We start from the raw sequence: 72,089 nt of genomic DNA, 5'->3' as shown, positions 1-72,089 counted from the left end.
TTTCCTTTGTTCTTTTTGTCAACAGCTTTTCTGATGACGAACGTAAAATTTATTTTTTTCCATTCTGCCAGATATTCTGGTCTGTTGAATATTAAAAAGCCATTAGGTATTGCCATTAGCAAGCATGTTTAGAATCTCAAGAGTTCAATTTGTGTAAAATATGTGTCATTTCACCGGCGCAGCTTGCTGATAACTGCCTCTGGGATAAAATTCAAATTTGGCACAGCATTGCTACAATTGCTTTCTTACTTTCTGTATTCCAAACATTTCTGTGTTGGTGAATACATAAACATAAGAAATCAATTTTTTTTTCTACATTATCTGTTGCATTGTATTACCGACACACAAGTGTATTTGATATTTCTATCAGTTTTCTTTGAGAGAGGTTCTCATAAGGCTGAATGGATTTACTTCTGGGCCTCGGAAATGTTTAGGCAAGAAAATGCTGGGGAGAAGACCTGTGAGAATAAAAAAAATAAAAAATCTCAGTCTCAGAGGGAAATGCTGTTTTATATAGTGAAGATCGAACTAAGGGGAAGTTTTCCTTTTATCAGAAAGAATTTTATTGAATTTTTCAGAAACTTTACAATTTAAAGGAGAAGGAAAGGATTTGTGCACTTGGGGGTGCAGTTTTCTGCTGATAGGAGCACCCGCCCGGGGTTTCAGGTAAGTCAATACAATCACTTGGGGGTGCCTAACATTTGTGCACAAAGCCTTTCCTTCTCCTTTAACAGTTGTGAAGAGTGCAGATTTGTAATAATGCCTCAAACTCTTTAATTAAAAAACAAAAGCAGAAAAGACAACAGAAAAAATGAATGAATTAGGAGAAAATTCAACCATTGTTTCCAGATGAAGTAGTTTGCGGCATGTGATGCCCTGTGATGATTTCTTACCTTCATCTTAGTTATTCCTTGTATTATGTATATGCATCTGGCATGGTCCTTAATCATTTAGACCAGGGGTTTTATGAATAACTGGGGTTTTCTGCAATGAGGAGCACCAACTCTTAGGGAGTTATTTACTAAAATCTGAATTTTTCTCATTATCTCAATAAAAAATCCTGACCAAATTCCTATCCACGATTTTACCTTATTCATTTTTAAAAAAAACTTGCTAAAATCGGTTTAGAAAAAAAACTCAAAAAATTTGAATATTTATTTGAAAAATCTTTCGGGTTTTATGCCTGAAACGCTCTAATTTTTGTGATATCACTTGTAACCCACAAATTTTTCAGATTTTAGAAAGAAACTCAGCACAGACCATGATATCTTCAAATTTGAAATGGGACCTTTGTCATTGACTTCTACAGGACCTCAACAGGTTGGAGATAAGAGTATTTTCGGATTCTGTCTTTTAGCAGCCTTGAGGTATAATAAAGTTTTTTTCTTCTAATATTTTTTAATAGTTTTTTTCGTTCATACTTTAATAAATAACCCCCTTAGGGTTACTAAAACATTAGGAAAACCAATAAGTAACTGTTCTTGAATCAGAGGTAACATATGCTTATAAAGAACTGGATACACAGAGAAAAAAGCAATTTGCCCAAAAAATTAAAACATTTTTTAAATAGGACAGTATGGAGAAAGGCATTGTCATATTTTAGAGATTTCTGGATAACAGATCTCACCCCTGTATGCAGCAGTATCCCCTAATGGTTTAATTAAATGAATATTGCCTTTTTTCTCTCTCTATATATATATTTGAGTCATTTTGTCGCAACAGCCTCTCTAAGCTTTTTATTTTGGACTACAGTGTTTACAACAGTCCCAAAGAATTCTTTTTATGACAACTTCATGTAGCTATAATTGGCCCTTTACATGGCTCAAACTGAACATCTTTGTTTTAACATGGCCTAAGTTAGTATTGTGGCTCTGTAAAATATATAAACTAAGAATTTCAGTATGCCATATGGAAAAAATGAACTTAATAACAAGGCTCAAATGGTTTCAAGGGTTATTTTTATTTGCCGTTTTTATATACAATATAAAGTGCCAAGGAATACAAGAAAATTTTTATCCAGAACAGTGGCTGTCATTACTTTCTTTTACTTAGACAGGTGCTGCTTTTATTAGGCTGTGTTCCTTCCACAAAGGTTTATTCATTTTCTTTTTCAATTAAAATTTGAATCTCTTGACTTTGTGAGAATAAAAAAAATGCAAAAATATATCTGGGCAATCATGCATATATGTTATTCCAGCTGGCAAGTAGTTGTTAAACATGTGCATATATTGCATTTATTGTGATGGATTTTGTTATTTATCCAGAAACCCATTATTCAGAAATATAAGAATTACGGAAAGGCCAAATCTTATAAACTCCATTTTAGTGAAATAATACACATTTTTAAAAATGATTACTTTTTTCTCTGTAATAATAAAACAGTGCATTGTACTTGATCCTAACTAAGATAAAATGAATCCTTATTATAGGCAAAACAAGCTTATTTAATGTTTAAATGATTTTTTTGTACGATTTTTTCTGGTCTGAGCTTTACAGAGGAACAGAAACAAGAATTTTGTGATTTATTAAACCTCGATACTGAATAAAAAAGTACTTATATCTGCCGTGGTCATGTAGAAGTCAATGACAGATGTCCCATTTACAGTTGGAAGATATCTGCACTGGGGTTTGTACAATAATCCAAAGAATTTGTGGTTTGCAGGTGTCAAATTTGAAAAAAACTTTAATTTATTCACAAAGTCTTTTCCAGCACCAGATTTTTTTGATTAAATTTAATGATAAATACAGTAAAAATGTGGATGGGAGTTTGGCCTAAGTGGTTTTAAGAAAATAGTGACCAATTTTCAGATTTTAGTTAACAGATTTTAGTTAATCTTACAGTAGGAAGATCCATATTATAAAGATTCCTTATCCAGAAAACCCCAGCTCACGAGCATTTTGGATAACAGGTCCCATACCTTTACAGTATAAAAATCTCTTTTCAATTTAAAACCACATCAACAGTAGTTTTTTATTTTTCTATGTTTTTAATGTCCTTTAAAAAAATAAAAGCTGCATTGCTGTAAGTGCAGAAAATAAGCACAAATCAACAAGGTTTTTTTCTTTTTCAATTTGATTGCATTTTTCCTAGCAGGCTTTGTCCCCATTAGTTGGTCTGGCACTTGCAGCTCATGATAAATAAGGTTTATTGTGTTCTATTAGAAAACTCAATTGGGCTTGTTTACTAAAAATGAGCAGTTTTGCACATGGCAACAATCACATTTTGCTTTCATTATTTTTCCTGCAACTGGTTGAACATAGCTAATAATTGATAGGCTACTATGGGTTATTGGCGTTAATAAGTGTGTGTAACATCGTCGTATTACGTGCAAGAAGAGACATGAAGGAAGTTATTTGATTTCTGTGGAGGGGAAAAATGTTGGGAGTGTTCTATATTACACAGGCTCTTTCTTTAATGAGTGTCGCTGTATAACATTTACACTTGCTTTTATTTTTACAATATATTTATCAGGCTTTAGACAGACAAGATGCACAGTACTAGGTCATTCACATATTACTGCCTAGCCATGAGACGTTAACACTGATCTATAATAAAACCTCTTTATGATCCCAAGAGGACTTCTGATTTTTCTTAGAGATTCTCTCAGAGCAAATTATATGATCAGTGGGGAAAATGTTGCTATTTGTTGACATGATATTTCCCTCTCAAATTAGCATTATGCAGTAGATTTCTTTGTAATGTAACGTGAATTTGTTTGTACAGATCTTTAGTGCAATCAAAATGCTATATTGTTACTGCATTCTGTAATATAAAAAAGCCATTGATGCCAAAATCTCCCTCATACCATTTGTTTTGCCTACAGTCTTCAAAGACCAATGTGTTTATCACTATCCATATTTTTTACTTTATCATTTTCCTACTTCGCACTCTCTTTGTAATTGAGGCCCAGCAAATGGTTTAAACTTTTACTTCCATGACCATCTAAGAAGCCAACATATTAAAGATACACTGCAAAGTAGTGTAGCATAATGAGCAGCTTTGATTCTCAATATGGGCAGCAGTCTGTCTGGAGTGTCTGTAATGAAAAATTAGTTTGGTACTTCATAGGAATTCTGGTAACCTTTTCCACCTTTTATTCTCCCTGCTCTATATAAAATATATACTCTATAATAGGCATCATCAAACTTTTTTTTACCTGTTACATTCATATGTAAAAAATGATTGGGAGCCACATCAAACATGGAAAAAGTTTCTGGGAGTTGCCAAATATGGGCTGGGCTATTTGGCAGCCCCATGTACGCTGCCAGCCTGTAGGAGGCTCTGTACACCACCGAAGCCTGACCTGAAATTCATAAATATGCACCTGCCTTAAGGCCATTGGATACAACATTAAGCAGAGGGGTTAGCAAAAAGTTTCTAACGAGCCACAGGTTAGGGGTCTTTCAGAAATGCAGTTTGAACTAGATGAAAGGAGCCTATATGCAGTGTAACCTTCAACAGACATTTCAGAATCTTGAACAATTAGGTAATGTGAACATACCTCCCAACATTTTGGAAATAAAAAGATGGACAAAAAAGTTGACGCACATAGTGCAGCAAAATGTGTTTTGACCACCCCCAGTTTTGTGGCCACACCCCCTAATTACCATGTTTATTTTACAAAATTTGGAAGGATTTGAAAGTTTGAACATATTTCTGTGTTTTTTTTTTCCAGTTACAGTATTACAGTTTTGCTAATGAAGGTGAATTGCCCTTTTAGCTATGAGTCTAACTTTTCCCAAGGGACCTGTTATCTTATATTGTTACAATTACTTATTTGCTTATCTATAAATTGTTACAAAATTGTCTTATCTTCTGCTCTGGCCGTTCTGGGCTCTCTGCCAAAAGCCAATTAAGTTAGAAACTTTGTTTCTTTTTCTGCAAGTTCAGTGCAGAGAAAAACTAGACTTTCCAGTAAAAATGAGGGACTGCCGGTTGAGCTGTCAAAAGAGGGACTGTCCCTCTAAAAACGGGACAGTTGGGAGTTATAATGTGAAGCTGAAAATAAAAATAATTTAATAATAAAAATTAAGATAAAACAAATCAAATATGTCCTGGACAGGTGGCAGGCAAACAACTTCTGAGTACAGGTAATGGTCTGGGCAGTAAGAATATGCAGGAACAAGGATATGGTAGGAACCAACTTACAGGACTCAGGATACTCAGACAGGACCTCAGTACAGAACTTCAGGAGGCTTATTCATAGCAGGGCTCAGAAACTGAGAAAAATGAATGATGTTATTGGATCACAGAACACTTCATTCTGATTCAAAAGACCCACCAACTGGCTGCATTGACTTCTGCTCTGGCTATTGGGTCCGTCTGGAGGAGGGGACAGGGAGAAAAGCAAGTGGAGCACTACACAGCAGTTAGTTATAAAGATACTTTACAACTGTAGTTGTTGGAGAGGTGCCCAAAATGCACTACCTAGGGACCCATTAAGTATTAATCTAGCTCTGAGCCACAACAAAGAGCACAATGATCCAGCACAGGGTCGCAGAGGAAGAGACAGGATTATATAAGAAACTTTATTGGGCAAGTGCCTGCTGCTGGATTTTAGGTATAAGCCAGAGAAAACAGACAGGGGAAACATCTTTATTTCTGACCATAGCACTAAAAGCACAATGTCTTTTGTGGCTCAAAAAAATCAGCAGCATCCAGTAAAGAGCAGGTCTCTGGTTCTAGACATCCGTTCAAGACATTAAGCTTTCAATTTATGACAGAGTGACAGCTCTCCATACACACATATCCATGCATATACATACTCAGGTACTCCTATAACTTTCAGTACTTTTCATGAACAGAAAATTCTAAAATGCCTGAAGCAAAAATTATAGCAATTTACTAAAACCTCCAAGTAGCTAAAGAAGGGCTCCCAAGTTTCAGACAAGTGCATTTCATGTCCACTTCTTTTGACCCTTCTCCTCAAACATTTGATCACTGAACTGAGACGTACAGTAAACTGACCTCTCTTTGCATGCACATACAACAATGGAAGTGTGAGACAGCTTTACATTAGAATTCTGAGTCCTGAATTAGAGTCCTGCTGTGTTCATTCTTTATATATGTAATACAACAATTCAGGTTTGCTTGTTTAGTTATAAGCATTTTTAATTAAACAATTGTTGTTTTTAAGAATGAGATATGCTTTTTAAAAAAATTGTCTCCTTTAAGGAGCGTTGTTGTTATTATTTTGGACTTTTTTTTTATAAATGTGTCAATAAAGAAATGTTTGTCATTTATTGATATCCTATTCCTTGTAAATCCTATTACTGTTATACGTCCACTGATTTTATCAGCAGTGCAAAGTAGTGTAGGAAATGAAAGCAAAATAATCTTATATATTGTAGGGCAAAGCAAAAGGATCTTTAGACGCATTTTATATGTGTATATGTGTGTGAGTTGGATATGTATGTGCATTCTCAACAAGTAGCTTTAGTGACAGTAATGAGTCTACTTCAACTGGAAATGCAGAAGATCTGGTCTTATACAACATACGAGTGCAGAGTATTGACACATATAAATGAATGGTATGCCTCAACCCAAAACAGTCTTGGTAATCAGTAATCATTATACCCTGGAAATATATTAAACATATGAATGAACTGATACAACTTGAACAAGAGGTAGATAGGCCCAGTGTACAGTTTTGGTCTAGACTACAGCATATCTTATAGGACAACATGATCTGCCTTTTACATCGACCTATAACCCAAAACCTGGTCTAAGGGGTTGTACTCTACTACACATTGTTTTCCTCCATCTAATCTATTCTTCTTATGGCAAAGGCATCCAGGACATGGTAATGATTGTAACCGCTTCAGTTCTGTTGTTCCACTCCTGACAAATGAATAGCATTAGACTTTATTTAATAAATTGAGCATTATATTGAGCAAATTATCAGCATGACGTTCTACTATGGCTTGAGGGTACTTCTCCTCCACATTCACACAGGATACACGGATACGAGTGTTCTTCTCCAGTCTGACCATTACCCAACCCTAACCCACAATGGTTTGCAAAATTTCACCCAAACCCCATCTAACCGGCAGTAAACCTACGAGCCACTAGGAGTTTCGGGTCAACCGACACATCACTAATGGCTGAACATAATCCAAATTCCTTTTGAAATGTATTGGACGCTAGTAGAGATCTTTCTAGAGACAAAATTTGCAAAACACATCAAATCAAAGTCAATGGGTATTTTGTTGTGATGAAATTTTCTGCAGCAAATTTATTTTTGCAATGACAATGGAGTCTATGGGTTTTTTTTTGTTTTTTACGTTTTACAATAAACATGGAAATGTGAAGTTTTGCAGTAACTCCATACATGGGGAAAGAAATGTTTCATCAATACTGACTGGATCTGTAACCACTGATCCATTAACTCCCTATGTATATCTGCATCAAAAATAACTTAATACTCAACTGTTTCTAGTGGATTATGAACTGAGAAGACAGAGATGACAATGTTCCCAAAACCATGCTTACATATATTTTACAGTGTATTTGGACAGTTCCTACTGTCATGTTGAAGAAACAACACAGGGTCTACTTAGTTGCCTAAAATGGATTCCTGCTACTTACCCATAATTCTACAATACAGAGTAATAGTCAGACCAGATGGTTCCCTGGTATCATATTTAGTGTACCACAGACAGGTCTGTTTATTGCCACATTAGGGCACTTCCAAAAGATTACTTTGGCAATATTGTTAACCACACCCCTGAAATTGCACATTTTTGTCTGCTTTCTCCTTTAATATTTCAATACATTTCATCTTTTATTGTGGTTCACTTCAGGCTTTCCTTTTAATTCAGACTTTTTCAAAATGCACTTGGCATGTACATCTGGGGTCAACACAAAAATAGAGCAGCTGGAAACCTAACATTCATTATAGTTACGAATGTGACATGGAATTGTTTTGAAGTTTCATGTGGTACTTGAATGCCAGCAAAATTGCAGCATTCTTTCTACAAAGACTACATAAAAATAAAACACCACATGCCTGAGGATTAAAAACAACCATAATAAATAGAAAGTATTGTGCTTTGCTTTACAGCATGAGCACAATGTATGATAAAAGGTAATACATATGGTTGTCACAATGCTGCATGTAGAAAATGCAAGATTTATTAAATTAACTTTATCACCTCAAACACAAAGTTAATCTTGTTTAATAAGATATAAGCTTAAAGGAGATATGCATGGTAATTAGCTTTACACAATGGTGCACAGAACAGTATATATCTCACACTCCAGCTACATTCTATGACTCTCTACATTCTACATTCTTTGTCACTCAATCCAAGCCTTCATTCACAGGGTCCCTTTAATCCATTTCCACTAAAGTGTCCAAGCTTCCCCTTTACTAAGGCCTGCTGCCTCGGATTCTCCAAAAATACCACCCCCACCCAAAGACTGGAGTACAAATTGAAACATGGGTAATCTTCTCTTTCAAGACTAGACTTCCGATAACACCCCTGGACCGATAGGGGCAAATGCTTCCCACAGGACCTTGGTTACACTAAGCAGTATAAGGGTAAGGTCACACTGGGAGATTCGGGGAGATTTAGTCGCCCAGTGACTAATCGCCTCTTCTTTGGGGCAACTAATCTCCCCAAACTGCTTTCCCCTGTCTTCTGCCTGCTAAAATCTCTATTGCATGCAGACACAAATCACCTAGTATATTTCCTTGCTAGGATACATGGACCAGTTCTGGGCTCTCATTACACAATGAGCAATTTTCCATCCTGTCACGACTATCTTTGGCTTGAAAAATAAAAATACAATACCACTGGTGAGAATCTTCCTCAAGTGCAGGGGTGTAACTACAGAGGAAGCAGATCCTATGGCTGCAGGGGGGCACAGGAGGTATGGGGGCCCCATGAGGCCCTAATTCATATACAATTTCAATAAATGTTGGTAAAACTGATCAACCTCTAGGCCTTTTTTGGGGGCCTGAAAAATAATTTGCTGTGGGGCCCAGTAATATTTAATTATGCCTCTGCTCAAGTGACAATGATTTTGGAACTGATTTTTGTAATAGAGTTCATAAAAGCCTCTGTTTACATTTACCTTTAATATTTGTCAATAAGCCATGTTATTGGATGCGTAACACAGATTTTTAGGAATGTCGCATTAATTTATACAAATTTATTTAATTTCCAACACATTGAACTAAACGATCTTTAAGTACACAGACATTAAGATATTAAATGGCAAATAACTCATGCATATAAGAAAGCATCACGTTCCATTTATTTCCTTATAATTACATTTCTCAAGCTTGATGCACAATATTTGGCCACCACTTCATTCTATGAACACATGACTGTATTTTTTTAACCTTGTGACAATAGAAGACACAAATCTGCTTATCTGTTAATAAGTATGAAGCAACCTGTATATGCATTAGAGTGAATGATGTTAGCCAATCACACAAAGAAAAAAGCACCTCATACAGCCTGACATTAGTGATGGGCGAAACGCATTGAAGTCAATGGGCGTCAAAATAATTTTGTCGAGAGTGACAATTTTTATACATGCGACTATATTGTCCAAATGCCTTATAGTCAATGGGCTTCCAAATAATTTTGACACGCGAAAATTTTTATTTGCGTGACATTTTTGAAAGGCGCCAATTTTTTTGTTGCGGTTGCCACAGTTTCGAGAAAACATATATGGGCGGTAAAACGCTGAAATTCTACGCAAATCCATGCCTGCTGTATAAATTCGCCCATCACTACCTGACGGTTAGGGGGTTAATATTATGCAATGGATTTAAGTTAGAGTGGCCATACATGGGCCAATAAAACCTGCCGACAGAGTCAGCAGCTTATTGGCCCGTGTGAAGGGCCCTCCGACGGGCTACACTGATCGATATCTGGCCGAGAGTCGGCCAGATGTCGATCGGGCAGGGGTAAAAATTCCTTCAGATCCCGGACCGCATCTGTTCATTGACCGCCCTTATTGGTTTCATTATGATCCGAGAGTCAGCCAAATGTCGTGAAACGAGCTGATCTCAATGTGTATGGCCACCATTACTCAGCAATGAAGAAGCTCCCGATGCTTCTCTGCTCATTTCTATCTTTTGGCTGACGATGAGATGACAAGGATCTGTGTCACAATTGCTAATACAGATATAGAATCCGCTCTCCCAAAACCCATTACCCAGACAGGTTCGTATTGTGAGAAGGTCATCTCCCATAGAATCCATTATAATCAAATAATTAAAAAAATTTGGAAATGATTTAATTTTTCTCATAATATTAAAACAGTACTTTATACTTGATCCCAGCTAAGATAAATAATGCTTATTGGAGGCAGAGCAATTTTATTGTGTGTGATTTATGTTTAAATGATTTACGATATGGAGATCCAAATTACAGAAAGGCCCCTTATCTGGGAAAACCCTAGGTTCCAAGCATTCTGTATCTTGAAAACTAGGAAAATTAAATAATTAATGTAAATTTCAAATATGCTCGGAAGAGCACTCTGGGAAAACAAGAATATGTGTGTGTGGTGTGTGTGATCTTGAAATCACTTTCATGGTCACCTTAAACACGCAATGCCATTTTTACCAATGATTTAAGTCTTGACTGGAAATAACACAGTGAACAGTTATTACAAAGAGTTCTGTCATTTTTGTGAGGACACACATGCCCACTGGCACAAATCCATTGCAAAGTAGTAGCTACAGTATTTTCTCACTATAAAGAACGTGTATCTCTAAGGCCAGAAATTCTGATTCTTCAGGGTAGGTCAGTAAGCTGTTTTTGCTATATTTAAGGAGCATAAAGGGCTTTCTAAAATAATTACAGGTTGAAGGAACAGGAACACACAGTAAACAAGCAAAAAAAACAGTACTTGCTGGAAGTACCAGCTTTTGTTACTAACACTTTATTTGGGTTCTTTCATTGGCAAAATTACCACGTTGTTAACTTAAGGGAAAATAGCAGTAATCAAATATATTCAAGCAGAGTGTACAGGCAGAGGAATGGATATTTTTATACAGCGGAACAAGCAGTGACTGATGTACATCTGAATTTCTTTTCATGATGCTGAGACCCAAACATGGTTTTCATGAAACAAACCAATGTGTAAAATGTGTGAATGCAGGTCTGTGTCAGTGTTGGACTGGCCCACCGGGATACCAGGAAAACTCCCAGTAGGCCCAATTGTCAGTGGGCCTCTTGCTTCTAACCATTTGGCCTATTTCATGGTCATTCCCTTATTCTTTAAGGGAACAAAGAGGCTTAATAATATTAGTGTTAATATTATAATATTAGAGTATAGTATCTAGATAAAAGAGACTAGGAGAATAAAGAGGTTGAGTGAGGAGAGGAGGTATAATAGTTTGGAAAGTAGGCCCTCAGCCTAACGTCTTCTGGTGGGCCCATGGCATCCCAGTCCGACACTGGCTGTGATTAGCTATACCCCTTCTACTGTGTTTCTGGCAGGGACTGTTAGGACACGCCCACCCCTCATTTGATACAAAGACATGGACACTAGCAGTCATTTTTAAGATAATATTAATTTTTAGCCCAAAGGGAAATCAGCACCATCTATTATTCATAATTAAGATTAAGTTTTTTTTCAAATGTTTTGGGTTATTTGTCTCCTTTAATTGATAAGTAGAAACCTATTTATCACAGTGATAGCTGCATATTTAAACTCCATGGCGAGATGTCTTCAGATCCGACGTACTGAGAGGAAACGCAGACGACCAGTGTACAAATTACACACAACATGACTGTCGGATGAAGACGCAGCGTGCAACCTTCACACCCCACAGTCGTGTCGTATGCATGTAATTTGTAGGTGTGATGTTTCTATAACTTACATTATATTCGGAAAAAAGTCTTATGGTGAACAATCTGAAAATGACTCATCTAGAAAAAATGTTTGGAAGGTGAACAATCCCTTTAAGGAAAACTCCATAAGCATCACAAAATGCCTACTGGCAAAAACAAATGTCCCTTTTTATATTATATTTGATTGGGCAGTTTTGTAATCTTTGACTGCACTGTGCAACCATTTGGGAAAATGTAGCACCAGGGTAGAGGGCAATTGTTACAACAGTAACTGCTATTACAGAGATCCAAAAGTGTTAACCATAAGTTTTTAGCAACTGTGACAGCAGTGATAAACATTACAGAGAGCCAGAGGTGCCAACCATAAGTTTTTATATATCAGGTGTGCCTTGGCCATGCCACCCTGAATGTGCGTACTGCTCTGCTCAAAGCTACCTATTACTGATGCTATTAATGGTAGAACTACATGGACGTTTTCTGCGCGATCCGACGTAATGCGACAAAACTACAGTGTCAAATCGCATGCGACGGAAAGAAGGTAAGTTGATGCATTGTTGGATGGTGTTGCAGCGTTGATCCGATGCGATACGACTGACGGATGCAGACGCAGAGTGCAGTGTCTGCATCTGACAGTGGTTTCGCGTCGGATCAATGCTGCAACACCATCCGACAATGCATTCATTTACCATATTTCCGTCGCATGTGATGTGATGCTGACGTTTTGTTGCAGTGTGTCTGCCTAAAACATCTGTGTAGTTCTACCCTAAAGGAAAGGTATAATTACTGGGGTGCCAAATGTTAGGCACCCCCGAGTGATTATAACTGCTTACCTAAAATAAAGTTCTCTCTTACATTAGAATTTTTGCAGGATTCTAATGAAAGAAAGACCTTCAACCAAAAAAACTAAATACGTGGCCTTGGGAAATTATGACATGGTAACATGTCAGAGGGAGGATGATTTCAAAATGTTAGGCACACCCCAATTGATTATAATCGCTTATCTGATACCCCTGCCCAGTGCTCCTGGATGCTAAAAATTGCACCTGCCCTGGGAATTTGTGTAGAAGATCCTCGTCGCCATCTCTTCCTCAGTGGCGTAACTGCCAGGGAGCAGGGGGTGCAAATGCACCCGGGCCCGCTCTCCCTCGGGACTGCTGGAGATCACGCTGCAGCAAACGCAGTAAGGAAACTGTGGGTCTGGAGGGGGGCCCTGGTGCACATCCTGCACAGTGTCGGACTGGCCCGGCGGGACACCGGGAAAAAACCCGGTAGGCCCCAACCCTCGTGGGCCCCCGCCGGGCCAGGCCCCCTCCCCCGATGCTTGTTTTTTGAAAAAAAAAAAAAAAGTATCTTCGTGGATGCGCAGTGTCGCCGTGCGCGCATGCGTGCAGACGCAGCGCCGTGCGCGCATGCGTGCAGACGGAGCGCGGTGCGCACACAGAGGGGGCCATCGTGTGAGGACGACGCGTTGCAGCAGGGGGACGGGGGTCTGTAGGGGGGCCCTGGACTGGAGTCCCGGTGGGCCCCGGGCCCCCCAGTCCGACCCTGATCCTGCATCTTCATTTTTCTCTGCCTAGCAGTTTGAGCAAGCACATTAGCAATAGAGTTTTTCACTCTTCTGCATATGCATCTGGCTGGACAGAAGAGGAAAAATTTTACAGCGGATCAGCCTCTACAGAAAGACCCCAGACTAGTGTAGTTTTTTTAGATAAGCAATTATAATCACTGGAAGGTAGCACAGTAGAACTGTGCCTGGTGCTCGCCCCAAATCCAAATTTGCTGTGCATCATCAGGGGGCTGCTGCCAACATGAGTAGGGTTGCCACCTTTTCCTATATTTTTTACCGGCTGTTGGGGGCGGGAACAAAAGGGGCGTGATGTGATGTCAAAAGGGGGCGGGCCATGATGTAAAAGGGGGCGGGCCACGATGCGGAGAGCTGAAGACGGAGGACAAAAGCTAAGTTTACTGGGGATTGGGGGCAGGCTAAGGGGTCTTTTTGAAGGGTGTTACAAATTTACTGGCAGCTGCATTGCCGGTATTTGCAATACCGGCCCCGGCCTTGGCAGGTGTTTTACCGGCTAGGCCGGTAAAATACCAGCCAGGTGGCAACCCTAGCCATGAGCCAAGTTGAGAAACTCATCCCAGGACTGGTGGAAGCAGCCCACAAAGTACCAGAGGCAGCAAAAAGCTGTTCCTGGTAATTTCAAGAACAGAAATTCAAATTTTCCCTGTGTCTAAAATAACTAAACTAAGCATTGGGGGTAGGCCTGGACTGGCAATCTGAGGGTTTTGGCAAATGCCAGAGGGGCTGCTATTAGATGCTATAGAAAGGCAGTATTTAGTGGGCTGGTGGGGGCTGTTTGGGCCTCTGTGTGGGATGATTGGGCCTCTGTGTACCAGAAATACCAGGGGCAAGGGCGATTCGCCAATGAGGTGAGTTGAGTCTGGCACCTCAGGCGGCAGCGCCCCACTAGGTACAAGGGACGGCAAAAATGCAGCTCCTGGTACTTTAAGAGCCGAATTTCTGGTTTTCAAAAAAATTCGTCTCTTCTAGCGCAGAGAGCTTAGTTAGGCTCTCTGCACTAGCGTACTGGCCCTCTCTGCCGCCTCGTGGACCCCCCTGGCGCAAAAATGTAAGCACACGGGGGAGGGGGGCAGTGGCAACTGCTGCTGCCTCAGGTGGCGGAGGGGCCAGGATCGCCCCTGACCAGGGCCTATTTTGATTCTCAGTGCAGACCTGATTAGGCATCCACCAGGTCACCTCAGGGCAATACTGAACAGTGAAATACCCTGTGCATCGTGTTGTAGATTCCATTTAGGGATGCACTGAATCCAGGATTCGTTTCGGGATTCTGGCAGAATTCTGCCTTTTTCAGCAGGATTCAGCCGAATCCTTCTGCCTGGCCAAAAAAAATTTACATATGCAAATTAGGAGCGGGAGGGAAATCAAGAGTGACTTTTTGCCACAAATGCTGTTCGGTATTCGGCCGAATCATTCAGGAAATCCAACATAGTGGATTTGGTGCATCCCTAGCTCCTGTATAGAGATATTGAGTGTATATGATACCCCCTGGCACTGATAGTATCACAGCTGTGCCACAAACATAAATAAGGATATGGAACACATAAGGTAATTAGAACATATAAGAAAAGTGATTGTGGTAAAAGCCGCTGCCAGTTTTATACAGTGTAAGCGGTGCCTCCACGTGGCGCGCCACTATGCCATAATCATGTCATATTTGTACAGAGGCATCAATGGGAAAATGCTTCGTCACACTCTGCTCATTCATTGCACAGGCTGAGAGGCGGGGGCGTGCCCTAAACCACACCTCCTCGGAGAGCCGATTGAGCGGTGGCCGCGCCTTATTGCTGCTCAGCCAATAGGAAGTGTGTGTAGGAGGCGCGTCAGTGCATAGCGTAACTCTGCAGCCCTAGGCTTGTCCTTATTGCTGCTTGCAGGCTGCTGTTTAGCCGCACTAATCAGAAATCCACTACCATGTCATACAGCGTCGAGCAGAGGGCCAAGGCCAACAGCCTGGAGTACCGGCTTTTCTTCAGTGAGTGAACAGGGTGACTGACGTCTGTATAACATTAGTGTTCTCTGTTTCTGTATAATGACTCTGAGCGACGTCTCTATTCATGTGTTCTTACTCCTGACACATCTCCCAGCATTCCCCGAGTCAGCAAAGGCTGTAACACAGTGGTGATAGGCTGGCGATAGTCAGGTGGTACAGATTTGTTGTAGCTAAGGTTTCTACTCCATGTTATATTTAATATGCACAGTGAGGGGAGGTGCTGTGATTTGAATGAATGCTGTTTGCTCTGTGTTATAATCCAGCAGTGAGTTGTGTAGACTGGGCAGGAGAGGTTTAGTGAAGAACATAGAAGGTATCAGATCCATAGCTAGAACTGTGTAAGAGAAAAGTTAACCTAAAATTTAAATTTTTGAATGTTTCAGGTTGCTGTAATTAAATCTACTTTGCAATTGTTCTTTTGTGTAGGCATTATGTTTTGCCTTCCAGTTTGTTACATAGTGGGGGTCATTTATCAACACAAATGGGCAAATTTGCCCATGGGCAGTAACCCACGGCAACCAATCAAATGTCTGCATTCATTGTTCTACTAGCAGCTGGCTATAAAAAGCTAATCACTGATTGCTGAGTGTTGCTATAGGTAACTGCCCATGGGCAAATTTGCCCAGTGCTGATAAATGAGCCCCACTGAGTTTTTAAAAGGCACATGTCCATCAAGTTTAACCTTTTTAAGTCTGTTGATAATCTTCCTTAGGGCTCTTACAGACAAGCGTTTGAAGCTGCGTTCTGTTTTTATGCGTTCAGCCGCAGGGGAGCGCAGGAGTAGACACATTCAGTTTTTTTCAATGGGGCTGTACTCACACAGGAGCATGTAGGCACCGAACGCAGGAAAAATACAGCATGTTGCGTCTCCACCTGCGTTCGGCGCCTACATGCGCCTGTGTGAGTACAGCCCCATTGAAAAAAACTGAATGCGTCTACTCCTACGCTCCCCTGTGGCTGAACGCATAAAAACGGAACGCAGCTTCAAACGCTCGTCTGTAAGAGCCCTTACTGCCAGTTGATCCAGAGGTAAGCAACAAAAAAAAAACCCATTTGAAGCCTTTCCAATTTGCCTCCGAGGAGGAAAAATTCCTTCCTGCAAGATGCAGATGCTATTGAACCAGTCCCTGGATCAGGCCTGTACTGGCCATCTGTGGGTTCTGGCAAATGCCAGAAGGGCTGCTGTAAGATGCCATAGATAATCAGTATTTAGTGGGCTGGCAGGGAGCTGATTGAGACTCTGTGTACCTGAAATACCAGGGCCTATTTTGACTCCCAGTCCAGACCTGTCCTGGATCAACTTGTACTATGAGCTATCTCCCATAACCCTGTATTCCCTCACTTGCTGAAAGCCATCCAGCCATTCTTAAAGCTATCTAATGTATCAGCCTGTACCACTGATTCAGGGAGAGAATTCCACAACTTCAAAGCTCTCACTTCTTAATATTTAGCCATAACTTCCTTTCTTCTAATCAGAAAGGGTGACCATGTGTCTGCTGGAAAGACCTACTGGTAAATAAATCATTATTCTTCTAGTTAGCTGGCCAAAAGTGGTTAGAATGCTTGATTCAGTTTGTATCTTTTTTTTAAACTAGTCCTATTAATACACAGCTTTCTACAACCTAAATCTCATGTACACCTGGTATCAGAAACATAGCAGTAATTGGAGACCGATAGAGTAATATATGTATATGTGAACCATTAACATTTTCCAAGGTGCTGTAATGTATATTAGGGTTGATAACTACAACCCATGCACAGTCCCTTACAGTCTATTGTACTGGCAGGTACATTAGATGGCTTCATGAAAGGGTTTAATACCTTTTTTTATTTTTTAGAAAACACAAGGTTATGGAAATTAAATGCCAAGCACAAAATTGATTGGCTCTGATCTCACTACTCTTTTGGGGTTAAGAAGGATTTTTTCATGCTCTGATGTGCATTGCAGAGGCTTTAGATATTTGTTGCCTTCCTCTGGATAAACTAGTACTGTATTACATGTGCCTTTTTTCCAACCTCATCTGCCAGGACACTTTGGCAAAGGAAGGTATACGGTTGTTGTGAGTAGAGACATGGTGATTCTACCGTTCCGTCTCCTATACAGGGGTCAGAAATCTTCAACTCTCTTACACCCTGTAACTGTTTGAAGTAGGCATCTCAATGTTTATTGCATATGCACATGGTTTTTCATTGAAAATTGACCCTACTAATGCTGCTACAGTCGCGTAGTGGTTTTCTTAAAGGAACAGTAACAAAAAAAAAAAATGAAAGTGTATTAAAGTAATTAAAATATAATTTACTGTTTCTCTGCACTAGTAAAACTGGTGTGTTTGCTTCAGAAACTCTACTATAGTTCATACTGGAAGCTGCTGTGTAGCCATGGGGCAGCTATTCAAGGCGCAGGTTATGTAGCAGATAACAGATGCACTCTGCAGAACACCATTGTATTTTAATACAGAGCATATCTTACCCACTAAGTATCCTGTGCCTTTTCTCCTTTTTCAGCTTAAATGACTGCCCCCATGGCTACACAGCAGCTTGTTTATATAAACTGTAGTAGTCTAGTTCATAACTTTTACCAACGTCGGGCTACAGTACATTATATTTTAATTACTTTAAAAAGTTTTTCTTTTTTTTTTGTGATACTGTTCATTTAAATTGAGCTAGCCATGCCATAGTTGCCAGTATTACTGTGATCAAAGTCAGTGTAGACTAGAGTCTGAAAAACAATTATTCAATGCCTTTGAGATGATCATATGGAAAAACATATAAAAGGATTAAATGTAAACATTGCAGTCAGGGATCTCATTAGTGCACACTCTTGCAATTAATTGGATCACTATCCCTGGAGAATGTGGAAAAAGTTGTATTGTACTGTGTTGCTTTAAGATCCATCGCTACGGGTGCTAGGCTACAGCTCCCTTTACAATTTAACCCCTGATAATATGCTTGAGAAGGTGGGAACTGTAGAAACCTCTGACACAATTTCAGAACTATATTGCCCAACATGCTTTGATGGTTGGTGAGTTGCAGTTCTGCAATAACTGGAGCGTTACATTGGAGGAGAAACATTGAAATAATATTTTTAGCTAAAGGAATATTCATTTAGAATATTGATCTCATGGTAGGAGATAAAATACTAAACACTTCAGGTACAGGTGGTGTTTTAGACATACCGTATATACTCGTGTATAAGCCGACCCGCGTATAAGCCGAGGTACCTAATTTTACCTATGAAAACCAGAAAAACTTATTGACTCGCGTATAAGCCTAGACACAACTCAGAAAAGTCTCAGAAATATCAAACAGTCTCTGGCAGGCCTGAGCAAAAAAAAATCAATTCTCTATGTCTGCACTCATTTTTATGTGTGTGTATATTATATAAATATATAGCACAAGCCAACATACAGTATAGCTGCATTTGTGAACAGTCTTTTGCCATGGGCTCCTTTGCATATTGCTATAAATTATATTTTGCTCCAATTTAATGTTAGAAAATTAAAATACTTGCTCGGAAGCAAAGACAAACAAAACACACATACATTAAAAATTGACTCACTGTGTTTGGTTTTACCCAAAACAAAGTTGGACTAAAAAACTAAATTTGCTTATCAAGTGCAGGAGACAAAAAAAGGCAACTAAATATACCTCTGTTTCAGTACCGCTCCTCGGATCAGGTCTGCCAGGCAATTTGATGCTGCGAGGCTACAGCACAAGCCTATGTGCGTCAAGTCATTGTTCAAATAGCACCTTTTGTTGCTGTAGCCTTATGTGCTTTGCTCCTCGGGCAAGGCAAAGGCTCCTACTTTAAAAATAGGGGCAGCTGATGCTGGCAGGCAGAAGGGGAGAGCGCCGGGGATACAGCTTCCTGCAGCCGGCGCCGGATCACGTCGCTGAGCTGATGACGTCAGCGCGCGCACGCACTCCTTGCGCTGTTGCTGTTGCTGGGAGCGGTATCATGTGGGATTCATCGCTACCGGTAAGCTGACCCGCGTATAAGCCGAGGTAGGATTTTCAAGCACATTTTGGGTGCTGAAAATCTCGGCTTATACGCGAGTATATACGGTACTTAGTGATCAAGCAGGAGCTGGAGGATTTGGATGCTGGAACTGCTTTCAGTAGAGATTAAACAATGACTAGACTGCATGCTATTCCATCAATTAATGCCTAGAGTCCTGTGTCGTCTGTAATCTTCTTAATGCCACAGTTGAGCACACATGGAAACCTTTTTTTTTTACCCCTAATGGAATGTTGTCATGTAATTAGTGTGCATCCTCCTGTATTCTTATATTGCTGATGTATTGTGACATGTTTTGGGAAATGAACCTTGTTTGCAAATCGTTTTCTCTGTTCTGAAGATTTAACAACTTCACTCCATGTATTACTAGAATAACAGCATAGAGCTGAGGTTTATGTTTTCAATCGTATTCAAATGTTCCATAGAAAATTATATTGGAATATGGTCCACTATATGCAACAAGTTGGGCAGCACTGACATATTATAGTAGCTTTGTCACTGCTGTAGACTTGTCATAACAAAATTCTACTTCCTTGTTCCAGATACCATTGTCTTGTGCATGGGTGTGGTACAGGTGAATACGGAAGCTTGGGGATTACTTATAGGTCAGCAGAACATGCATGTGAATGTAAGAAAGAATGAATGTGTTTTGGGTTTCACTAACTATATGTATATTCTTTCAGTTTTAAATTTGTCTTGTATTACAAGCATATAATCTTGGTCAGTTCTTTGTGTATAAATTCTTTGTGTGTAAGTGACCTATGTGTGTATCTATTTAACTTCATCTTTTTAGATGATCAAAAGAAACACAGCCCAATCTATTTTGTTTGTTTGGACTCACTGGGGCACAGGCAAGTGCCAAATGCATGTGGAACACATCAAGTTGCTAACTATTATAAAATACAGGAGTGAGTTTTTTCCTGCAACAACCTATTTCATAAAACAATTCTTTACTTGATGAAATAGGTTGATATGGGACATTTTTGCATATTTTAGAGGTGTCAAAACCTGTCTTCCTGGAGAACAAATTTACTATAAGGGTAATTTACAGCGACTCGGCCTGGGTTAAGAAAGAGTTTTAAAGATTAAAAAAATGAATGGCAATGCGTGAAGGGAATGAATGAAGGGAGCTTCTGTTTGCAGTGTGTAACATACACAGCACTAAGGCTAGGGCCACACCGGAAGATTCAGGGAGATTGGTTGCCTGGCAACTAATCGCCGCGTCTTTGAGGCGACTAATCTCCCTGAATGGCTTGCTGGTATCTCGCACCCACTAGCGCTAAAGTCGCCTGCGCCTATTCGCACGTGGCGATATGTTTTTCAAAGTCGCTCGAAATTGCCTCACGAGGCAATTTCGAGCGACTTTGAAAAACGTGTCACCGCGTGTGAATAGGCGCAGGCGACTTTAGTGCTAGCGGGTGAAAGATACCAGCAAGCCATTCGGGGAGATTAGACGCGGCGATTAGTCGCCAGGCGACTAATCTCCCTGAAATCTTCCTGTGTGGCCTAGCCCTAAAAGTTTTATATAAAGATAAAAAAAAATTAAGCATATAAAATTTGTACACTACTAGGCCCAGTTACATTTTGATTGCTGCTACCTTTTACCTCTCCGTTCAGATTCTGGAACAGCAATAAAATCCCCTCTCAGCTACAGCACTGGAGTTGCTTTCTTACATGTTTCTGATGAGGGGCTTATTATACCTGTAGTGGTATAATGTCCAAAATGAAGCAGATTGTGTTAATCCGCTGCACTCAACTGATATATGTGTTCAAGAGACTGGGGTACATTTAGTAAGCTGGGCAAATATGCCCAAATGCAATAGCCATCAATAGGCACTAAACTTTGAACAGTCTTCTGCAGGTAGATTATTGAAGGCCAGTTTCTGGTTGCTATAGGTACTTGATGGGGCAAGTTAGTAAAAAAAAAAAAAAAAAGGCAGGTTGAAGGGCTGCAGTGAATTAATAAGTGTTCAAGTGATCTCATAACCTTAAAGTGGACCTGTCACCCAGACACACAAAGCTGTATAACAAAAGTCCTTTTCAAATTAAACATGAAATCCGATTTCTATTTTTTATTAAAGCATTCATAGCTGTTGTAAGCTTATTTAAAAATCTCAGCTGTCAATCAAATATTGTCTGCCACTCCTCTATGCCCTGGGCATAGAGGCGGGGCAGACAATTACTTTCACTTTCCATTCAGCACTTCCTAGATGTCACTGCTCTCCACATATTCCCCCGTTCTCTTTACCATTTAAATGTGTAGCCAGGGCACCCATTCTGGTGCACAAACAAGATTCTGAGATGATGCAAGCTTTGCCTTATTAACAGTGTGCACAAAATGGCTGCTGCCTGCTTGCTATAATTTTAAAATCCCAGACTGAAGGAAACAAGATTCAGATAATTTATATAGTGTAATTAAAGTTTATTTTGCTTGACTAATGTGATAAAATAGGATTTTGAATAATTTTTTTGGGTGACAGGTCCCCTTTAAATTAGCCAGGTATTTTAAAATGTGATTGAGGTGCTGATTTTGATAAGTGCAGTTGACAGTGGCAACCAGTCAGACATTTGTTTTGAACAGGCTACTAGAAAATTAATTCATAGTCCTAAATGGTGGCTACTGCATATGTGCAAGTTGGTGCTTATATTAGTATATACAACCTACCTATATTTACAGTATTTAGAATACTGTTGGAATAGAATTAAAGTCTATTTCTACAAAGAATGGTGTGTCATATATGGTGCCACTATGCAAACAAGCAGCTTTGTGTAAAAGGACAGTAACACGTGGCAATGCAGATTGATCTATGTCAGTTCTTCTGTTTTATAATAGATTAGAGTATTTAAAATGTGTCCATGAGCATATCCAAGTGATGATTGATCCACAGGTTCACCAGCAGGGTTAGAGTGCTTCTCACATTTGTCTGTAGTAAATGACTGTACTTAAATTACTAACCGTTTAATAATGATGGCAGTTTCTGTTTTTGATTTCCCTTTGCAGCTACTCTAGTGCTACAGTGCACTACACAGCAAGTGTCGGCTAAAAAGTGATGCTGGAAAAAGCATTGTATTGTACATTGTTGTTTTTACTTTACTGAGGAAAGTAACGGGAGGCACTCATAGATCCCACAGGCAGGTTAAGTATAAAGAATCTGCAGAGTTTATTAGGCAAATAATAACCAAAGCCTTACGCATTTTAGTGCACCCAGACCCCATGTATAAACTAGTGAGATTTTCTACTTATACAGCTATGTACCAAGAATGTTTTTATTATTATATCCCTACATAACTGATGCTTTTTAACTTGGAATCTGGTGTATAATGTAGTGCTATACTCTGTATTATCTTTGGACAGAGGACACTGCCTTTTTAGCATGTGTAACACGGGACTCTCTATTGGGTGGATCCATATAGTATAGGTGGAGGAAGGGTTATCCGCACTGATATGCTATACACATACAAATTTCTGAATGTCTCTCGCTCGAGTGTTTCTTGAAACAATAGAACATGTTTTATGTGCTGGATTAGACTAGTATAATAAAATAAATCAGTGAATAGCTCAAGCATAAGCTCTTATGAATGTTTTGCACAGGCAGGATATTAGTCAACAGCTGGTGGATAGTACTCACTTGAACCTATTCCTATTTAAAAGGAAATTTTGTGTGATGTATATGTATCCCTAAGCCTGTAAACTTGCATACCCAAGATACTTCTCCTTTTGCTCTCCACATTGGAGAAACAGATGGCTTAAAGGGGTGGTTCACCTTCAAACAACTAGTCGTTTTCAGATAGATCACCAAAGATAACGACTTTTTTCAATGACTTTCCATTTTCTATGTGTGACTGTTTATCTAATATTGAAGTGTAAAGTGTAATTTTTCACCTTCTGAAGCCGCTCTGGCAGGGGGTCGCCGACCCTGTAAACTGTTCTAAATGGATACATTTAGTAGATACATTTCTTATCTTTGTCCCTGCTGAGCAGAATCTCTGGGTTTCATTACAGGCAGCTGTAAGACTTGATACAATAGTTGCTAATACTCCAGAGATGCTGCTGAGAAATGGATCAACTAAAGGTTGCAAAATTGTAACAGTTTAGAGTCTGCGCCTGAATTACTGAGCTGCCAGACTAAAACACCAGAGACAGGGACATTAAACTTTAAACTTAGATTTTGGAAAAACAGTAAAAAAAGAAATAATGGAAAGTAATTGGAAAAAAAGGTATTTATTTCTGGGGAACAATCTAAAAACAAGTGAATTGGAAAAAGTGTTTGACTAACTACCTTGATCATCGCTCACTCCTAGAGATCATCTTCCTGGGCTCTTCAGCACCAACCACAGAACCACAGAGACAGAACCACAGAGACAGAACCACAGAGACAGAACCACAGAGACAGAACCACAGAGACAGAACCACAGAGACAGAACCACAGAGACAGAACCACAGAGACAGAACCACATGCTGACTTGCCTTTTAAAGACTAGTAGCATCTGACACCACTGGCCAGTATAGGAATTACTATGGCATGCTGGAATTAACGTAATTTAATGTCACACTTTAAACACTTTAAAGGAGAACTAAAATGTAACTAAAGAAGTAGGCTTGAAATGTTGTACGTTATGTTTTGAGCTTCTGTACCAGCCCAAGGCAAGCGCAGCCTTTAGCAGTAAAGATCTGTGTCTCCAAAGATGCCCCAGTAGCTCCCCATCTTCTTTTCTGCTGATTCACTGCACACGCTCTGTGCTGCTGTCACTTACTGAACTTGGGGACCGACGCACAATATGCAGTACACATAGACTATAAATATCACAATATAAGGCTGATTAGTAATTAATACAGATAATTTCTACATGGCAGAACAGAAACTAGTGCAACTAGCATCAGAATTTAATAATCGGCCTTGTAGTATCAGCTTATATTAAAGACAAACCTCATTTTCTGCTTGATAATTTGTGACGACCCCTAAGCTTAGCTTCTCAACAGCTGCTCAGAGCCCACTGAGCATGTGAGTGTCGCAGACACTTTCCAAGATGGTGACCCCCTGTGACAATTTCTTGATCATTGCTGCTATTGAGAAGCTGACACTTTAGGTTGGTGCAGTATGTTCAGTATATAAAATATGGCATTTTAAGCCTTATTCATTTTAGGGTTTAGTTCTCCTTTAAGGGGGGCAACAAACCATTTCTATTATTTTGTATGGATTCAGAAAGTTTTTGCTCTGTCAACAAGTTGGAAAAGGTTAGACCCACTTATTCAAGTTGTAGTAGGATGTGGTACAACGTTTCATATTGGCTTTGATATAGGCTATAACTTAAAGTTTATTTAGCTTTGATTTTGAATTTTGCTTTTCACTTTAATTATTCTTGGTTGTAGAATATTTAATTGCATTAAATGGTATTGTGGTAATCTGCTGTAAACAGATTGTGCCCCGAAGTCATTAGCTCCACAGATAGCAACATATTTGGGTCTGTTTTATATTTTCATGTGCAAAGTTCAATTCTTCTATCAATGGTGATTACTTTGCTGTTGGATTCTGCTAACCCCTTCCCTCTTCATATCTGTAATGTTTCTTTGTACTTTAGCATTTACGTAATGCAAAGCTCAGGTCATTTAGCTAGTAGCGAGTAAGCTCTAAATCTGTCAAAAATTTTAAACAGACATGCATTTTTATATCCTTTTACCTATACCACTACGTACCTTTAACAGAAATTCTTTCCTTCTACAAAAACTAGCCTTGCAGTGTGTAATTGGTCTCCTGTGTATTTCTGCTTCTAGCTACATTGCTGCTGCATTTCAAAGCTGATTTTTTTCATGACCCCTGATGCTGGTTTCATAACATGCATAGTTATAGCTAACTGGGTTAAACGCTATGTTACAAAAGTAGTTTCTATCTATACACAGGCTGCCATGCCCACTTTTACATACATAAGCCCCGTGATTTTGTTGAAGGAGACATATAGGATAAGTAAACGCCTGTAGGCCAGGGGTCCCCAACCTTTTATACCCATGAGCCACATTTAAATGTAAATGTAAAATAAGTTGGAGAGCTTGCATAAGCATGCAAGAATTTCCTAGGATTGCAAAATATGGAATGTTATTAGCCATTGGTAGCCCCCTATATGGCCCCTACAGGGGCTTTGTGTGGCAGTACACATTTTTATTTAACTAAACTTAACTAACTAAAATCTGCCTCCAAGCCAGGAATTCAAAAATAAGCACCTGCTTTGAGGCCACTGGAAGCCACGTCCAAGGAGTTGGAGAGTAACATGTTGCTCACGATCCACTGATTGGGGACCACTGTTGTAGGAAGTAATGAATAATATATAACTTTTATTATCTTTAATAAATGCCCTTTTATTGTAGCTCCCTTTCTGTGTTTCAATTGAGTGGTGGAGTCTTAACGGTCGGTCCCTGCAAGAAGCACAGTAGGAAAGGGATAGCCAATCACAACCCTGCAGTTAAACAAACAAAGACAGGTTCACCTAGCTGCTGATTGGTTCTTATTTTACAGCGCCGAATGCGGAGTGCCGCCAGCTCCCTTGCACAGCCTGGGAAAGGAGGCAGTAGGAAGTGTTTCAGCTGGGCAGGAAACCTGAAACACTACTTTTTAAAGCACTATCCTTATATATTGGAAAAGTGTATAATGCTCTGACACATTCTTGTTTTTCAAACAAAATGTCTAAGAAAAAGTGACTGGTTTCTTAGTTATGTATATTATGTATGTATTGTGAAATTGGTATCGCTTCATATAATTATAACAATAAAGCTTTTGTGAAAAGCATTGTTTTACAGTCTTATTGAGAATATTGTTTCCATATCAGATGACTGACAAGTGTCCGACATATAGATTACCTCAAACATTGGTCAATATTTGTATGTAAAGACAGCCATGCTCATTATAGCTTTCATTCTTCCTTATTGTTCCTATGTAATCATATGTTTGCAGCTGTCTGTGCTCTATTAATGCTGGCCCTAGAGCTGGGAGCATTAGCCAGTGCTATAATCACTTGATACTATTTTGGAGTATAAATAACTGCTCACATCTTGACCTTTCAGGGAAGATTGTGTGCTATTCTAAAAATCAGATGGTATGGTTCTATGACCTAATTGTAAGCCACAGAGTTTGTATATGTATAAAACTGAAAATAATAAATGAAAATAATAATCACTGCATCCCATGTGTCCTTCTTTAAAGCTATTTCTTATGCTCCTCAGTGTTAACCTTTTATTGGCTTTCAGTCTTTTTCCCTGTGGTCAGAGTGCGATACTTGGAAGCATAATCAGAATTAGTGCGATTTTTAAACTTTTGCACACAGGCCCTCCTTTGTGGTTCCAAGAATCAGAAATTTGGTCTGGGCCACTTAGCTCTTGACAAGGTAACCGATTCAGTGTATGAAAATGTTGTCCTTTTCTTTTTTGTATCGGTCCCAAATTTCACCCAAATTAATTTCACCCAAATTAATTTAAGTCTGGGTTTCTGGGGATTCCTTTGGAAGTAAATCTTTCACTATTTTGGGGCCATTTTCCGTAGCAAAGATTATTAATGAAATATGAATACTGAAATATTCCAGGATTTTACAGGAACGTATCTGTATACTTTTAAAAATCTCTCTAAATTTGGAAAATTTAAATTAAAACAATATGTAAAAAAGAAAATTCTCTAAAATATAAAATGCTAAAATCTCGCTGTTTAATGTAACAGGTCACAGAACAATGCAAGTGTGCTGGATGCCACTGTGCTAGTACACGATAGTGGGCCAAAGAAAACCAACAAATAATAATAATAATACCTTTATATGCAATTGTGTTCTTATTTATTATCTATTTTATTTCTAGCTATCTCCAAATAGTTTTTTATTCTTCAATGCAAACCCTGTTTCTAGAGCAGTGATCGCCAACCAGTAGCCCGTGAGCAACATGTTGCTCTCCAACCCCTTGGATGTTGCTCCCAGTGGCCTCAAAGTAGGTGCTTATTTTTGAATTCCTGGCTTGAAGGCAAATTTTGGTTGTATAAAAACCAGGTGCACTGCCAAACAGAGCCTCAATCTAGGTTGATAATCCACATAGGGGCTACCAAATGGCCGATCACAGCACTTATTTTGTACCCAAGAACATTTTTCATCCTAGTGTTGCTCCCCAGTGACCGTAGCAACTGTATAGCAGTTTAAATGCCAAACCAGACAACCATCTTTGTCAAAAAGGAGGTTAATATAAATGCCTCTTTTTTTCTTTTACATTCCTACTTTTAAATATGAGGATGAGTACTGAGCTTCAAAGCTGAATGTGGCAGTCGTGTGTAATAAGCTCTGTACCTCTGTGATCTCAGGTTCATATTATATCACATTGGTTCTTTTGACTTCAAAGAATTTTCTGTTATTGTTCTCTGAGGAGCATAGCTGTTGCTTGCCTGTTGCTAGAGTGATTTATTGTAATCTCTAATTATAGAATCATCTTATTTCCTCATCTGCTGTTCAACCTAGCTGCATGCCCTTGTCTCCTAGGAAAAAGTCAGACATTGTTTTCTAAATAGTGAACCTTTATATCTTTTGGCCGACCTGAATATTGCTCTATTCACTAGTCAAAACTCTACACTGATTTATTTATTTATTTATTTTACTTAAGCTTAATAATTGTACAGGTACTGAGTTTTGTTTCTTAGAAACATGTTTGTCCGCTAACTTTTTTTTCATAGTTATGTGTTACAATAAATTTGTTTACTTTGGAAAGAATTGGAATTACTGCAACATACTTTTCTGGAAATGTTTTTTTCTTTACATTTGTAATTTATCTTTTAGATTACAGCAAATGAACTATTAAGTTAATAGCACATTGTGTTAGAAAATGTGCTTATCAGTCTAATGGCATGAAATTAATCTGCTGCAGGGGTGCAGTGCTTTACTTTGTAGTTCCATTGGAGCCGCATTGACCTATTATCAACAGATGGAATGTCTTCACATTCATAGACTAAAAGTGCAGATGAGGAATGGACTTTTTGGAGAATCTCTGTAGACAGATTGGATTGGACATCATGCGATTTCTTGAAAACCTATTTCTCTGTTTGGACATTTGATCTTATTTACTGATAATCTATCTTTGATCATGAATGAGGCATCAACAGATTTGAGATTCAGAGGTGGCATATCTCCTTTCCTACCCATCCCTAATTCACATTTGTTGCTCAGGCAGTCTTTAGAACTAGTCAATATGTGGCTCTTAATGTTAATAATTAATGGTAGATGGGTTCTAATTATGAAGCAGAAACAACCCCAAAGGAGAAGACTGACCCCTGAATTATTGAAGCCTTTCTTTCATATTTCTGATTTGGTTTCCTCTACAACATTTTAAAAGACTCGCTGTATCTTGAGAATGTAATGGCAGATGAAGGTTATAGGAGACATATTGGCTAACTAAAGAAGGAAAGGGCTCCACCCCTCATTTGAAACTTGAACAGCTACTGTAGAAGATCTATAGGGAGCCCCAGTAAAGGAGCCATTCTTGTAGATAATATTACATTTTTTAGCCCCAAGTAAAGCCAACACCATATATTATCATTATTCCTTACAAGATTGGGGAGTTTACTTATCCTATATGCCTGCTTTATTAAATCCTCGGGTACAATTCTGCAATAAGTAAAGGTAATACATGCAGGGAATCCCTTTTATAGAAACTTGTGACCCATAATGCTCTGAATTATGGGAAGGTCATCTCCCATAGAGTACATTTTAAGCAAATAATTCTCATTTTAAAAATATAATTTTTCTCTAATAAAATAGTAGATTGTACTTAATGGTAACTAGTTGATTAACTCAATTTTGGTGACAAAATAGTCCTATTAGATTTATTTAATGTTTAAATGTTGTTGTTTTTTAGCACACTTAGGGGCAGATTTACGAAGCTCGAGTGAATGGTTCGAATTTCAAAAAGTTCGCATTTCATCGAATAGGCTATATTCGACCATTCGACTTCGATTCGAAGTAAAAATCTTTGACTATTCGACCATTCGATAATCGAAGTACTGTCTCTTTAAAAAAAAACTTCAACTTCATACTTCGCCAACTTAAAGCTCCCGAAGTGCAATGTTAGCCTATGGGGAGCTTCCAGAGCACTTTTCTAAGTTTTTTTTTTTTTTTTTTTTTTTTTGGTTGAATAGAAATCCTTCGATCGATCGCTAAAAATCATTTGAAACTTTTTTATTCGACCGCAGGATTGCCAAATTTGTTGAAAAAACTTCAAATTCGAATTTGAGTACAAGGTACTGTTTTATTATTACAGAGAAAAAAAGCAATCATTTTTAAAAATGTGGATTATTTGGATAAAATGGAGTCTATGGGAGACAGCCTTTCCGTAATTCTGAGCTTTCTGGAGTAGGGGTTTCCGGGCAATAGATCCAATACCTGTAGATGTATGCATTATGTTCCTTTAAATGAGAAGGAAACCCTGTAGAAAAAAACCCCATACCTCGCGTAGGTTTCCTTCTCCTTTTAAAAGCATAATATAAAAATCTGCATATTTAGTGATGTCTACCATACTACATTCGGTAAGAGTTTATAAGTTGACGTTAGTGCTTGCTTTAACTTAAAGCTTTTTATTTCATACATTTCTTGAAGGTCTTATACCACTTGGAAAAGGCACGTAGGAATTAGTTACCTGAGAAATGTCAAAGTAAGTTAAAAGATAAGCAATACATAACATAAATTGTCACCTCTCCCTTTGTTTTTGTTTTTCTTCATTTCGTGGTCAGTGTCCTAGACAGCCAGAAGAGCAGAATAAGACAAGATAAAGACAATTTAAACGTTGTTTAGAAGGGTACATGTATGTGACTAAGAGAGAACTTCCTCTTTAAGCCCAATTTCCTTGGACTTCCTTGGACATATCAATATGTGGGTGCTTTATAAATGAAATATGATAAATTAATTTCTGAAGGGATTTCTGATGAGTTAAGAGGAAATATTTAATTTTCTTTTTCTTTTCCAGAGAACTGCAAGGGCCAGTATATATCACCATTTCATGATATTCCTATGTTTGCAGATGAAGCAAAGGTAAGTCTTTGTATATTCAATTTTCTGCATATAGAAATGAGACACTCTATATTCCAGAGAGAATCAGGCATGCAGCATTCGTGTTCCATCTGCACCCTGAACCCTCATCTATCAGCAGCCAATATAATGAGTGGTTCTCTGGAGCAAGCATTTGCTGCTGAACATTTTCAAAATGCTGATGTAATAAGCCAGAACCCTTAGGTTAAATAAACCTATGCACAATATGTTCGGGCCAGTGTATTTTGAAGTAAATTAATTTGCAAAATGGCATCTTTAATTATGTAAGATACCCAGGGGCGTTTCTGCCATGAGGCAAGGTGAGTAATTTGCCTCAGGCGGCAGCTCTCCAAAAGTTGCCAGGGGCGGCAAAAAGCCGCTCTTGGTAACTTTAAGAGCCGAATTTCTGGTTATTAAACCGGAAATTTGGCTTTTCTAGCGCAGAGAGCGCAATTTCGCTCTCTGCACTAGCGATGCGGACCCCCGTTGGCAAGGTAAAGGTATGCGCGGGGGGGTATGTTATTTTGAACGCTGTCTCAGACGTGCCTGAAGATACCCCATTTAATTACGGATCTAGAAGGCTGGAAGCAGCTGTAAGACTTGTTGTGATACACCTCATTACCAGTAAATAATCCCATCTGCATGTATTTACAATGTGCTGTTTGCTCAATATTTTCCATTTACTCTGTTAAGAAACACTCCAGAGAATTAACTTATTTTGCTGAAGATTCTTCTTCTCAATTTAGGATATCAGCCTTAAAATTTCACAGACTTAAAGACGACTCTTTGTAGACACTGGGACTAGTTTATAAACACTGGGAAAATTTGCTCCTGGGCAGTAGCCCATGGCAGCCAATCGGATGATTGCTTTCAGTGTTCAACCTGCAGCTGGCTGAAAAAAAGCTTATCACTGATCAGTTGCTATGGGTTACTGCCCAGATGCAAATTTGCCCAGTGTTTAGAAATGACCCCCACTGTGTATCAAGAAGCCTTATGGGCTGTTATTTCAAGCCTTACGGACTGTTCATGACATTATTTTGCAGGTTCCCCCGGGTTGTACTAAGAACTGTTTACAGTGTCACTGCTGCATCTTATAAAATCATTTAAGTGATCCTACTGTGCCGATCTTTATTTAACTTTGCTTTGCAATTATGTATCGCCCCTGCTGAGATGTTTACCTCTTCTTTATCATTATTGCACAAATCTTTGATTGAATTCACTGTTCTGGTGCTGTCTGCTTTGGGGGATTAAAATGCAGACAAACACAATAAATCTTGGCTGTATAATGCAATAAATAACACCTTTAACATTTTGGGCCTGCTCTGTAATTTTAACCACTTTTTGTAGGTATGAAAATACTTTGAGGTTATTTTCATGTACAATCTTTGCATCTACACATCCCTAAGCTTTATAATATAGTTGGACCTTAAAGGGGATATATGGTCAAAAATGTAAATCCCCCTCATTGAATAGGCTGTGCAAAATAACAAAATGTCTATAATGTAGTTGGTTAGGCAAAAATGTAATGTTTAAAGGCTGGAGTGGCTGGATGAACATAACAGAACACTACTTCCTGCTTTGCAGCATTCTTGGTTTCCACTGACTGGTTACCCTGGTGATCAAGCAGTAACCAATCAGTGACTTGAGGGGGGGGAGCACATGGATCATAATTGTTGCTTTTCAATCTGAGCTGAATGCTGAGGATCAATTGCAAACTCACTAAACAGTTATGTCCCATGTGGTCCCCCTTCAAGTCGCTGACTAATTTAGAGTTAGAGAGCTGAAAAGCAGGAAGTTGGATTCTGGCTATTATATTATACATCCAGTCACCCCAGCCTGACTAACAAACTATATTAGAAACATTTTTTTATTTTGCACAGCCTATCTATGTATCCAGTTTTTATTTTTACACTGAACTGTTCCTTTAAAACACTTTCATATTTTGGTGTTACTGTTCCTTTAAAGGTTGAGCCAAAAGGTAGCTAAAAGGCATATGGCTAGGTTGGCTTCTGGAGCCTGACTTTCAGCTTAGATGGCCAGAAAGTTGTATTGTTCGTTATCAACAATATCATAAATACAAATAGGAAAGGTGCAGGGTTGCACAGAAGATTAAACGACGGGTCGGCTGAGGGCAATATTTAGTTTAGTTAGTATAAGTCATAGCTGAACAAGAGGCAGCTTAAATTGAAATTTTTGTACAACTTATATTTTCCAGTACTGAAATCCTTTAAAATTGTTCTTATGCCAGGAATGTTGGGTTTCTGGGGTCAAACTATTAAAGTATTTGAAAGAATAGTTTGTGCTATATGGAAACATGTCATTTTAAGTCTATTATGAATGAATATAAGAATTCCTGTAGGCAGAATCACTGGCAAACTACTTATGTCCAAAACTGCTATATTCTTTCCAAAAAAGAAGCAGACAAATTGATTGCACTATCCCAAAATTTAAGTTGCATTGGTTGAGTGAGAGGGAAACAGAATTCAGGTTGCTGAAAAAATCACTTGCATAAATACTGAAGAGAAGCAGAGTGGGTCTGTGTGTACAGTTCTGTTAAGGGTCTCTATTAGGCATAAAAGCTATAGAAAAAGACTTTATAACAATGTTATTTTCTATTTTTGAAAGAGGTATGTGAAAAAGCTGGCCAGACTGTGTGAAGCAAGGAGACTGGTTCAACCCACAGGATAGAGTTTTGCATGGGTCTGGTAGCCTCAGGTTACCCGCAAAAAAAAAAAAAAAAGTACCAAGCGGGATGAGGGTAGGATTTTCGGGTGCAGGTATAGATGCAGGTCTGTAGGTTGCTGGTATCATCTACTTTTCTTATCTTTTGTTATATTGTCCATATTTTACTCTATTTAAAATTTACAAAGTTTCTATCTCCACCCACTTCGGATGATGTCACTTCCAGTTTGCAACAGCACCATCTTGTAACTTTGTTAAACATTTTTGCTAGACCAAGACTACGCAAATGCTCAGTGTGGTCTGGGCTTCAGTTGGGAGGTCAAGTTTAGGGATTGTCCTAAATTATAAAAACCGCACAAGTCAAATAATATCTGCCATAGAATCCAATACAGCAAGACCGATTAACAATCAGAATATGCAGACTGCACTGGGTCTGCGGATACAAATCACTACACAGTCGCCGGCTGCTCTACAGGGAAACAAACAAAGCTGCATGAGGTCAGGGAAGTAAGGTGTTTGGGGCTCCCTGCTGCCATTTGAAAGTATGATTGTTTTCCTGCAGAGCAGTTCGGGACCATCTGAAGTTTCCAATCCACTACAGTGAGAGCAAGTAAATAAAGGGGGAATTTCACTGCATACAGTCAGGTTTATTATAAAAACGGTACAGTATATTGGGAGATAGATTTCTTTTTCAAAGAAAGTAAAAACGGGATTTTATGTTTTTGCCTTTACATCCCCTTTAACTATAAAAAAATATGTTTGTGAAGATTCTCATTCATCTAGGTCACAGTATATCTGTAGAAATAAGTCAAATCAAATCACAGCAAGTCCAGTTGATTTGACTTATTTCAACAGATATAGAAGAAATGTGCAAAACTTAACTGAATTTTAATAAACAAGTTACCATTTTACAATTAAAATGTAATTTTCCTATTAAATAAGTAAATACATATATTACCTGGGCACCAAAGAAGAATGGCTGTAACAACACATCTAAAATGTAGAACAAACAATTGATATTGATCCTGGAACAGCTATAAATCAAGTTAAGATGCAAGCAGTTTATTCTGATAAGCAAACCTGAACTTTGGTCTGTCAAGCCGATTGGCTCAAGACTGGAATGTATTGACTTCTCTATGGCTAGTTGACCGTTGAAACTGGATAAAGTCTTTTTAGCTCAGCAATATAATGAAAATAGATCTTTTAACTTCAGTTACTTGAGTAATCAGGTTGGATGCAGGTTGATATAATTGTACTTTGAAAATTGGGGAAATAAGGATTTATTTTTTTATTTTACCAGATGTGGGTCATCTCCCATAGACTCCATTTTAATCAAATTACTGTAACTTTTAAATATGATTTCTCTGTAATAATAAAACAGTACAGGTATGGGACCTTTTATCCAGAATGTTCGGGTCCTGAGGTTTTCCGGATAATGGATCTTACCATTATTTGGATCTTCATGCCTTAAGTTTACTAGAAAATCATGTAACATTAAATAAATCCAATAAGATGGGTTGGCTTCCAGTAAGGATGGATTTATATCTTAGTTTGGATCAAGGTACTGTTTTATTATTACAGATGAAAAAAAAAAATAATTAAAAAAAAATTTGGATTATTTGATTATAATGGTGTCTATGGGAGACAGCCTTTCGGTAATTCTGAGCTTTCTGGAAAATGGGTTTCCAGATAATGGATTCTATACCTGTACCTTGTTCTTGATCCTATTTAAGATATAAATAATCCTTATTGGGGGCAAAACAGAGCTATTGGATTTATTTAGTGTTTATCCAAATGACGGAAAATTTACATTATCTGTAAAACGCCAGGTCCCAAGCATACTGGATAACAGGTCCTATAAGCTAAACATTGACAACGTAGTAAAATACAGTTAAATAAGTGCAAGAAAAAGTTGGGTCTAGGGGCCCAGGAGTACCATATGTGTTTGTCATAATTTATGTTTTTATGTTGAGTGTCTACAAGGCAATAGGGATACACCTATACAGACAGTTGTATTTACATAACTTGCTGTAGTGGCTGTAAATACCTTCTACAATTTACAAGTTCAGGTCTGTTGACAAGTGACAGAGGCTCAATAAACCTTCCAGCAATATAACAATATATACTAGCAAGTAAAGGCTTGGCATACTCTTGAAAATACTTCATATGCTTCTTCACATGTTCTAATCAGGCCCAGCATGTTAAGCCTGAACAAGCTTTATATTGCTATGTTTAAGACAAGCTTATATGACACTAGGATTGCCACCTAGCCGGTATTTTACTGGCCTAGCCGGAAAAACCCCTGCCAACACCTGAGCCTGTAATGTAGCTGCTGGTAAATTTGTAATACCCTTAAAGGAAAACGATACCCTCCAAACAATGTAGGTCTCTATAAAAAGATATTGCATAAAACAGCTTATATGTAAAACTCTGCTTCATGTAAATAAACAATTTTCATAATATGTGCCATTGGGTAATTATAAATAGAAAATTGCCATTTTAAAAAATTAGGGCCGCCTCCTGGGATCGTATGATTCACTGTGCACACAAATAAACCAAACAAACCTTACTTCTTAGGTCACATGAGCCAATTAACAGACCGAGTTCTGTCATTTGCTTCCTCACTTCTTCCTGTTACAGTTAGAGCTGCAGTATTTCTGGTCAGGTGATCTCTGAGGGACACACAGACAATCACAAAATGGTGGTTCAAGGCAAGAGATGTAAAAGGGCAATATTTACTGAAATATATATTCCAGTTTGATTAAGATTTTTTAATATGTCACTTAATATGATATAAAGTATCTGTTGATTAAGTATTCATTTTGGGGGTATCGTTTTCCTTTAAGATTAGTCATTGACCTGTTCCTAATCCACCCAAATGTTACCTTATTTGCATGCGAGTCTGTTCCTAAAGCCTCTCTCCTGCACTTGTCGTCATAGCCACTCCCCTTTTTACAGCCCAACCCCACCTTTTAAAGTTATACCTCCTCCTTTTCTGTCACTGCTCACCCCTTTTGTGCCTCTACTCACCAGCAAGTAACGGCCCTGTATGACACTGTACCCAAATGTAGTCCCTTCTGTAATGAAAAAGTAAACAGAAATGATTTAGGAAAACTAGTCTAAGGTCCCCTAATTGATGTTTTAGGGTTATGTATGCAAAGTGCGGTAAGTGCATGGCCCAGCCCAGATGAATTAAAGAAAGTTGCTGTCATAGTAGCTATGATTTGGCTTTGACATACATGTCACACTGGGAATTCTGTTTGTGCTTATGGCTTGGTATGTTTTATTCTTTTGCTAAAATGTTTACTGCATCTTTGTTTCATAATTTGAAATAATGTTTACAACCCCCAAGGACATCAGATGCACACTCTATATAGTTCCCACACAATAAGAAGATTAAAGGAATTGTTCAGTGTAAAAATAAAAACTGGGTAAATAGGCTGTGCAAAATAAAAAATGTTTCTAATATACCGGTAGTTAGTTAGCCAAAAATGTAATGTATAAAGGCGGGAGTGATTTGATGTATAACATGTCAGTCAGAACACTACTTCCTGCTTTTCAGTTCTCTTGGTTTACACTGACTGGTTACCCTGGCTACCAACAAGTAACCAATCAGAGACTTGAGTGGGGGCCACATGGGTCATATCTGTTGCTTTTGAATCTGAGCTGAATGCTGAGGATCAATTGCAAACTCACTGAACAGTTATGTCCCATGTGGCCCCCCTTCAAGTCGCTGACTAGCTGAGTTATAGAGCTGAAAAGCAGGAAGTTGGATTCTGGCTGTTTTATTAGACATCTGTTCACTCCAGCCTTTATATATTACATTTTTGCCTAACTAACTATATTAGAAACATTTTTTATTTTGCACAGCCTATCTATTTACACAGTTTTTATTTTCATACTGAACTGTTCCTTTAAGGCAAGAGATAAGGAAGGTATAGCAAATAGGCAGAGCCCAGTGGAAGGACCAGGGCAGTTAAATTCCCCTTAATCTAGCCATAGACACAAAGATAAAGTCGTACGGATTGACTTTTGTATGTTTTGTGTGGATCTTCCTGACATTTTTTGTACCATGACAATCTGTCGTTTCAATTGATCATACACGTTAAAAGATTTACATCGGCTAACGATAATTTCTCTGCATGTATTGCCTATCTGAAGATATCAATGGTGACTGTCACTGCTATTTGTCATAACCTTCGTACGATTGCTGTCACGGCGAGAACATTCTCTGATTTGTTATTTTATTACTTTACTGAATATGAATGGTTAGTGGCAGGTCGGAAGATTATGACGTACAATTGTTCATCCGAAACATATCCGATCATATAATCTGCAAGTCTCTGGCCAGCTTTAATCGCCTGGAAAACCAGAAGTGGACACTGCCAATAGAAGTTTCTAAACTATGGCCATCAAAGTGCCCCATGTGCCATTGTCCCTACAGGAGAGTCAAAATTATTATGCATGCTTTTCTTAAAGGAAAACTTTACCCCCAAAATGAATATTTAAACAACAGTTTATATCATATTAAGTGGCATATTAAAGAATCTTACCAAACTGGAATATATATAAATATTGCCCTTTTACATCATGGTGGCCTTGAACCACCATTTTGTGATGGTCTCTGTGCTGCCTCAGAGATCACCTGACCAGAAATACTAGAACTGTAACAGGAAGAAGTGTAGAAGCAAAAGACAGAACTCTATTTTTAAATTGGCTCGTGACCTAGCATATTTGGTTTGTTTGTGTGCACCGTGAATCCTACAATCCCAGGGGGCGGCCCTTATTTTTTAAAATGGCAATTTCCTATTTAGGATTTCCCAATGGCACGTACTACTAAAAAAGTATATTATTATGAAAATGGTTTATTTACATGAAGCAGGATTTTACATGAGCTGTTTTATGCAATATATTTTTTATAGAGAACTACATTGTTCGGGGGTATAGTTTTCTTTTAATAACTTATTTTGAGAAATTCAAAATGAGCTATATAAAGGTTGCTTTCATTATTGGGTTAAAGTTGTAGTTGTGTTTTCATTTCAGTTGAGTATTTTTATTTTCAGTCCATATTTCTCAAGCTGTCACACACACACAGATCACATGCCTGTTTCCCAAATGTAATTTGACTGTCAATCTTTGATAGACCGCAGGGGTTTGTAACGACAGAACGTGCTTGTGGTGTTCCAAGATAAGGCTAACGGCATAAATGAATTCCCTGGCTCTTGAAGGACTTGGCTGTTCTGTCCTTACATCAGGCAGAGGCTGGTCGAGTCATGTCCAGATGCAGAAAGGTGGCCTGGGGAATGTGATTGGCGGCATCACCTTTCCCTGTTGTATAAAAGATGTTTAATCATGTTGGATCAAATGAAAAACAAGTCTGAACTTAGAGTGGGAGCAACTTTTAGAACCAGCGGGAATCCAGTAGAAAATCCATATCCTTGCAAGAACACCCAGACTGTAGCAATACCGTTTAGATATCTTTGTATGGAACTAATGAAAGGGTAGCAAAGTCCATTGTGCTATATAAACTGCATGCATGTATACCTAGCAACATCTTGCTTGTTTTCAAAAGTCACAGTTAAATAGGTATCATCCTTTTTAACTTTTTAAACGGGCACCATCATCCTACATGCAATTTAATAAAATAGATATTTCTAGACAGTTGATGTTGATTTAGCATTTAAAATCCTGCTGCAATTTAAAGGAGAATTAAAGCTTAAGTAAAGAAGTAGCTAGAAATGTTGCGCATTATGTTTTGTGCTTCTGTACCAGCCCAAGGCAACCACAGTCCTTTAGCAGGGAAGATATGTGTCTTTTAAGATGCCCCAGTAGCTCCCCATCTTCTTGTCTGCTGATTCACTGCACATGCTCTGTGCTGCTGTCATTTACTGAGCTTAGGGACCGACGCACAAGATACTAAATATACAGTTAGGCCCATAAATCTTTGGACAGACACAACTTTTTCTAATTTTGGTTCTGTACATTACCACAATGAATTTTAAATAAAACAACTCAGATGCAGTTGAACTGCAGACTTTCAGCTTTAATTCAGTGGGTTGAACAAAAAGATTGCATAAAAGTGTGAGGAACAAAAGCCTTTTTTTAACACAATTACTTAATTTCAGGGGCTCAAAAGCAATTGGACAAATAAACTGAAGAAAGAATATTAATTTCTAATACTTGGTTGAAAACCCTTTGCTGGCAATCTCCACAACCAAGAAATGACGGCAAATGATTAAGGATCCATTCCCGAAACGCGTTAAAATTCTTATCCTGCAGATAAGAACCGCCTAAGAGGACAAAGTTTGGACCATCACACAAACTTTAATTTATATTTATCATATTTTAATTAACAGGCCCTTTGATCTTGGCACACCATATTGCCACACAATGAAGCATAGAGTAAAGTAGAACCTGAAAGCATTTGTAACTGTACATTTGGTCTCTATCTTGCCTCCTAGTGGTGCCATTCTTTGTGGGACAGTCCTGATTTTTTTTAACCAAAAAGGGGGGTGAGGCTATGTGTGAATGGACAAAGCATCAGATGAATCGGGGGCATGTTCAAATGTTAAGGTGTATGCAGTGTTAACTCCTTAAGTGGTACCCAATGCAGAATGTATGGCAGTGGCATAAAAGCGGGATTGTGCTGGTAGTTTGGACACCTGGTGGCAAAGGGTAAATAAACCTAACATCATCCAGCAGTGCATTCCACAACCTCACTGTCCTACCACCTAAACTGCTTTTAGAGAAAACCCCCAACCGTATCCAACTACATTCATATATTTTAATTTCTTCCTCTCTTTTACCATTCTAGTTGTATTCATCGGCACTCTCGCTATCTTAATACTATTCTTCTTAAGGACTGAAACCCAAAACTGCACTGCACACTCAAGCTGAGGCCTTACGAGCGATTTATAACGAGGCACAATTATTTGTGCCCTTTTTATGCAAGACAGCATTTTGTTTGATTTAGTGTAAGAATTACCACAAAAATCCACAGTTAGGAGCTTTTAAATGCTGCACATCTGCTTATGGTTTGGTGCTAGAATGTGGTGCCATCTTTCCTAGCTAGATAGAGGGAATGCTTGCTATCCTGGATTGCATGCATATTGGGCTTCTTTAGAGGCAGGGCAGAAACCTCTTCAAATCGATTAAGAGACTGAGGCTGGGCTGCTTTGCAAAAGTAATGCATATTAAAGGAGAACTAACCCCTAAAAATGAATGGATAAAAATGCCATATTTTATAAACTGAATTTATTGCACCAGCCTAAAGTTTCAGCTTGTCACAGGGGGTCACCATCTTGGAAAGTGTCTGTGACACTGACATGCTCAGTGGGCTCTGAGCAGCTGTTGAGAAGCTAAGCTTAGGGGTTGTCCCAAATTATCAAACAGAAAATGAGGTTTGTCTGTAATATAAAATGATGCTACAGGGCTGATTATTACATTCTGATGTTAGTTGCACTGGTTTCTGTGCTGTCATTTAGTAATTATCTGTATTAATTACTAATAAGCCTTATATTGTGACATTTCTATTCTATGTATGCTATATATTTTGAGTCCATCCCTAAGCTCAGTAAGTGACGGCCGCACAGAACATGTGCAGTGAATCGGCAGAAAAGAAGATGGGGAGCTACTGGGGCATCTTTGGAGACACAGATCTTTACTGCTAAAGGGCTGTGGTTGCCTTGGGCTGGTACAGAAACCCAAAACATAATGCACAACATTTCTAGCCTAATTCTTTAGTTAGGCTTTAGTTTTCCTTTAACACTTTCTCCTTTAATCCTCATCAGTTGTACAATAGTTGCGTTCCCAAAACTGTTCTGGGTAAAATGTCAGTCAAAATGCCCTCATTGCAAATACCCCAAAATCTCTGCTATTTGGCTCAATCATCTTTTACATTTAAGGTGTCTACATGTTTACTATGCAGATAGGCACACTGAGTATAACCATTTCTACAGCCAAATCCATGTTCTATAATATGGCATTACTCAAACCTTCCAACGCTGCATCCAACATTTCCTCTCTTACACCAGTGATCTGGATGTTATGTGATTTTAGAGCAGATGACATTGACTGCCACTGTTAATGAAAGGTAAAAATAAAATCCCACAACAGAGTGAAAAGTTGTATAATAAAAATAACTCCTGCTTCGCTTTGGGTCCAGATTAACTTGCTTTTATACATCTTAAAGGAATTGTTCAGTATAAAAATAAAAACTGGGTAGATGGATAGGCTGTGCAAAATAATTTTTTTAATATAGTTAGGCAAAAATTTAATGTATAAAGGCTGGAGTGACTGGATGTCTAACATAACAGAATAGAACACTACTTACTACTTTTCAGCTCTCTTGGTTTCCACTGACTAGTTACCCTGTTGACCAAGCAGTAACCAATCAGTGACTTGAGGGGGGGGGCGCACATGGGCCATAATTGTTGCTTTTGAATCTGAGCTGAATGCTGAGGATCAATTCCAAACTCATTGAACAGTTATGTCCCATGTGGTCCCCCTTCAAGTCACTGACTAACTTAGAGCAGGAAGTTGGATTCTGGCTATTATTATTATTACATTCACTCCAGCCTTTATAGATTAAATTTTTTAATAACTAACTATATTAGAAACATTTTTTTATTTTGCACAGCCTATCTATTTACCCAGTTTTTATTTTTACACTGAATTGTTCCTTTAAAAATAATTCCATGTCTAAAAAAGCAAGTTAATCTTGATGTAGACCAGTGATGTTTGGCACTGTAGAACTACCATTCCCCAGGTCCCTATCTTATATTCTGAGATGTGACTGGCATTTTCTGATCTAGGAAGCCGGGTGCAAATTACAAGCTACAACATGATTCTTAAGTGCAGAAAGGATTTGTCTACGTCCAGAGCTATCTTACATCTTCGCAAAATGTGTATTGATCGTCTTGCGGCTGATCCATTTCTTGGTTTTACACTTGAACTCTTAACATGTCTTCATATTTAAGCTCCGCATAGGGGAAAAAAGCTTTTTGAGATATGTCCTTTGCTATTTGAAGTCCCTTTTTCCCCAGCTTGATCTGCGTTAGAGTGTTATATTGCAGCATAAAATGACTAAATGCATTTAGATTTAAATCCCTTTTTGCTCACTGCTTCTCTGCCAGCTACTGGTGGGATTAGAGATATATGTTCTGTTTTAGATTAGTATATAACACTAAAATAGGAATAAACCAATGTGATGTTGTTCTGGGCTGACCCTGTCCAACAGGACCTGCACTTAAAGCAATTCTGCTTGGCTTTCCCAGAGGTTTTTGTTCCTATGGTTTCAGTATAAAGGGATCTGTAGATGGGCAGTTGTCCATAGCTTCACAGTTCTTTGATCAAAAACTGCTTTTACATGTCTAGGGCATGGCTTTGTAAGAACTTTACACTTAACACATTTGTGTGATGACAAATTGGTCTGATGGATTACTAATCACTTCCTAAGGCATGATCCTATATCTGAGTTGGGTTACTTTTTGTGCATAGTTCACTTCCTTATTACAATACACTTGGGAGATGTGGTAGGAAGTGCCATTTAGGATGAAGGATTTAGAAAATTCTCTCTGGTATGCTCGGAGTTGTAATTCAGCAGCTGGAGGCTTCAGCTACAGTGACGGTGCAGTTTCTCAATATTAAGAATGTAACCGGTATATTTATAAAAATAGATCCCACACTTAGAAACATATTTTCTTATCTGTAATGCTTCTAATTATTATACTACCAATACAATCATTTAAAACTTAAATGTAAAATAAAATATATAGTGGGATTGTGTTACCAACAACATTAATTTTTTAAAGGAAAAGGAAAGCTATAAAAGCAGTTTATTGCCAATAGATTAGCCACAATAGTGCAAACTATAATACTATATTCTGTAGAATGTTACCAACAGCTCTTGAAGCTCTCTCTGTTTGTTTAGGATAGCAGCTGCCATATTAGCTTGGTGTGACATCACTTCCTGTCTCTCTTCCTGCTCACTCATAGCTCTGGGCTCCGATTACAGCAGGGAGGGGGGAAAGGGGAGGGGGATAGATGAGCAAACTGAGCATGCTCAAGCCCTAGCCCTGGAGGATTATGCTGAAAACAGGCTAGTCAGCTCTTATAAAAATAGGACATTGTCCATTTTTGCTTTAGTGGAAGTCTAGGATCAGGGATTTCCAGACAGTGGCTATAACCGGTTTGGAGGCTGAAAACATGTGTTTGTTGCCTCCTGAAACCCTCTTATGTATTAAAGGAGAAGGAAAGCTACGGAGGCATTTTATTGCCAATAGATTAGCTGCAATAGTGCAAGCTAGAATGCTATATTTATTCTGTAGACTGTTTTACCATACCTGAGTAATCAGCTCTAGAAACTCTCTGTTTGTTTAGTATAGGAGCTGCAGTATTAATGTGGTGTGACATCACTTCCTGCCTGAGTCTGTCCCTGCTCTGGGCTCAGATTACAGTAGAGAAGGGAGGGGGGTGGGGAAGAGGAGCAAACTGAGCATGCTCTTGCCCAGGGCAATGAGGTTTAAGCTGAAGGCAGGAAGTCTGATACAGAAGCCCATGTGTACACAATAGAAGGAAAGAAATGCAGTGTTTCTTTTGACAGGGGACTCAGAGCAACATTACTTTGGGGGTTTACTGGTATATTTAGATGGACCTTTCTGATAAGGCTTACTTAGTTTTAACCTTTCCTTCTCCTTTAATGCTGCTTAGTGCTCATTTTAAAAGCACTGGGGTTTGGCTGTACTCTGTTCCTTGCAACGAATGGTAAATACAAATGACACACAATTAAAGGGTGGAGGGTGAGCACCTACTTGACACTCCTGTCTGTGCCTCATGAATATACTTGTCTCAAACACAGACAGATCTGTATTCATGGGATATATATACAGGCCTTTGCTGTCGAGTTCAATTTCAAGTTATGACACTGGTTGTTTGCAATTGTGCTGCCATTTTGCAGTCTGCTCTACAGACTCCTAAAGTCTTGCTAAACTTTTATTTCCACAAATTGTAAAAGCAGTGTTGAGCATGAAATATTGGAGCATTGTTTTCCTTAACAAAAAAAAATAAGTAGTTGCAGGCAATATGTGACCAAATAATTACACTATCTGTAAACAGCAGGACGCAAACAAGTTCTGTTTAATGGTCAGTTGAGCAGGGACCCAACAAATCAGGACAAGAAATCTGTTTGTGTTCAGAGGCAACAGTAGTAGACCGTAGTCTGGGCACAGGAAGGCTATACAATATTGTTGAGATTTAAAGAATTTATGTTTATCATTGACACATACTTTGTTCTCAAGAATACCTTTTACAGCCATTACAACCAACATCGGCAAGAGTAAAACACAACAATCCATGTAATCGCACAATTTGGTGTTTTCTAGTTTCTTGTCACCCTCAGAGGCATACATAATGCATTCTATGTGTTATTGCCTTTAAAGGCCAAATCCAAACCAAAAAGCTAAAGAGACCATAAAAACCCATGCACATTTGGGGTTTTCTTATAGACTTGGTGCTTTCCTGTATTCAGTTCCTTTCCAGCTATTTTTCTGCACTCTACAGGTGGACATAGACATTAAGATTTTTCTCTCCCTAACAATAGATTTAAGTGTGAATCTACAATTTCGTCAAATTATTGCGAGGTTAGTGGGCACCAAACATTTGTGCATCTAACGATTTTTTTGTCTGACGTTGGTCATAAAATTTACTGGTCAAGTTAGAACATTTTTGTCGTTCACAGTGAAATGTATCCATTGTCAACTGTTTGCAAGGCCAAGCAGGCAGTTTCCCACAGTTTTTACAGCTTCAACTAGATTATATCACTCAAAATTGTCTAATTTAAGCTGATGGACAAGTGGTACATTTAAATTATTGTTTTAGGATGAGCTTGGTTCTACGCTAACAAAAAAATATTTTAAAAATGTTAACGTCTATGGCCACCTTAAGTAAGAAGAGGTCTCATAACTAAAAGCTCTTCATGTGGTTCCACATGCTATATTGCTACTAGAAATGCTCTACTCCACTGACATTTCATTAAAAATCCTTTAAAAAAAGTGTTTTCCATATTTTTATTAATTTTGTTTTCCCTCTTTTATAGGCTATATTCAACATGGTGGTAGAAGTACCCCGCTGGACCAATGCCAAAATGGAGGTTTGTATAATAAGTAGTTTTGCATGTAAATCAAATAGGCCCACTATGGCTTATTTAAAATGTTGCATGTGAGTAATATACCACAGTTAACATTAGCAAACATAAATTTGGAGCAATTCTGCAAGAATAAGACAATTGGTCTGTCCCTTTATTTGAATTAGTATAGTCCTCGGCTGTATAATTTTAGAATATGTTTAAATTAACGCATTATACGTATCAACTCTTGTAGAAGCCTTAAAGCACTGAAAAGATTGTGTGTGTAAATAAACACACACAACACATATATAGTACACAGTGTTGCCAGCACTCACGAATACAGGTGTTTAACTTGCCTGGGTGCAGTATCAAAAAAAAGTCAAATTTATATCAAGCAAAAAAGATCCGCACTCTCAGGATTTATATTAATCTGAAAAGTTTTAATTGCTAGACCAACGTTTCGGCCTCCTTCTAGGCCTCGGAGGAGGCCGAAACGTTTGTCTCGCAATTAAAACCCCCTCTCTGAGCTGCTTCAGAAAGACCTAAGAAGGTGACAAATTCAACTTTAAAGGGGAGGTTTATCTTTCAGACCATAGTACTGTGCAGCCAGTCATAAAAAACATTTTTGTAATTTATCTTTATCACTTTAATTGTTTCCTTTCAGAGATACATACTATAGAAGCTGTGGGTCAGTGCTGCTAAAACTTTGCTCTCTCTCTTCTGTTATGGGATCGGCGACCCCCTCGGTGTAAGCGATGCAGGCTGCTGAATAAGGAAGTTCAGGACTGACTATTCTACACGTCTTCTCTCCCTTGATTCATTAGCAGATCTTTGATTCCATTGGCTGTAGGATTCAGCCAAGCGCTGAGGGTGTCGCTGATCCCATAACAGTGGAGAGAGCTGAGAGAGTTAGCAGCTTTTATGGTATGTATCTCTGAAAGGAAACATTTAGGGGGTTAAAGGGAAAAACTCGCTGCAAAGGAATCCATTAACCGGAGGCAGGGGAACAAGAAATCTACTGCTGCTGGTGAAGGCCCATCCACTCTGGTCAAGTGTTAAAACTCAGCCAATCATCAAAAGCGCACTTAAAGGCTCACCATATTGCAGGACTTCACAATACGAGTGTATAAATTAAAAAGTCCAAATTTATTTAATTATTGTGATAAAATCATTGTACAACGACAAATGGAGCAGGCAGGGGAGAGCACGGTTCGACGCGTTTCGTGACTGTGCTAGTCACTTCCTCAGAATCCATTTAGGGTGTTATTTATTAATGTCCGAATTTGAGGGGTTTTTTTTTACTATAAAATACAAATTTTTAGTGGGGAAAATAACTCGCAGTTTTCAAGATTTATTATACCCTGAGGATGGAAAAAGTCAGAATCTTAAAATCGGCCATCTCCGACCTGCTGGGGTTGTGGACTGTGCAGGATTTATCCGAAAATCTGGCTATTTGGTGCTTTTCGGTCAAATATCCCAAAAATTCTGACACTTTTCGCTAAAAGGCCCAAAAAAAACGAGCGATTCAGGAAAAAAAAATCATACGATTCGGATTTTTGTTAGATTTTTTTTAAACTTTTCATTTAACATTTTGACAATCATATATTAAGTCCACTTTCTTTGTTGCATATCATATTATTAACAGAGATTTACATTTTCTTTCAATCATGCATCAATCTTCTATTCCGTAGGCTGTAGTATATAAAAAATTAAGGAAAGTTAGTTAAGGGGAAAAGTAGGAAGGGGGGGTTTAGGGTTCTCACCGGTCTTGTTTTACATTCATGGTCAATATAATTCTTAAAATCAGTGTGACTGTCGTGGTTAGTGATCTTGGCTTTATCTTGTATTTAGTTATTTTGAGTTATATCTCCTGTTTGCCTTGGGTGGTCTTGGATCTCTCACCAGGATACCCATGGGGTCCAGATTTAGTCATATTTGTAAATCTGGCTTTTGTAATAAATAAGGTTCAATCATAGTTTCTTGTTTGGTCTCACTTTTTTAATTAAATACTCAGAAAAATTAAAATTTTGATAAATAAGGTAAAGTAATAAAGATACATTACAAAATGTGTTTTATGACACGGGCTGTTAAATTAGCACTATTGTCTGAAAGGTGAACCTCCCCTTTAAACTTAAAAATTAGAAAACCGGTCAGAAATGGAAAATAAAATGTAATTGAAAAAAAGCCTTCATTTCTGGTGAACTGTCTGAAGCAATTGAATTGCACTGAAATGTCCTTGTACTTGAATAAATTAACATTAAATGTATGGAAAATAAACTGTTACATAAAAATAAGAAATATTGTTAAAGGAATGTAGATTTTTTTCATTAATGTACTGCAATAGTTATTATTATGGATATATACATGATCATTCTGGCTGCAGAAAATGGCTGGGAAGGAATAATATTTGCATTTGTATGTGACAATACTTTACAGTTACAGGGGTATATGGAGTGCTGAATCTGAACTAGGTTTCATATTATACCCAGGAAATTTATCAGATTAAATGTGGCCGTGGATGCACCAATAATAGCATACAAAACGTTGTGCAATATTCTTGTGTGTATGGCGGGAGAGGAGCCGATCGATATCAGCAGAAGACTTGGATATCTGTCGGCTCGTTGAAAGGTACCCGAACATCAGCCACTGTTAGTGCTGACTTGTCAGATACAGGTAGAATTGTGACGATTCAGCTCTAACACGTTTGTTTTGAAAGCGAATGATCTTTCATAATTTATTTTAATATTTATTTGTTTGCACAGATTGCCACAAAGGACCCTTTGAATCCAATCAAGCAAGATGTGAAGAAAGGCAAGCTTCGTTATGTTGCAAACGTATTCCCTCATAAAGGTTATATCTGGAACTATGGGGCCCTGCCACAGGTACTGGGATCACTTTCAGCTCCCAACTTCTCTAACAGGAACAAGTGTAATTAAGTCCATGTTTACAGGAATTTATGTTCATTTTATTATTTTTACAGTTTTGACAGTGTTTTATTACAGAATGGGAACATGAACATGTTTGCCACTGCAACACCCTGTAATTTTCTTGTATTTGGTGGGGCGCTATTTATATATTTTTTTTCCTGGCATGGTAGAAGAAATGAGATTGAATTGGCATATGGTTCATTCGAACAGTATGGTTCACAGAAGCAACCATATAATCATGCACATTGCTTATTCCGTGGTTCATTTTCAACTTTCCAGCCCTCAGCCCACCCCACAATTGGATAATTTACTTTAGCATCTTGCAGGGTTGTCATTACACCACCTTCTGTACAGATCACTTGTCTAGCTCGGCTCTGTAATCTGTGCTGCTTTATAAAATGTGCCTTCAGGTCATTGTATTTGTGTACACTGTTTAAGTTAACTACATACTGTAGCTGCTTTATTCTGGTACTTTACAGTAAACCTATTATTTGTTGAAAAGAACAAAATATATAGAAAAGTATGTTGATAAATAAGAAAATTCCTAGTGGGACAAATATACAGATTACCTGTCAGTCATACTCTTTTACATAAATTTCATTTTATTTTCACTCCAGTGGAATGTGGTTTCTCCATGTGTTGACTCCAGTCACATCCATTAGTCCTTTACAAAAGCCATTCTTGGTCAATTTCCTGCATGTTCCTGCATATCTAGTATTGGCACAAATGCACTAGAGCTGTTAGAAGCAGCTGATGACAATACAGGAATATCCGTTGAAAAGAAGTAAGGCTGCTAATGCTTGAGCCAAGAAATAAATTCATAATACAAGAGTGAAAGGACACACTGTGCATATAGAAAAGCTCCGGTAGTGAAAAGGATTTTGAAAACTGATTATAGTTGCCATTTATTCTGGCATTCTTCAGTGGAATTGATGTGTAAAACTGACAAAATGTGTCAGGACTCCAAAACTATATACCCAATGCAAGATTTGGATATTGCAGGAGATATTTATATACATATAATACACAAAGGCCATGAATATGTTGTAAATTATATCCTTATAAACAGTGAGTTCTGATGTCATCAGTTAAACGGTGAGTTCTGATGTCAATTCTGTCACATGACTCACTGAAATTTGTGTATTATAATAAATAAAGTACCCCCAGTTGCAAAATATGAGGATATTATAAGTTACTTTGGAGTTCCATGACCTGTATATGTATATGGTCATGAAACTACTCGGTAACTTATAATATACTTGAATTTTACAAGAGGGGGTACTTTATTCACTATATATATTATATTATTCTTTGCAGACTACTAGCATAGAAGGAAATGTTGCAGCTCCCTAAAACATCACCTGGTAATTAAATTTCAAAAGTCACCTATGTTTTAAGAAACATTGCAGACACCTGATTGGTTGATATGAGCGACATCACTGGTGATGTTTGCCTCCAATGTTGAGGGAAAACATGTTGTTGTTTTTTTGGTTTATTTTTTCTTTTCCAAAACGCATCAATTAATAGTGCTGCTCCAGCAGACTTCTGCACCGAAATCTGTTTTTCAACAAACAAACAAACAAAGAGCAAACAGATTTTTTAATATTTTAGTTTTGAAATCTGACATGGGGCTAGACATATTGTCAGTTTCCTAGGTGTCCTCAGGTCATGTGAATGTGGTCTGATTAACACTCTTTACTGCTAAGCTGCAGATAGGCTGCCAGCCTATCAAGAGAACAATAGGCAGCTAACCAGATAGCAGCTACCTGACACCTCTGTTAAACGATTTGTTTGCATTGTGTAACCACATAGTGGTAGACATGAGAATAGCAGGAAAAATCCTGCTTGGGTCATGGTTAAATACAATTGGAAGAGGAGAAATTTCAAAGTAGTTACATCCTGAAGTGCTGGCTCTTTCTCAAAGCTCAGACACAATGGCTGCCTTCACCCCAATATTACAGCTAAAAAATGTGTCGGTTCGAGACTAAAATGTTAAATGGTAGAGTGAATTATTTGCAATGTAAACTGTATACAGTAATTTAGAAATAAAATGTAAATCATAAAAATCATGACGGAATTCCTTAATAAATACACCCCTTAAGCGGCTTAAGGTATATAGTATTTGCATTATTTGAGTGTTGTGCTTGCAGAAGCAAACAACCATAATGGGATTTTTACGTTGGGTTAGTTTGTGAGAAAAAAGAAATTCTATGATTTAAAGGGATATTGTATGATTGTCCATTGAGCCCTCAACCACCATTCCTGTGCTTGTATAGAGTTAAAACAAGTCATATTCCCTCTATCTAATTTTTTTTGTAACCTTTCTGAGCTTGGGAAACTGTGTAATGTGTTTGGATCAGTTGGTAGATCAAATTTTCCCTTGATATGAAGGAATGATAATAACCAAGCTTCCCCAGCACAGTAGTGTGTGTCGTTACCAATACTGTGACATGTGTTAAATCATAATTCTACAGGTTATACAAAATGATCAAATGATGAGAATTATAGCTCACTTCTCAAGTATCCCACCCTCCTGGTAAATAAGAGCAGGTTCCTGATGGCATATCGGTTGTATGCTTGCTCAAACAGGTAACTTTTGTTAATTTCCACTCTTGCCATACAGAACTTTTCTCACCCAAGAAACTCAATTATCCTTCGTCAGTTTCTGTCCCTGCCTTGCAATCAAGTAAAATGATGAAACTGCATTGAGAAAGGCAATCACCTCCTTAAGAACCAAGGCCTTTGTGTCACTCACTATTCTGTAGCTATTAGCTTACACTGAGTTTATCTGTAACCCCTATCGAGAGAAGATTTTTGTGTAGATTAAAGGAATGTCTCCTTATTCGGTTGTAGGAGAAATGAGGTATCATTTGCAAAGTCGAGGCAGCACAATTGTGTTTAGCAATGCGTAGGCAGTTAAATAGCACAATCTCTTTACCATTTTGGACAGCTGTACTTTAACAAATACATTATATAATAGAATTGCTCACATACAATATCTTCTGTACTTTAATGCATCAGACTATACAGAATAAAAGACATGGATATCTAATGTTAAGATTTAGTAGTTATAAAACTGCAGCCTGCAAGGTCGGGTTATATAGGATTGTTCTTTGCACGTGCATATTTGTATTTACAAATCCAATTTTCTAAGAAGCATTTCTAGTGCTAATGAATGCAATACCTTGACTTTTCAGAATAAAGAAGACTAGAGCTGTAAGTGAATGATGTTTTAATTAGGGCTGTATGAAAGGCCAAGATGTAGACCACTACCCTCCATCCTCTGTGTCAGACAAACCACCCATTTCTAGCACATTTTCCCTGCTCACGCTCTTTATTTCTTGAATCTCTCTTTTTTAGTTAACTTCAATTGCATCCAGCCTGCTTCAGCAAATAACTGTTGTTCTGACAGCTTAAAAGTATCACAGTACCCACTAATAGTCATTCTTATTGTAAAGACATGTCAGGAGATGTACGTCAGAGAGAAAGGTCAAGCAATCTTGCTATGCTTGCAAAAATCCAAGTCAAAATCCAAGTCCAGCATGTTTTACTGAGAGTCGCTTAGAAATCGCTAATTCAAACCAATCAAAGACTTTGCCTCCAACATAGCATTGCTTTGTTGATGAAATATTTGTTCTCTTATTCTCATCTGAATACACCAGAGTATTACCTTTCATATACAGCTATCAAGTCCGTTATTTATCTAAACTCTAGTTCATTTCCAAAGTCACCTGTATCTCCATCCTAGTCCCATTATGGAGCCTGGGATGCTACTTAACCATTCCAGATTAAACTAGTGACATATGTATTTACTTGTCAAAGCAATTGGAATATTTTCTTATCTAGTTCTGTTCATTTATTCTATAGATTGTTAGTAAAATCGGCTATTTAAACAATTTTTCTACATTTGGTCTATGTTAATTATTTATGGAGATTTGTTAATTTGACATTAATCTTCATGCTTGTTTACTGTAGTTATGTGATTTTTTTCCCCAGCATGCCTTCTCAGCTTACAGCACATGTTGTGCTGTAAGCAGAGCTTTCACTAAATGTATAGGTGTCAAAAACATCTTTGCATGTTTTAGCAGGAAGCACAGTGGTTGCACAGTGTCCGCTATAGAAGGACATTAAATATAATGTTCCTTTGCACACCAACTATTCCTGTTGGATTCATGATAATTCCTCAGACTGCAAGCTCCCCCAAGTAGCACTGATTCTCACTTTGTTTCCATCTTCCAAATTACTTTGTCGCAAGCTACTGTTCTCCTGAGTCTGACCAATTCTCCAGGCTCCTCTCATCTGCAACCTCTTGCTTTCTCTCTTCCTTCATTCTCTTTTGCTCTCCTTTTCTCTCTCTTCTTCACAACCACTCTCCTTCCTTGTAACCTTTGCTCCTCCACTCCTTCACCTTTAAAATCTCCATTCACCCTCTTCTTGGCTACCCCTTTTGCTTTCCCTTCTTGTACTACCCACACCCCTAGTCTTACCTACTCTGTCATGTCGTGTCCTTTGTGTTTTTTTCTCTTTCAATCTACCCACACTCCGCAATCCTTTTCACTATACCTTCCCTTCTGCCTCCACTCCTACTTTTAGAGGTATGACATAGGGAAGATTTAGAATGTATTGTTGCCCAGAAGCATTAGCAGATCTAGAAGTGGGCTGCTAATGTGGAAATACTTGAGATGCCCCTACCCCTGTGCCCTCGTCCAGCCATTTTTTGTCCCCAACTTATACTTTACTTTGTACTCATTCTCTCTTTGCTTTATATAGAATGCAGTGCTTACAGTATAATGTGTTCCTACAAAAGACAACTCCCAACTAATGATTTTTCTACACAAGACATGTGGGGGCACATTTACTAAGCCCGAGTGAAGGATTAGAATGAAAATAACTTTGAATTTCGAAGTTTTTTTTTTTTTGGCTATTTGACCATCAAATTGGCTATTTCAACCTTCGACTACGATTTTGAATCGAACGATTCAAACTAAAAAACGCTCGACTATTCGACTATTCGATAGTCGAAGTACTGTCTCTTTAAAAAAAAAAAAAAACTTTGACTACCTACTTCGCCACCTAAAACCTACCGAGCACCAATGTTAGCCTACGGGGACCTTCCCCATAAGCTTTCTAAGCAATTTCTGATTGAAGGATAATCGTTTGATCGATGGATTAAAATCCTTCGAATCGTTTGATCGAACGATTTTTCCTTCGATTGAACGATTTTTCCTTCGATCTAAGTAAATGCGGTAAATCCTTCAACTTCGATATTCGAAGACGAAGGATTTTACTTAGATGGTCGAATATCGAGGGTTGACTAACCCTCGATAGTCGACCATTAATAAATGTGCCCCGTGGTGTGCAAGTGTTATATTTATTGGGTGATTACCTTTATTGATATGCTGAAATAGTAATTTGCTTAAGATAGCAGACTCACCATGTTAGTGTGCATGGCTTCTTGTTGACTAAACAAGTATTGCAGGCAGCTGTAAAAGAGAAAATAAACTCAGTCAGAGTTAATTCCAGTAATTCCCAGTATTTTCCCCTTTTAAACTATTGCATGTACAAAATATATGTACTTACCTGCCACATTACCAGGCCTTCCTCCAAAGACTGCATTAGATTGATAGACTCATGTGGCTAGCCAATTTCGGCTGACCTGATCGCTTAGACCCCTGGCCATTGAATGGATCATATTAGGGGCCTATGCAGACTTGCAAGGAGAGGACCTCATCAGGGGCACTATGCAGGTTTTGTTAGAGGATTTCTACCTGCCAGCTATTGCTTGACAGTCAATTTGTTCCCATAGCTAGCCAAATATGCTGCAGACTGTGTATGTGGCAGGCTTGTCTCCCTCTGTTTAAACAGCTTTAGTTATTGCACAGTTGGTCCTGCTTTTTATTTGTGTTTGTTTCTTGATAACTCATTAGCATATTGCTGTTCTTTATATTACCTTATTATATCTGTTTCTGTATATTAACATTTGATATGATAATTGAATGCCTTTTTATTAACTGTAAGAAATATTTAAAATTAATTTTCCCTTTTTTTCCAGACATGGGAAAATCCAACTCATATTGATGAGAACACAGGCTTTGGTGGGGATAATGACCCAATTGATGTCTGTGACATTGGAAGCAAGGTATTAAAGAACATTGTATGCTATGGCTATTTTATTATGTAATGTAGTACACTGTAGTAGGTTAACCACACTCCTGTCATTTAACCGTAGACTGCACTGGTGGTGCAGGCTAGGTCCTTGGAATACTGTAGAATTTTGAATGGAGCCGCACACACACTTTAATGCAGTTGGGGAGCTTACCCCATTTATTTAACCAATAAACTGTTAGCGCTTTGGGGGGGGGGGGGTACAGAGTCAAGTGCACAACCACCTAAAGACAACAGGAGATTTGCCTCCCTATCCCAGATTTCCTTATTGTCCAATATGTCTTTAGTGGGATAATTAAGTCCAAAAAGAGGCTTGGGAAGCATCCAAGGTAGTATTGTTGGAAAGGCATTTTGGTAGTTGAGTTTGTAACATGGGGATATTTTCTATGTATGTTACTGGAGGTTTATTCTGTATTATAATTTTGATGCTTTTTTCCTTTATGGACTTTAAACTACTAATGGGACATTACTTTGGATGTTCCCAAACCTCTTTTTGGACGTCTTCATCCCACAATGGACTGATTGGACAATAATGGACTTTGGGATAGGGAGGCGGGACTCCTGTTGTCATGATAGTAATTATGTTCTGTATAATGTTGCATATTTAATCAAATGTCTTAAGTGCATGGGAGGTAAGCATTACTTACTGTGGTATAGACAATAGTCATTTGGTGGATTTGTTGCACCCCTACTTTTCATTTACAGCGACTTTTCATTTAGGTGTGTGAGAGAGGAGAAGTTATTAAGGTGAAAATCTTGGGAACTCTGGCATTAATTGATGAGGGAGAAACAGACTGGAAGATCATAGCCATAAATGCTGATGACCCCGAGGCTTCTCTTTACAATGGTAAGGGAGTTATCTATTATTAGGAATAATACAATTATTTAGAAGGTGGTAACATCTACATCAGTATAATTAATAATAATAATCTGTCCAGTGCAACAACTCATTTCTGAAAGTAAGGCAAGAAATGTAAATATAGTTTGAATATGTTTAACTTCAGCTATCCTGCATTGTAGTGAAGAGATATAAGGGGTAATTTAAAATAAATGAGAGAATAAGTGCAAGAGCGTACCCTTCAGTGCTCATTCAAAGAGTACTTCTTCCCTCAATCCAGCTGGAGTCCGCATCTTGGGTCTCAAAAAAAAATAATCAAGAGGTGCAGGCCAATCCTACCTATGGCACGTGGGAAGTATAGCATACAAACAACCACAGTGTTCCTCTTTCCCCCTCCTCTCCTGTTGCATCTGCCCAGTGCTGGTTGGCACCTCTCCCACTTTGTGCGCCCCTGAAACGTTACATCACTGACCCAAATAAACATGCAGGGGTTTATCCCGCTACACTAGCCATTGTGTGTTTGGTATCTATTCCTGAATACGTGGTAAGTATAGGACTAAGTTGCAGCCTGTGTCTTCGGCCCTTCCCTAACTTGTGTATCTGAATGAAGTGCAAGTTAGGGGGCAGGAAGGGGGGAGTCTGCATGTCCTCCTGCCTCTCACAAATACAATTTTTTATCATGGGAGTTACTTCAAGTTTGCTTTGAATCGGTGCACAGAGACCTGGGTGAATTTGGAAAGACCAGGCTGATTTCAGACTATTTTTTGCTCTGTGCATACTTGTAAATTATCCCTACTGTATATCCTATAGTTGCATCTTTAATTTTAGGTACTGAAGGCTACATTGCTTTATTGCATCATGTTTCTTTTGCAAGCTGCCTATAGTATGTGTTGCATTTATAATTTAACTTTCATAACTGATTTCATCTTGGGTCAGCCAGGTTGTGCCACGGAGAAGGAGTTTAGGAGAGGGAATTCTAGGCAGTGTGGTTTGTCCTAAATGTATATGATCTTGAGTGGTTAGAGGGTCACAGAAGCAATACTACAGTTGTTTCCTTCCTACATCTTTAATGTTGATATTTATTCATTCAAAATATTTCCTTGCAACTAGTCCTGTCTTTGGGACTTTCCATATTTATTTAGTAATATAAAGGGATGAGAGTACAGCCTTCACATACAGCCAGTATATGCATACATAATGATTTTAAATTAACTACTAAGCCTTTCTCATATTAAATACGACATATATTGCCAAGAAAATGTTTAGAACACTGTTTCCACAAAAGTTCAGACTCTGTAAAATGTAAATAAAAAGAGAATGGGATGACTTTCAAATAATGTAAAACCTATATAATTGCAAATACTTCGGACAACATATCAGATGTTGAAATTGACAAATGTTGTTTTCTAAAAAATGTTGTCCAAGTCATGGCTGATATGATCATATTTTTTTGTTTTATAAAGCACCAAATGCTTTCAATGGATGAGCCATAATGTTGTAATACGTGTAGAATATAGATTTGAAATCAGCAAGGCCTTCCCTGAAAAAAGACATTGTCTGGATGACCACATATGTTGCTTCAAAACCTGTATATACAGTCATATGAGAACCCCTCTTAAAGTGGACCTGTCACCTAGACACAAAAAGCTGTATAATTAAAGTCCTTTTCAAATTAAACATGAAATCCAATTTCTATTTTTTATTAAAGCATTCATAGCTGTTGTAAGCTCATTTAAACATCTCAGCTGTCAATCAAATATTGTCTGCCCCTCCTCTATGCCCTGGGCATAGAGGCGGGACAGACAATTACTTTCACTTTTCATTCAGCACTTCCTAGAAATCGCTGCTCTCCCAACATTCCACCGTTCTCTTCACTGTTTAATTATGTAGCCAGGGCATGGGGATGGACATCAGGTCCCCCATTCTGGTGCACAAACAAGATTCTGAGATGATGCAAGGCTTGCTTTAATAACAATGTCCACAAAATGGCTCCTATCTGCTTGATATAATTACAAATTCCCAGACTGAAGGAAACAGGATTCAAATAATTTATATAGTGTAATTAATGTTCATTTTGCTTGACTGATGTGAAAAAATAGGATTATGAATATTTTTTTGGGTGACGGGTTCCCTTTAATTCTGAAGTTTTGTTTATCATTGGCTGAGCTTTCAAAGTAGCAACTTCCTTTTAATATATAACATGCCTTATGGAAACCGTAGTATTTCAGCAGTGACATAAAGTTTATTTGATTAACATAAAATATGCATCATAACAAAATTAAACAGGTGCATAAATTTAGGCACCCCAACAGAGATATTACATCAATACTTAGTTGAGCCTCCTTTTGCAAATGTAACAGCCTCTAGACTCCTACAATAGCCTTTGATGAGTGTCTGGATTCTAGATAGTGGTATTTTTGACTATTCGTCCATACAAAATCTTTCCAGTTCAGTTAAATATGATGGCTGCCGAGCATGGACAGTCTGCTTCAAATCATCCCATAGATTTTTCATGATATTCAAGTAACGGCCATTCCCAAATATTCTACTTCTCCCTCTGCATAAATAAATGCCTTTGTAGATTTCGAAGCATGTTTAGGGTCATTGTTTTGTTGGAATATCCAATCCCTGTGTGACTTCAACTTTGTGATTGAAGCTTGAACATTATTCTGAAGAATTTGTTGATATTTTGTTGAATTCATCCGACCCTCAACTGTAACAAGGGCCCCAGTCCCTGAACTAGCCACATGGCCCCACAGTATTATGGAACCTCCACCAAATTTGCCAGTAGGTAACAGGTGTTTTTCTTGTCTAAATGAGCTTTTGCATACAACAAGAAACTCTTTGTGGCGTGAGTGCAGAAAGAGCTTCTTTCTCATCACCCTGCCATACAGATGTTCTTTGTGCAAATTGTGCTGAATTGTAGAACGATGTACAGATACACCATCTGCAGCAAGATGTTCTTGCAGGTCTTTGGAGGTGATCTTTGGGTTATCTGTAACCATTCTCACAATCCTCCGCATATGCCGCTCCTGTATTTTCCTTGTCGAGCCAGACCTGGGTTTTACAGCAACTGTGCCTGTGGCCTTTTTCTGATTACATTCCATACGGTTGAAACTGACAGTTTAAACCTCTGAGAGAGCTATATGTAGCCTTCCCCTAAACTATGATATTGAACAATCTTTGTTTTCAGATCTTTGTTGCTCTGAGGATCCCATGCTGTCACTCTTCAGATGAGAGTCAAACAGAAGCACAACTTGCAATTGGCCACCTTAAATACCTTTTCTCATGATTGGACACACCTGCCTATAAAGTTCAAGGCTTAACAAGCTAATCCAACCAATTTGTTGTTGCCATTAATCAGTATTGAGCAGTTACATGCATTCAAATTAGCGAAATTACAAGGGTACCCAAATTTTTGCACAGCCAATTTTTCACATTTAATTCCATACAACTGAATACGGTTTCACTAAAAATCTTTCTTCAGATTACACCCCAGTACTCAGCTGTTCCTGGGAAATGAAAGACATACCACTGTTATCTTTTTTTGTTAAAAGTGGAGTACATTTTTATGAGGGGTTCCCAAACTTTTTCATATGACTGTATATGCTGTTCCCTTGCCTCACTCTCTTTTTATGTTTCTCTTTTTTTCTCCCTTTCTCCTTTCGTAACTGTTTGTAGTATGAAAAACTACAAATCCTAAAATCCCTTATTTTTCAGATAACCTTTCTCGGTTTCAATGTTTCATATCTTGTCTTTGTATCATTTGCAATTAAAGCAAAATTATTTGCAAATCATCTAATTTTCTTTTAATTTACACAATGTCCCAACTTTTGAATAGGGCATATCAAGCTGCACACTGCTGCAAGAGCCAATCCTTAGGTTTGCTTATAAACTGTACTGGGTAACATTTTACATGTCTACAGTTTAATAAAAGGTACAATTTGTACTGTGGTGCATAGGGTTTAGCACATCATTTTATGTGGGTTTTACTGACTAAAACATAATTGCTCTGAAATCTCTGAAGTTCTTTTTATTTTCAACTGCAACTTTCAATGCCATTAGAAATACTTTCTTTGTCTCCATAAAAAGCGTCTTCCAATTACGATGTTTTCTTGTTGCTGGTTTCAGTCCATTCCTAACCAATTGGACCAACCAATTGGTTAAAAAAAAGCGAACTTTTTTTTTTGTAGCACTGCACTTTTGTAAATTACACTGTGTTCTAGATAATTGGATTATGTTACAAAAAAGGCTTTATTATGTTCCACTGTCAGACATAGAAGATATCAGACGACTGAAACCCAATTATCTGGAATCCACCGTTGACTGGTTCAGACGGTACAAAGTTCCCGATGGAAAGCCAGAAAACCAGTTTGCCTTTGACGCAGAATTTAAAAATAAGGTAACTGTGATTTAAATATATAAGGATTACATTTAAGGACAATTCGCTTTATGGAATATAGAAACTCTCTTTCCTCTTTTCTGCCACATTTTATTTTCAATACTCCTAAAATGAAATGAAAGTGGGAAAAATATGGCGGCACTCCCCTTTTTACGTACAGTAGATTCATTACACCAAAATGTTTTACTAGGACACACAACAAATGTATTACAAATACATGCATTTTAGTTTTCTGTTGATTTCCTTGTGTATTACTGGTTTTTAACTTTGTCGTTTTGCAGGATTTTGCCATTAATATCATTAAAAGTACTCATGAGCACTGGAAGGCACTGGTGACTAAAAAAGTAGAAGGAGGAGAAATCAATTGGTAGGTTTATTTTGTATACACTAAACAGTGTGGCCATAATTCACAGATATGTTCTTTACATGTCTTCATATTATGTTTATTCCTTCACAAATAAATAAAATGGATGTGGTTTTGAGAATCCATCCCCAGGCGCATTTCAGGGGCTGCTGCTGAGGCACACCACGCTTCTAACTTGTAGCGTTGGATCGGGTCGAGGAAGGGCCGCATCAGTAGTGCAGTGATCGATATTGCCCTCGCTGTGGTAGAAGAGCTGAATTGCCATTTTATAAAATGGAAATTCGGTTCTTAACGTTACTGGCCACTCCGTGCCGCCTGAGGCAAGATTCTCACCTTGCCTCATGGCCAGATCGGCCCTGTCCATCCAATTTAAAAAGTATGTTTATGCCCACCACCCCAGAGAATGAAGGAGAAAGCATTCACAAGGAACCTGATGCAAAAGTTACACCTATGTCTACAAATGAGTAGAGTATTGCTATGAATAATGTCGATAATTGGTTTCAATATCTGCTACCAACTACAGGGTTCTTGGGTTTGCATGTCTTTCTGCCACACCACATAAGTACACGATTGTGTGCTCCAATCCATGACATAAAAAGGCATGAAAATAGCTACCTCTTGGTAATTAATGCCATTAATAACTACTGCAATTTATTCTGTTATTAGTTCCAATCTAAAATACCTTGCTCTTCTAAGGCCATCCTTTAATAAACTGTTTGGCCACAGTTTACCCCAACAATATTTGATCATTTGGGTACTATAATGCAGAATGCTTGGGACCTGACATTTTCTGGATACGGGATTTTTCCATAATTTGGATGTCCATACCATGTCTATTAAAAATTATTTGAACATTAAATAAACCCAATAGGATTGTTTTGCCATCAATATGGATTCGTGCAGCTTGCCCTCATTTTACTCATGTTACTTTTTTATTACGGTATTACAAAGAAAAAGGAAATTGTTTTTAAAAATTAAAATTAACTGCTTAAAATGAAGTCATTGGGAGCCTTCCTGTAATTTAAAAATGTTCTGGATCCCATTCCCTGTACAGGGGAATGTACAAAATTTTACTTTATTTCTTGATTTATTTTCCTTTCAGCGTGAATATCACTGTGCAAGATAGCCCCTTCTTCTCTAAGGCAGAAGACATGGAAACCATTGTTAAGGCTGTAAGTTTGGGAAAGTGAAGTTAAAGAAATACATAAGGGGGGTCATTTATAACATTAGTGATTGCTTTCATTCTTCAACCTACAGTTGTCAGAAATAAACAAACTTTTTTTTATTTTTGCCCAAGTGCAAATTTGCCCTAGTGTTGGCTGCACAAGAGTCCCATAAAATTGCATTAAATATAATGGTGAAGGATTTGGCATTCATCTGAATCCAAAAATTGTAAATTTGCTACAACCCTACATGTGCGTATAAAAATTGCTTTGCTGCTTTTGCAGAGCTATAACTTGTAGCGTGAATTAGAGTTTTTATAGACTAGTAAGGTAGTGCCCAAGGAAATTGGTAGTTACAGCTGTATGTTTTTATATTTCTTTATTCTTGTGTCTCATAGGACCGCAATGTAGATTTATTGAAGTACTGCTAAGATTCACTCATATTTACTAGATGGAGGAAAGTTTCTGACAGGCCTTAAGGGGAGGGGGGTGAAAACAGGCCTAGATTAGAGAGCAGGCAACTAAGACCCTGGCCTAGGGCAGTACAAAATAATGCATCTGCCTCTGGAGTACTAGATGAGCAGGAGTCCTTAGTCCCCAGTGGCTGAAGAATGAACCAAGTAGTGGGTGGGCACCTTTGTACGGCAGAAAAGTTGGTGCACATGCACGCTTGGGTAATAAGGGACTCGGGTTGCCAGGTGGGTGGGTAGGGAACGTCATTGGAGCTGGCATAGGGGTGTCCAGTTTAGCAATCCTGCCCTGGGTAGAGATCAGGTGGCTGAACTTGGAAAAGGAATGATTTAAAGGAGAAGGAAAATGCATCCTGCACTTGGGGGTGCCAAATGTTAGACACCCCCAAGTGATTGTATTGACTTATCTGAAACTCCGGGCCGGTGCTCCTATCAGCAGAAAACTGCACCGGCCCGGGGTTATACCAGTGAGCACCACGGAGCGATCCTCTTCCTGCTTCCGATTTCTTCACTCGGCTGCTCGTGCACAATAGAACGTAAAGCCGAACTTTAACTAAAAAGTCTGCTATTTCGTTCAACTGCGCATGCACTTGCCCCGGGAAATTCGAAGAAAGAAGAAGCCAGAAGAAGATCGCTCCGTGTTGCTCACTGGTATAACCCCAGGCCGGTGCAGTTTTCTGCTGACAGGAGCATCAGCCCGGGGTTTCAGGTAAGTAAATGCAATCACTTGGGGTGCCTTACATTTGGCACCCCCAAATACGGGATGCCTTTCCTTCGCCTTTAAACAAGAGAATGAAAAAAATATTTGATAAAAATACACTTAATGGAAAGGCTATTGCCTTTCTCATCCATTTTATGTATTTTTATCAAATCATTTTCTCATCCTCTTGTTTAAATCGTGAATAAGACTAACTTGCTCTTGTGTTATGTTACTGTTTTTCTAAGAAAAGATTAACAGCCTGTTACATATTTATTTCAGACACCTCCTTGTGGACCACCTAGCCCTGTCTCAGAAGATGGTAAGTTTGGAAATCTTATTATTGTAGCTGTATCTTTAAAAGCACAATATGTTTTTCCCTTTTAAATGCTGTGTTGTACCTTGCTTGGTGCCTGATATGCCCTTTGGGATCTTTCATTTAAGAAAAATACGACTCTCCCTGTTTTTATTGCTGTGCCACAGAGACCCTCTCGAGCTAGGACAAATATATTGTGCTGTTTATTGGAAAGGCAAACATTATGTTCTAATTAGTACTAAAATAAGACATTTAGCCTTGTGACAGGCTATGTTCCTGCAGTAATTTAAGAGGGGAAACTGCATCTCATTAGAGTTTAACGGCTATAGAACGGAGCCTGATCAGAGCAATTTGATCCTCATGTCTAAAGGCTCAATACAGATATTTCATCTTTTTTTCGGGAGCCTTGGTACAGAAATGAGCTGCAGTAGGGAGTAACCGCTTGAATTGTTCTGTACAGTATATACATATCTATGTGTGTGTTTGCATATAATACACACATACACACGCATATACAAAACAAAGTACTGTATGCACAGGGCTTCAAAAAGTGTTTTTTTATTTGTTTTTTGTTTTTTTAAATTTAAATAAGCACCTAAGAAAGGGTGGGATATAACCCCACATACCCAAAATGTTGTGCTCTGCTTCTTTGCCATCTGGCGAGCACTTAAGCTTCTGTTAGAGTCTACATATTCATTACACTTGCAGTTTATACTCGTCTGGGATCCATGTGCTCCTGTAATTCCATGAGTTTATATTTTTTGCATATTTAACTAGCACAACATTTCAGATGGCAACAGTGACCATAGTCAGGGATAATACAGAAATCATATCGGAACCAGTGCCTGATCTGATGGAGTTGATATACCAGATCAGATGTAGGTGATATCACCAGCAGTATGTATTGTATCATATGGGAAAGCACTCAAAATATAATTCCACTCTTGAGTGAAGTTTACTTACCTGAAACCCTGGGCTGGTGCTCCTATCAGCCGAAAACTGCAACAGCCCGGGGTTATTCCAGTGAGCACCATGGAGCGATCCTCTTCTGGCATCTTCTTGCTTCTCACGGCTGTGCATTCGAATTAGAGCGAAAAGCTGAACTGTAACTAAAAAGTCGGCTATTTTATTCTACTGCGCATGCGCCTGCTCGGGGAAATTTGAAGAAAGAAGAAGCTGGAAGAGGATCGCTCCATGGTGCTCGCTCGAATAACCCCGGGCCGGTGCAGTTTTCTGGTAATAGGAGCACCGGCTCAGAGTTTCGGGTAAGTAAATACATTCAATTGGGGGTACCTAACATTTGGCACCCCCAAGTGTGAAATGACTTTCCTTCTCCTTTAACTGAAGAAGAAGGCTAGAAATGTTATGCATTATGTTTTGTGCTTCTGTGCCAGCCCAAGGCAACCACAGCCCTTTAGCAGTAAAGATCTGTGTCTCCAAAGATGCCCCAGTAGCTCCCCATCTTCTTTTCTGCTGATTCACTGCACATGCTCTGTGCTGCTGTCACTTACTGAGCTTAGTTTGAAGTTTGAAGTCCTGGATCATTGCTGCTATTGACAAGCTGAAACTTTAGGCTGGTGCAATAAGTTCAGTATATAAAATTACATTTTTAGCCACATTAATGTTTATAGTTAAATTCTCCTTTAAGAAGTCTTAAACTCCTTCAGCAGGAATAGAAAACATTGAAAAATGACCTTAGGTAATATATTGCTGCCCTTTATCGGCATCTGAGGGTTGTAATTCTAGCCCCTCTTATGCCTTTAGCCAAGAAGTTATTCATTTAGAAGACCAAATGGTGAACTGGCATATGCAGTGTTTTTAATTGAATGTGTAATACTTGCATTAGATCTGCTGATGGACTGCACGCTGGCCTTTTATGTCATTATTTGCAGTTCAGTTTAAAATGCTGTAGTTCTTCCCCTGGTTGAAGATATTAAAGAGCAATTTTAAAGCAGAATGATTGTTTGGAGAAAATGATGAGGCACAATAGATCATAGCCCTAAGGCAATAGCAACTAAGCAAACAAGGGATTCAAGCTAGTCCTGTCATTATCCTGTAAAGTTCATAGTTTCAGGCTCTAATCCGCAATGCTGGTGAATATGTACTCCTACGCCCGCTGTATGCTGGAAAGCAAATTTGCATTCTACAAAGCATAATTAGAAGAAAACTGTTTTATTGTTATTTCTGTGCACCGGTACAGCTCGGTGTTCCCGCTTTAATCAATGCTTTGCCAATAAATTATTTAATTTATTTTTTTTAATCTTTTTTTTCTCCCCTCTGCTTTCATGTCATTGCCCATAAAGTGGACAAGTGGTACTATTACCAGAAAAACTAATTATGGGACCAAGGTTTACAGCAATTACTGCATGCTTTCATCACCGGGATCTGCAGTACAGAGAAGACTGAAGGGAAAAGGAAATTGGTTACTGTATCCAAACACACGTAGCTTTATTAGGCATGTTTCAACCCATTCTGGCTCCTGAAGAGCAATCGGGAATAAACTCATTTGAGCGCCTGCACCAGCGCTCTCCTTTATAAAGTCATGCATCACAAATGTACTTCCAGGATTACAGTCATTTTTTTTTGTTATTGCAGAATTAAAATGCAGATAATCTGCTAAATTATTAAACCTCTGTAGAAATTCTTTTCATGAAAGGAATAAAGCTACTTTTGAGTATAAACTTGCCTCGTGTTATTATTACTAAAATTGATGGCCATTGTTAGGTTGAAAAAGAAAGTGCTTATCATGTACTAAATAAAAAAGCATGCAGGTATGTGGATGAAGAGGAAGGAAAGTTACATTCACTGTGAGGGGGGGTGCCAATTTGTTGTTCCCTTAAAAAAACATTTGCACTCTGCAGCAAAGAAAAGATGGAAGATTCAAGGCAGCTTTGTACATACCACCGGTCCAGTGGCTCTATTGAGGCCTGCGTCCTCTAGTATTTCTTAATGTTCACATAAAGCCTCCCACCCTCTAAACCAGTGATCCCCAACCAGTAGCTCGTGAGCAACATGTTGCTCTCCAACCCCTTGGATGTTGCTCTCAGTGTCCTCAAAGCAGGGGCTTATTTTTGAATTCCAGGCTTGGAAGCAAGTTTTAATTGCATAAAAACTAAGTATAGTGCCAAGTAGAGCCTCTGGTTGGGGATCCCTGCTCTAAACTAATACTGCATTGTTCTCAGAAAGGCTGGGCAACCCGAAGTATCATTTTATTCTATCTCATGCAGTCCTATAATAATCCTTACAAGAAACAAGCAAATGTGGCCACAATGCCCATTTCTTTGCACATTGCATTGTGCCTTATCCATATTTCCAGAGGTCTCTGCAATTGATCTAAGAGGGGCAGGTGGGGGCAACAAATCACCTCTTCTTCGGGCGACTAATCTACCTGAACTGCCTTCCCGCTCTGCTAGAATCTAAATCGCCGATGGGATGGAACTCGTAGCTCTTTGTTTTCAAAATTGCCTCACGAAGAAACTTCAGGCGACTTCGGAAAACGAATCGCTCCGACTGCCATCCCGCCGGCAATTTAGATTCCAGCCTGCGGGGAGGCAGTTCAGGGAGATTAGTCGCCCGAAGAAGAGGCAATTAATCTCCCCCAAATCTTTTCATCTGTCTCTGCCCTAAAGGGCTCCAGGAAGGGGCTATAATTCTTGAAATGGTTGCAACATACAACCCAGTTCTCTATATTATTGGAAATGATTATCATCACTGACAAGCTCACCCAGTGATTTCTAAGATACTGACACAATTCCTTTCAGACTGGCCATGAAGATTACAGAAAATAGAAAAAACGTTTTCACATGTAAGTGTGAAGTGTCATTGTTCAGGGATTACAGTTATGGAGTCTATTACCAGAATGTTCAGGTAGTTTTTCAGATAAGGGATCTTCTGTAATTTGGAGTATTAAAACATTTATACATTAAAAAAATACACACATGATTAATTTGCTAACGGTGTGATTTGATGATAACCGCTTAGGTATCAGATGCTGTTTTATTAGCACACAAATTGCAAATCTGTAACTAACTGTGCAAAAAAGATACGTTAGGAACTGGGAAATGCATGGCAGTTACTGTAAAAGGCCAGGGCCTAAATACAAAGGTTACAAGAAAGAGAATAACTGTTCAATTATAAGATAATAACCAGTCAGGGGTCAGGGATTCCAGCAGCCAATGGTATTTTAATTTGCAGCATAAAAAAGCAGATTTGCACAGGAAAAATCTATTCAGGCACAAGTAACTCAGGGTGTTATTTAGTGACACTACTAAATATAAACACCTAACAAAACCTGAAAGACAATTTGCCTGGAGACTGGAAGCAGCAGCCTGGAAAACAATGATTTCCCCCTGATTCTCCTCCTATCACACTGGTAAAGCAGAAATTACACCAAATATTCCACATGAATTGGACAGAAGTGATAACTTGAACATTTTTATTTGACTTTTTTTTTTCCCCAAATTCTTTGAAACATGGCCAATACATGCTCTCGGGCTTTCCCGATCGATATCTGGCGAAAGTCTGGCAGATCTAAATCGGGCAGGTTAGAAAATCTCGTCGGACAGCGGTTCCATCTGTGCGTGTATGTGGTCCCGTGATCTGACCGCCCGTATCGGATGCATTATGATCCGATTGTTGGGCCCTAGGGCCCACGATTGGATCAGCCCAATATTGCCCACTTCATTGTGGGCATATCGGGGGGGAGATCCGCTTATTTGGCGACATCGCCAAATGAGAGGATCTCTACGTCTTTGGCCACCTTTAGACCAAATACTCCACTGGATATACTTTTCAATACACAACATGGTACGATATGGGAATTTTACACAATCCACTGTTTTTGTGAATACAAAACTATTTTCATAACACAAATTAAGGAACTTATTCACCAACAGTGACCCCCCCCCTCCCTAGGAGTCATTGCTGACTTTGCATTTTTCATGAGACTGAACTCACAGACCTGTCAACCCTAATTGATATGAGTCAAATATTATACATCTAATGATGTATAATCAAAGTGTATGATTATTGTAAAAAGAAAAAATCAAAATCAAAGACCATAGCATGAGAACTATATTTTTGGGGCAGAATTATATTGACTACAGATTTGCTACAGTCAAGCCACTGTAAATTGCCTGTTAATATTAAATGCAGCATAATAAATAGTCCTTTATAAAGCTTTGTAGCTAGGTTACTAAACACTATGGGGCAAATTCACTAACAGGCGAAAATTTGCCAGCGAGGGCGCCTGGACAACGCTAATTCACGAAGATCCGAAGGTGCGCACAGGATACCGAACGCTGGCAAAATTACGCCAGCGAAATTACGCTCAGCAGTTCGAAGTTACGCTAGCGTTGGCTAATTAGCATACGGCGTGCAGTTAAAGTACAATGGACGTATATGCTGCAGCAAGTACATTACACTACACAAGCCCAGGGAACCTTAATAAAATTATATAAAAGTTGTTATATTGCCCTACACATGTGCCCACAGTATAGTTTAGGTGCCATATGTTAGCAAATGTAGGGGGGAAGGAGGATACCTGGAAAAAAAAATTTACAATCTTTTTCAGCCTATCACCCTTTAAATAGGAAAAAACGCCAGAGTTTTTTGGGACTTAGAAAAATTTAAAACTTTTTTTTGAGGAATTCCTATCTACTCTATTGCACTTCGCCTGGTTTGAGGTTGCGAAGGCAAGTCTGGCGATAGAGGTAACGGTCAGTAAAATCAAAAACTTAGTGAATTTGCGTAGTAACGCTCTTTCGACAGACCGTAAATTCACCTGGCATTAGAGTGCGAAGTTGCGCCAGAATCTTATCTCCTTGGCGAAGCGAATTTACGCCAGCTACTGTTAGGAAATTGGCGAAGTGCCTAAATGACGTCACGCTGGCGAATTTTCGCCGTTAGTGAATCTGCCCCTATACGTCAGCCCCAAGACAATGGTATGTATATCATGTGCAATACCTGTTATCATGTTGCAACTAGTTTTCTAATTTGTATATATTGCAGTGTATATATAGTAAGAGCAACTGACAGTTAGGAAAATCTTCTGGCAAAAAATAGCAGTTCTTGAGCGAATGCATGTAGAATGGCCTTGGCATGCTTCACATTATACAAATCCCATTATGTTACTGGAACATAAACGGTTTCCAGTCATTGTAAATAATAAATAAAGCAGGTAGAAGTTCCGGGTTCGGGTATAGACGCGGGTTTGCGGGTCACGGGTCTTCTCAATAGCGATTTTTACTCCTTGTTTCTGATCATGCTTACTTCCGATGTTGTCACTTCCGGTTTACAATGACAGCACTTCCTGATTCTTGATGGTCAGCGAGACAGGGTTGCGGATAAGGTACTTGCGGGTCGGGTCAGGTAGCGGGTCCATGCGGGGTAAGAATACGGTTTGCGGGTCTAGGTTGCGGATTGTGGGTATGGGTCGGGTACGGGTTCAAAAAACTGAACCCGTGCAGTACTCTAGTTTGCCGTACGACACCTAAAACCATTGAATATTGTTTTTGAGAGTGATTATATTCAGATATTTTAGTTTTGCACCCGTCTATGAGCAAGCCCCACCACATCAAATGAAAATATTGGTGTAATTGTCCTTACAAGAATATCTATTACAGCAAATAGATGTCACCCTAACTTGCCACATTATTCCCATTTACTTCTTTAAGGTCCCCTTGGGTGAACCAGCCCCATAGGTTGGGGAATTGTTTTATAGAGTCTCAAATACAACTACATAATCTACTGTTATTGCTCAGGCATCCAGTCAGCATTCCATTCACCCATCAACACTTCTTTTTGAGGGGGTTGTTTATGCTTTCACGTACAGACTGCAACATTATAGTGTAGACAAATTGAAGTATTATTAGGGTGATAAGAGCATGCCTGCGATGTCAGTTCTATTGTATTCCAAACCCAAACTGTTGAATAGACGGAGCTTCTGTCTGCTGGCTTTGAGGACGTTGCTTTAGCACAGCAATTATTAGATTTATGCCCTGAACATTAAAATGCAGAAACCATAGTAAGCCAAATGAATCCAGTGCACATAAAACTCTATGATACAAAGAGAAACGTATTAACATTTATAGCCCAATATGTTTCTTTGCCATGATCGGAATACTTATCTGTGATTGTGCTTCAGATTTCATTCACAGTCTGGAATGGAACAGATTGACTTCACCATTGCTGTCGTATGAGAAATGCCCAGAAAACAGCTTTTCATCTAGTCCGTAAATGCATATCACCTTCATTAAATAACGGAACCTATACATAAATGAATGTGACTGAAAACATCCTGCTTTAAAGAATAACGATACTGAGTGTCTTGCTTTAAATAAACTACATGCAGCACTGGTGGATACAAGATAGCTCTGCCCTTACTGCTTGCCATAGGGTCAGTGGTAAATAAAGGGTCAGTGGTAAATAAAGGGTCAGTGGTTAATAAAGGGTCAGTGGTAAATAAAGGGTCAGTGGTAAATAAAGGGTCAGTGGTTAATAAAGGGCTCCTATGAAAGTCTGGGAGTGGGCAGGGGTGTTGCTGAGGCGAGTTGATAAAAGTCGCTCCTGGTAACTTTGGGGGGCAGATTTACTAGAGGGTGAAGTGGCCGTCGCTAGCAAAAATTCACCAGAAATCCCATCTCCCATAGGCAATTTACTACTAACAGCCGCAGAGGACAATTCGTTAGTGAAAGAATACATTGCCAACAAAGTTTCAAGCCCTTTCGTCAGGCGAATTTTCACAAATGACTAAAGTGCGCATTTTACATAACCTTTTGCCAGAGTTTCCTTCGCCGGTTTAAGACCTGGCCAACTGATAAGATGAAGCTGCACCCTCCACAAGCCTATGTCAGTGACATCATATCCTGTATGCTGAAAAGTCATGAAAATTATAAAAAAAAATCATTTTTTAAAGTGGGATTGTATTTAAAAGTCCTAACTATTAAAAATCAGATGATCTCTTTTGTCTTTATTTTGCTTCCTTGGACATTTGTAATAATAAGTGACAAACATCACTAATAAAGACATATATGAGATCTATATGTACCTGCACTATTCAAATAGACCTAAGTAGAAATGTACTAACGTAGTTTTGTTAGGCAGAAAGACCTGTAGATGCGCCAAACAATATGCTGAGAAAAGTCACAGGGCTTTAAGGGAAAGACTGAGGGAACACCTAATACAGGTGTGGGACCTGTTATCCAGAAAGCACGGGACCTGGGGTTTTCCAGATAACAGATCTTTCCGTAATTTGGATCTTCATATCTTAAGTCTACTAGAAAACCCAATTGTAATAATACCTGTGCGGTGGGGTCGTCCGCCGCACCGTCCTTTCCTCTAGCCACGCCAGCGTGTATGCTCTTCTCTAAGGGCACGCACGGCGCGTCTCCTCGTATTTAAAGACGCAGGCGCGCTGACGTATGACGTCAGTGCGCAAAGGCGCAAATTCAAAAGTATTTAAGGCCATTTCTGTCCACAGCACCTTGCCCGTGATAGGATCTTGTTCCTGCTGCTTTGTTGCGATTCTGATTCTGATCTCTGATTCTGGTTTTGACCCCTGCCTGGCTTTACGATTATTCTGACTTCTGGATCCTGACCCTTGCCTGATTACCGACTACCTCTTTTGATTAACCCTTTTGATTGACAACTCGGTTTGACCCTTGCCTGCCTGACAATTCTTGATATCTGCCTGCCTCGACCCAGCCTGTCTGACGATTCTCTTGCTTGCTCCATTTGTACCATGACCTTCGGCCCAAAAGACTCTGCTACCTGCCGTGCCCCTCTGCTAGCCAGAACATCTTGCCTTGTACCCCTCGTTAAGTCCAGGTGGCACCCAAGTAAGCTGAGGGCTCCTCCCGAAGCCCAACAGTGGTCACACTACTGGTGAAGCCGAGCCGAGACCAGGGTGCTTGGCACCTGTTCTGGTGTTGGGTGCTGGCCGTGACACCAATAGGCTGGTTTTACCTCCAATAAGGATTAATTATATCTTAGTTTGGATCAAGTACAAGCTACTGTTTTATTATTACAGGAAAAAAGGAAATCAGTTTTAAAAATGTGGATCAAATGGAGAAAATAGAGTCTATAGGAGACAGTATTTCCGTAATTTCGAGCTTTCTGGGTAATGGATCCCATACCTGTACCAATAGATTCTATAATGATGGATGAGTATAAAAATAGTAAAAACAGAAAACAGGTATGAGCCATAACGAGACATATAATGAGTGAACCCAGGGGTCATTTTAATCACATCAGGTTCCAGAATGGATATACCCAGTGAAAATAGGTGCTTGAGAGGTGATATTAATATTAAAATATTAGATCATAGCGAGGTGTATTTATACCTTAATACTAGAATGTGAGGGAGACTGATTAGTGATGGAACTAGTGATGGAAGTATGATTGGATTATCATAGTAAGGTCATGTGCAATAATATAATTCAATATCAAGTGATTGCCGTTTATTGGTATATTTATTCAACATAGTCTGCTTAACCCTG

At 38.6% G+C, this 72,089-nt stretch overlaps 1 protein-coding gene across 1 annotated transcript; it reads left to right on the top strand.

The window, feature by feature from the left end:
• The first annotated feature begins 15,177 nt into the window (after positions 1-15,177).
• On the top strand, positions 15,178-65,273 carry ppa2.S (pyrophosphatase (inorganic) 2 S homeolog). Its single transcript, XM_018227571.1, has 11 exons — positions 15,178-15,374; positions 30,383-30,447; positions 45,221-45,274; positions 48,013-48,132; positions 54,230-54,316; positions 55,063-55,189; positions 59,455-59,582; positions 59,864-59,949; positions 61,049-61,118; positions 62,559-62,598; positions 64,896-65,273. The coding sequence occupies exons 1-11, from the start codon at positions 15,314-15,316 to the stop codon at positions 64,925-64,927; spliced, it is 870 nt and encodes a 289-aa protein (XP_018083060.1). The 5' UTR covers positions 15,178-15,313; the 3' UTR covers positions 64,928-65,273.
• Positions 65,274-72,089: the final 6,816 nt, after the last annotated feature.

The sequence above is a fragment of the Xenopus laevis genome, chromosome 7S (genome assembly GCF_017654675.1).
Source record: "Xenopus laevis strain J_2021 chromosome 7S, Xenopus_laevis_v10.1, whole genome shotgun sequence".
Classification (NCBI taxonomy): domain Eukaryota; kingdom Metazoa; phylum Chordata; class Amphibia; order Anura; family Pipidae; genus Xenopus; species Xenopus laevis.
This window is presented reverse-complemented; position numbering and strand designations above follow the sequence as displayed.

What these genes read in the sequence shown, in the direction of transcription:
- ppa2.S (XM_018227571.1), top strand. Translation starts at nt 15,314, where the DNA reads ATGTCATACAGCGTCGAGCAGAGGGCCAAGGCCAACAGCCTGGAGTAC. An exon ending in CGAGGCTTCTCTTTACAATG is followed by an intron (nt 55,190 to 59,454) that starts GTAAGGGAGTTA and finishes TTCCACTGTCAG; the next exon opens with ACATAGAAGATATCAGACGA. An exon ending in GAAGGAGGAGAAATCAATTG is followed by an intron (nt 59,950 to 61,048) that starts GTAGGTTTATTT and finishes TTTTCCTTTCAG; the next exon opens with CGTGAATATCACTGTGCAAG.